This window comes from Lactuca serriola, chromosome 1 (genome assembly GCF_051521515.1).
Source record: "Lactuca serriola cultivar US96UC23 chromosome 1, Lser_US96UC23_V15, whole genome shotgun sequence".
Classification (NCBI taxonomy): domain Eukaryota; kingdom Viridiplantae; phylum Streptophyta; class Magnoliopsida; order Asterales; family Asteraceae; genus Lactuca; species Lactuca serriola.
In genome coordinates this window covers 187621199-187693287 of record NC_136408.1, presented here as the reverse complement: position 1 = coordinate 187693287, position 72089 = coordinate 187621199, and the positions used below count along the sequence as shown (strand labels likewise).

The 72089-nt window shown below is 39.4% G+C and overlaps 1 protein-coding gene across 2 annotated transcripts; it reads left to right on the top strand.

The window, feature by feature from the left end:
* Positions 1-45298: 45298 nt before the first annotated feature.
* On the top strand, positions 45299-47761 carry LOC145072275 (syntaxin-81-like). Of its 2 annotated transcripts, none has more exons than XR_013690964.1 (6): positions 45299-45666; positions 46302-46441; positions 46530-46603; positions 46969-47053; positions 47194-47257; positions 47451-47761. XR_013690964.1 is itself a non-coding variant. In XM_079018679.1 (6 exons), exons 1-5 carry the CDS (start codon positions 45657-45659, stop codon positions 47239-47241), a joined length of 270 nt encoding a protein of 89 aa, XP_078874805.1. In that variant the 5' UTR covers positions 45299-45656; the 3' UTR covers positions 47242-47257; positions 47451-47761. The 2 variants fall into 2 exon arrangements, 1 of the variants encoding a protein (XP_078874805.1); XM_079018679.1 differs by lacking the exon at positions 46302-46441 and adding an exon at positions 46833-46885.
* Positions 47762-72089: the final 24328 nt, after the last annotated feature.

The window sequence follows — 72089 nt, the reverse complement described above, 5'->3', positions numbered from 1 at the left end:
CCTTAATCAATGTTTTAAATATTTTTAAATGTTTTATGGGGGGATACAAGTAGATTCAAATGATTTACTATTCATTAACTCTTTTACCAAACAATTTTCTTCACAAAATTTTCATAAACGTTTTATATGTTTAAAACTCCTTATTAGACTGTTCATTATACACTGTATGTTTCATTTCAAACTCTTTTACAATTGTGTTTCAAACAAATGCTTCTTTATACTTAAAATGTTTTATCAAACAAATGCTTTCAACCCGTTTTATAGATTGACATCAAGTCCATCTTTTGTTAGATAATAATCATGTTCAAAGGTTTTACAAAACTTATTTTATGCTTTTATATCGACAATTGCATGCCTATATATGTATAGTTATATAAGAAATGTTTAAAGGACTTAGGAAGGCTATCCGCTCTATTTCCTTTTAACCGTTGGGATGTGATCTGGTGAGTATCAGGTATCCGTCCGAAGTTCGTTTAAATATTAGTTATGTATCATGTGTACATATATAGTCATAAAGTTTCTTCCAGTCAGTTTAATACCCTTAGGTAGCAAGGGTATACTTCCATGTTCATACGTACCAGTTATATTACTAGTAAGCTACCATATGGGTAGTTTAGGAAGATACTAATATGTTTAATATAATGTGAATCATACAAGAAGTCAGTTCATTCATGAGTCAGTACTTATTACTACAAGAACATATACATGATATTACTATGAGAACATATACAACTATACTAGAAGGAGAACATATACAACTATACTAGAAGGAGAACATATTCAACTATACTAGAAAGAGAACATATACAACGATACTAGAACAAGTAACAATACATTACATATACATGAATACATTAACATAAATGTGATCCACTGTATCGGAGCATGCCTTCAATGTCATGGCCCGAGTTGTAGCCAGAGTCTCTTGGAGGGAGAGCGTGAGTTTGCGTATAGATCTATACTGGATTGACTATCCTTGTCACACCCCCAAACCAAGGATGGCGGAAACGTCCGAGGGTGGAGGACTTCATGTAGAGTATCACAACAACGAGTATAATAGTGCTCAAAGTAAATACAACCATCATAAATATAAATGAAAAAGTTACACCAAAGTATATGTTTACATGATTTGAATCAATTACATTATGAAACAAAATGAACTGTTTGACGATTTATCGTCCCATCCTCAAAACGTTGTTGGTTTCCTGTTTTCACTGAATTCCTGAGAATACAAGTAGTTTTGAAAAGTGTCAACACAAAGGTTGGTGAGTTCATAAGAGATTTTATTGGAGAAGTAAACCGTTTTCCTTGTAAAAACGAGATGATATGTATTCAGAAAATCCGATATTTTCTTTACAAAATTTATGTAATGTAGTCTTATAACCGACAACCAAAATGTATAAGTAACCTCTCTTACTAAAGGAAAATGATATGTGTTTAAATTGACATAAACGCGCTTGAAATAAATGAAGTTCCCGCAAATTCTTATGTTTGTTAATACTTTATGTATATGTAGTCCTAAATCTCAAGACCGAGAAAATAACAAGTATTGTCTATACTTAAAGTTATAAATATGGTTTCAAATGATGTGTAGTCATAAATACCGAAACCGAAAGTGTACAGTAATATCTATACTTATTGAGATAAAAGTGATTTTAAAATCGACATAAAACCCTTTTAAGTTTTATAAAAATCCCGTAAACTTTATGTATTGTTATATCCTTATGTGAGCCGCTATAATCTTACTTAAGACTAAATGAACCTGCCACGACGTTTCTCAGGCGTCGTAAAACTGAAATGACATTTGTCACCCGTAGACCTGCAGGTCCAACTGTAGCTAGCAGCAAGGTGTGGGGTGTCAAACCCAATATAGATCTATACACAACTATCACGTTCTCCCTCCAGGAGACTCTGATTATAACTAACAGGATTTTATATCCCGCACTCGGAAGTACGGAAAGAGATTGTCTCACAATTTAGGTTAACAAGTTTACAAGTCGTGTGCGGGAGTGTAAAACCTTTCTGTATGAATGTACCCTTTTTGTACGTGTGTGTTATGTGATGTATCATAAACTATACCTATTATAGTTTTATCCAAAACGTTTGTAATATATAAGAACTCTTTTATGAAAAAGCGTTAGGATTACGAAATCCATTAAACTATGCTTATTATAGTTTATATACGTGTTCTAAATGAATGAATAAATCTTATCATGAATGACTTATTTTGAGTTTATGATGATAAAATTTGCTAAGAAACACATTCAAAACTTAGAATTTATTATTATACACTTTGCTCAACGTAATACAAAGTGTTATGAAAATTATATGATGTTAACTAAATTAGGCCTTCCTGCTCTGTTTTAGAAAAGCCATAGAAAAATCATACGAAGTCGAAAACTAAATCCGTAAATTCTGAGAGTTCCCAAAATGTGTCTAGTTTACTCATAATTTTTATCATGATTTTTAATGACCTGCAACTTAGGTGAAAAAGTCCATAATCACAGACTGGTCCGGATTGGTGTTTGAAATGATAGGCAGTTTTGTAAAAATCACCATAAATTGTAGAAAAATCGTATGGAGATGTGCAAGTAGTCATTTTAAAGCTAAAAACTGGAACTACTTACACCTAAAACAGTTTTTCAAACAAAAATGTTTAAGTCGTCCAAAACAGTCCGTGAATGGAGTCCAACTTTTCTGATGAAAGCTGTTAGAAAAATTTAGTTATGTTCTTGTTGTTTTAGCTTGTATTCCCCCCCTAAAAACTTGAGAAAACATGAAAATGTAGGGGTATGAACTCACCTTGTGTGATTTCAGTAGATAAGTGTTGAAGAAGAGAAGTGTTCAACCCAAGAACACTTGAAGAATCCCTTGAAGATTCGAAGCTCTAACACAAATATAATGGAGTTTGTGTAAGATATCCATGATTTGAGTGGAAATAATTGAGATAATCATAAAGGAAATGGATTATGCTTACCAAATGTGGAGGAAAAACTCAAGATCAGCCCTTGAATCTCGAATTTCTAGAGAGAGAAAGTGAGAGAGAAAAGAGTTTGATCTTCTTGTGAAATGAGAGCAAATGAGAGAAAATGAGGAGAGAGGATGAATATCCAGCTCTCAAAAACATGGGAAGGAGTGATGATTGAGTGGAAAGGACATTGATGTGACCTAGGTAAGGTGGGGAGGTATGGCTGGTCATAGAGTGGCTGTGGGAGTGGTTGCTTGTGTCATAAAGTAAAGCAAAGTCAACACTCCTCCTATTTGTACTTTTACCCACTTGCTTTTATTATTTAAATAGAGATTTTTATGAATTTATGATTAAATTGTGAATATTTAGGGTTTATTATGTTAAAATATGATTTTGGGTGAAAACCCCGCGTTAAAATAATTAAAAACGGGCCTTAAACGCAAAACTACGCGAAAACCGGGAGAAAAATGTGTTCCCAGCGAGACCTCTCGGTCCTAGGCCGAGGTTCGGTCCCTAGGCCGAGGTTCGGTCAGGAGGGTGCATGGTTCGGAAGCGAAGGCGCGTGCCAGAAGAAGGAGCGAAGGCGAGGGTTTGTCCGAAGGCTCGATCCGAAGAGAAGTCAGAAGCGAAGGTCAGAAGGTTCGATCCGAAGAGAAGCCAGAACCGAAGGAACTGTAGTGAACAGTAATGAACAGTACCTTCGGGTTCGGTTCTTCCTTCTATGCGAGGTTCGGCTAGGATGAACAGTACTCTCGGTTCGGTTCATAAGTCAGCACCTTCGGTTCGGTTCATGAACAGTACTTTCGGTTCGAAGGGTTCGGTTCCTAAGAGGGGTTTCGGTTCCTAAGAGGGGTTTCGGTTCCTAAGGTCCGTTTTTCGCGTAGACTTCCGTTTTTGGGCTATTTTCGCCAAATTCGAGGGTCGGGATGCCCCGAGTGATTATAGAAAGTTGGGGAGAGATTTGAGAGAGATTCCACATACTTAGAGAGATTTGGGAGAGATTTGACATACTTGGGGAGATTTCACATACAAAGAGATATTTGGAAGAGATTTCACATTCTTAGAGAGTTTTGGGAGAGATTTGACATTCTTGGAGAGATTTCTCATTTAGAGAGAGATTTGGGAGAGATTTCACATACTTAGAGAGTTTTGGGAGAGATTTGACATTCTTGGAGAGATTTCTCATACAAAGAGAGATTTGGGAGAGATTTCTCATACTTAGAGAGATTTGGGAGAGATTTGACATTCTTGGAGAGATTTCTCATACAAAGAGAGATTTGGGAGAGATTTCTCATTCAGAGAGAGATTTGGGAGAGATTTCACATACTTAGAGAGTTTTGGGAGAGATTTGACATTCTTGGAAAGATTTCTCATACAAAGAGAGATTTGGGAGAGATTTCTCATACTTAGAGAAATTTGGGAGAGATTTGACATTCTTGGAGAGATTTCTCATACAAAGAGAGATTTGGGAGAGATTTCTCATTCAGAGAGAGATTTGGGAGAGATTTCACATACTTAGAGAGTTTTGGGAGAGATTTGACATTCTTGGAGAGATTTCTCATACAAAGAGAGATTTGGGAGAGATTTCTCATACTTAGAGAGATTTGGGAGAGATTTGACATTCTTGGAGAGATTTCTCATACAAAGAGAGATTTGGGAGAGATTTCTCATTCAGAGAGAGATTTGGGAGAGATTTCACATACTTAGAGAGTTTTGGGAGAGATTTGACATTCTTGGAGAGATTTCTCATACAAAGAGAGATTTGGGAGAGATTTCTCATACTTAGAGAGATTTGGGACAGATTTCTGATACGAAGAGATGGAGTGAAAATGATTGAAAGAGGTTTCATTGGCGACCTTTTTGAGTGTCCGGCTACGCACTGCAGGGTCCGTAAACCCCGTTAAGCCTTGTTTAAGGATCTTGCATACTCCCGATGAGTATGTAACATTGTTTTATCGGTTTGGCTCTCCACGTACCACCGTTTTAGGTTAAGGAGATCTAGATGAACACACTTTTCGATTTATGATCTCTCATTAGAATAGAGAGTTGTTTAGAAATTACATAACGTAAACTCTAGTACTCACGGCAAATTGAGTTGACCGGTTTGACTTGTTGACTTTAGTTGACTTTGACTTGACTGAAAATTGACGGTTGTCACAATCCTACACCTTGTTGCTAGCTACAGTCGGACCTGCAGGTCTACGGGTGCCAAACGTCATACATTTTTACGACCTTCATTGTCGTGTTACATAGTCAATAGTATGGTACAATAAATCACATAATACCTTAATATAAATCTGGTTTAAGGTAGTTAGTACAGCAGTAGTCACTTATTATAAAACTACAGTACTTTATTATTTCCCCATTACACTCACTTCATGAACATTCACACGATGCACGGTAATGTAAATACTATATTTTTGGTTAATGATAGTTATATTTGGGAAAATACACACTCTTACAATAGACACAGTTAGATACTAGATGCCTTGGAAACCAGTACCTTCCGAATGAGGTCATTGCTGGATGGCTTGAAGAAGAACCAGATAATGATCATCCTATCCCTTTGAATGATCACCATGAGGAAGACCTTTCGGACGGTGCTATTTCCGAACCCGAGGTTGAGAACCTACCCCAGGCAGCTCCCTTTCCAAATCCTAACCCTCGTCCGGCTTTTCATGGCCCCACGCCCCAGTGGGTGGAATGTTTGGAAACATGGAGCCAAGGACAAGATCAGCCCATGCCATTTAATGGTCCGAAGCTTTTATGACCTGAGCAATGGGGGCTCAGCAGACAGAATCTTGCCAATCCTGGTCCGCAGAGTGGCTCAAAATGAGATTCAAGGCAGGACAGCCCTACATCTGATCACAGAAGTTGTCGCCAATGTGAGAATGCATACCCTCCGCACCATTCATCTAGAAGATGATCGAGAGAGATTTGAGAGAGACCATGAAACCCTGCTGCAAGAACTGGCTGAATCGCGAGCCGAAGTCATAGAACTCCGAGTTCGCCAAAGGGTGTATGAAAGACACCTACTTAATGTGGAACGCCAACTGGCTAAACTGAGAGTTCACCAGAAGGATGACCGTCACCAGTAGTAGATGCTTTACTTTATTCTTCCTTGGTAAAAAGGAATCGTTTTCTGTCTATGCCCGATGTGGCATTTTCTATGAAACTATCTTGTACTGTAAGTAATTTAGTTAGGCCTTTATGCTGTCAAGGACTATCTTCTCTAGATATGATATAAGACCTTTTTACAAGGTCATTTTTCCCGAACTTGTACGTCATGAATATCAAAGATATTGACAGTCGGCTAACTTCTATGTCATTCTCTTTATTCAAATACTCTCATCATACTTTCATTTGAGTATACCTGAAACATGCTTTAGTCAAGTCATTGGACTATAGCAATTTAGCTCCGGAGACATTTCCAAGTCTCTTTTAGTGGTTGGATCATGTTACTCACCAACCAACAATACCTCAGCTTGAACGAAAAATGTCTTGAGACCATTCTACAAACTTACTTCCACTCAGTACTAGGACTGCATCATAGGGATGTAGATCAAACCTTCATGAACATACTTCCAATCTGTACTAGGACTACATCATAGGGATGTAGGTCAAACTTTCGAGAACATACTCTTACTCTTTACTTGAACAATCTAAGTACATCTAGAGTCAACCAGAATCGCTCACAAAATCCTTATCTTTCGTGTTACAGAATCATGTCGTCATCTGGAAACAATCAGCCGAGCAACGAAACCCCTATCCTCCATATCGACGCCGCTACATTACAAGCTGCAGTAGCAGCTGTTGTGACAACTTTCCTTACACACATCAACTTAGGCAACACAAGCAAGACTGACAAAGGATTCGAGGGTTCCAATGATAGTGCTAAACCGGGAAACCAACAAATGGCAACAGTCATAGACATGCGAAGCCGTAAGACCGAAAAGAAAAGACGATATCGTCAAGCCCAAAAGGAGCGCAAGAGATCCCAAAGACTTGCCATGCCACAGAAACAAGTGGTAACTCCTGCAGAACGCTTTAGGAGGCAATTTCCAAAATGGAGTAATGAGGAAGGCACTCGTGTCCACGTAACTTTGGCTAAACACCTCACTCCCACCACCAATGCTAGTGCTAGCCAGTCATGCCACCAATGCGGTGAGATAGGGCACTTCAAGAAGGATTGTCCTATAACATAGAACTCCGACGCAGACGGCAGAATTCTAAGGATCACAGCTGCAGGAGAACCTACTCCGGACCCATGTTAATGTAATTAAGGCGATTCGTTGTAACAAACTTATAAACCGTTTTAATTTAGTGTGACTCGAGTGTTACCTTTTGAGGGAGCCCGTCAGTTAATGTGACAACCCGAAATTTCCATTTTGAACAAACCATATCAAGTTAATAGAAGTTAAAACAGTTACAGTGAATTTCCATACTTTTGGGTATAAGTTTGAGTATTTCAGGATTTACACTTAAGGAGATATTAGGAGAATGGATGCACTAGGGTTTTGCGCAACTCTGTTATTCCAAAAGTCTATGATATTAGAGTTCATTTCGTGAATAAAATATTTTCTGCCAAAAATCCCAGGACTATATATAGGATTCTGAACCATATTTATTCATTAGTTACATTTCCAACTAGAGAAAAGCCGAATTCTCTCTCACGGATCTTCGGGTTTTCATCCAAATCGTGAGTACTTCTATCTAGTTGTATTATATAGCTTAGATTGTGCTTAATAACATCAAAATCATATCAAAACAGCAAGATTTGAGAGTTTACCGCCCAAGAACACCTTGGGGAGTAATCTCTTTTATAAGGGTCAAATGGTGCCTAGTCCCTTCCTTGAGCAATGAAACAAGTTTGGACTTGTACCCTAATGTGTTTAGGGCTAGAAAACAACCTCAAAACACCAAGGAAATGGTGTTAACGGCCCAAGATCTTCTTGGACCGTGAACACTAAATTAAGGGCCAAAGTGTGCCCAATGTCCCTCCAAACTTTGGAACTGAACCTAGAGACTACCCATGGCTTGTTTAGACATCAAAAACATTAAGAATCAAGGGCTAAAAGTGAGTTCATGGCCAAGGATGTTCTTGGGCCGTGAACTCCATTTTAAATTGCCAAAATGCCCTAAATGCCTTCATTAAGCCAAGAGACTAGCATAGCACTTTACCTTGATGTGTCTAGGACCCAAAACAATCAAAATACCAACACCCATAAGTGTTCACGGCCGCAAACACATGACCAAATGGTCCATAGGCCGTAAACTCAAGTTAGGGGTATTTTGATGCCACAAACACTTCCTAAGGCTTAGGCTTGAATTTAGAATGCTTCCTTATGACCTTTTGGACCCTCATAAACATATATGGCCATGAGTTTACGGCAGTAAACTCATAACGACCATGAAATCCTCAAAAACTCCAAATATGGTGGTCTTTTTCATCTTAGGTTAGAGCTAATGTCCCTAAATCATTCCCTAGCCTTCAAACTTGCATTCCCACATGAGTAGCCATGAGTTTACGGCCGTAAACTCCCTTGGGCCATGAACTCATGGTTGTAAACTCATGTGAGTGCCTTTATACCTTCCTATGTTGAATCACATGTGATTCCAACACTTGGTCAAGGTGTTTCCTAGTCCTGGAAAGTGTTTCCTTTCATATAGATGTTATAAACACTATATTCATGTCAATATGTATCATTATATTTCATTTAGGACTTATTGTGTCTCGGGACTTCATTCATGGAACTTCTCATCCCTACACGCATACCCGTTAGAACCACTCACAACAGGTGAGTTCATACCCCTTAATCAATGTTTAAATGATTTTAAATGCTTTAAATGGGGGGAATACAAGTAGAAAACAGCATGTTCTTAAATTAATCATAGATATTTATAACTGTGTTTTCATCCAACTGATTTCACATGCTTCAAAATGTGATGCATGAAATGGTTTTCTGTCTTAAAAAGACCTTGGTAGCAAAAGTATTACGTTTGAAATGTTTATTAAAATGACATCATGTCATTGTTAATTATTGTTCAAAACTCATAGATGTCTTATAAAACCATTTTATCTTCTTGAACAAAACTATATATATACACTTATGTTCTTATATATGTATTGATGTTATAGTTTTCAGCCTTCATTCAGTTTCCCACACTCTTGTGTAGCAAGGGTGTATAAACCTATTTGGAACAATCAATTACCTTCCAATTAACTATTATAGGGATAGTTAGGAGATACAAAACATAATTCCTATTACAAGGAATCACACTAGAGTCAGTTCATTCATAAGTCTATACTATACATTACATGTTACATGAATATGTCTACATAGATACTCTTACATGAATACCTTTACATAGATACATTTACCTGTATACACTTTCATGGATACTTGTACCTAGATTCACTAGGATGATTTACTAGTACATTATGTGTAGATTGTCCTGCCTATCCCAGTTCAACGGGATATCTAGACGGGACTAACCATTCCGGAACTCATCTGTTAGCAACAGTGGTAGATGAACATCTACGGACGCCTACGGTTATTACTTATATTAGGGGTACCTTGTGACAACCCGAAGTTTCCATTCTGTACAAACCATATCAAGCCAATAGAAGTTAGAACAGTTCAGTGAAATTCCAGACTTCGGGTATAAGTTTGGCTGTTTTTCAAGATTTACACTTAAGGAGATATCAGGAGAGTGGATGCACTAGGGTTTTGTGCAATACTATTATTCCAATACTCTAGGATATTAGAGTTCATTCCGGGAATAAAAATATTTTCTACCAAAAATCCCAGGACTATATATAGAAATCTGAACCATATTCATTCATTAGTTACATTTCCAATTAGAGAAAAGCCAAATTCTCTCTCACGGATCTTCGGGTTTTTATCCCAAATCGTGAGTACTTCTATCTAGTTGTATTATATAGCTTAGATTATGTGTTATAACCTAAAAATCGAATCAAAACACTAAGATCTGTGAGTTTACCGCCCAAGAACACCTTGGGGAGTAAACTCCATTTTAAGGGCCAAAAGTGTGCCCAATGTCCCTCAAAGCCTTGGAACTCAACCTAGGGACTACCATTACATGTTTAGACCACCAAAACAATTAAGAATCAAGGGTGAAAGTGAGTTCACGGCCAAGGAAGTTCTTGGGCCATGAACTCCATTTTAGGTTGCCAAAATGCCCTAAATGCCTTCATTTAGCCAAGAGACTAGCATAGCACATTACCTTGATGTGTCTAAGACCCAAAACAATCAAAATACCAACACCTATGGGTGTTCACGGCCGCAAACACATGACCAAATGGTTCATGGGCCGAAAACTCAAGTTATGAGTGTTTTGATGCCACAAACACTTCCTAAGGCTTAGGCTTGAATTTAGACATGTACCCTAATGAGTTTAGGACTATCAAACACCTTTAGAACACCGAGAGTAAGGTGTTCATGGCCCATGAATTTCTAGGGCCGTGAACTCCATAAAGTGGTGCCAAATGGTGCCTTAAACTCTTCTAAAGCCTAGTACAAATTACCTAGTTTAGTTCCTAGTTAATTTAGGGACTTGAAAACACCATAAACATCCTCCCAAGGGAGATTACGGCCGTAATCTCCAAGGGATATGGTCCCAGGGCCGTGAACTCCTCAAAGGAGCTAAAAGGAAGCCCAAACACTTGTTTAAGCCTTGAAGCAATTCACCACTTGAGTCGTAATAATGTTGGACTTCATTTAGGAACCTTATTGAGAGTTTATGGCCAGGAGTTTACTCCCCTGGGCCGTAAACTCCAACATATATGGACTTTTGACCAGAAACTCCCATAAGAGGTCTTGCACTCCTTTGTTGCAACCCATTAGCCTCCTAGCACTTGACCAAAGTGTTTACCTATCATTAGAATGTTTATACATGTTTAATTAGTGTTTTAATCACTAATTATTTGTATACATATGTCTTCATATGTATTTAGGATCATTGTGAGTGTCTAAAGTTTTCACTTGACACCAAGCACTTGTCCGATCCTTCCTTACGATACAGTCCGTTCAATTCCAATCACTTACAACAGGTGAGTTCATACCCCTTAATCAATGTTTTAACTATTTTTAAACGTTTTATGGGAGGGATACAAGTAGAATCATGCTACTTGTTATATCAAGCACATGTGATTAATAAGCATCATTCAAATGATTTACTACTCATTAGCCGTTTTACCAAAAAGTTTTCCTTCAAATGATTTTCATAAACACTTTATATGTTTAAAAACTCCTTATTACGCTGTACAGTTTACTCTGTATGCTTTATTTCAAACTTATTTACAATTGTGTTTCAAACAAATGTTTCTTTATACTAAACTCATTATTTATCAAACCCATGCCTTCAAACCATTTTATAGATTGACATCAAGTCGATCTTTTCTTAGATGATAATTATGTTCAAAGGTTTTACAAAACTTATTTTATGCTTTTATATTATAAATTACATGTCTCTATATGTATGGTTATATAAGAAATGTTTAAAAGACTTAGGAAGGCTATCCACCCTATTTCCTTTTCGCGCTTGAGATGTGGTCTGGTGGGATATCGGGTACCCGTCCAAATGTCGTTTAAATATTAGTTATATATCATGTGTACATATATAGTCATAAAGGTCCTTCCAGTTCATCCAATGCCCTTGGGTAGCAAGGGTATACATCCATGTCCATACGTACCAGTTAGATTGCTAGTAAACTACCATATGGGTAGTTTAGGGAGATACTAGAACTATTACTAGAATGCGATATCATACAATGAGTCAGTTCATTCATGAGTCAATACTTGCTAGATAGAGAGAACATACATTACAGCTAGAACATTACAGTACATTACTATACAAATTCATGAGTACATTTACTTAGATACGTTTACATAGAGATCCTGTTATAAGCATGCCTATATATGTATAGTTATATAAGAAATGTTTAAAGGACTTAGGAAGGCTATCCACCCTATTTTCTTTTCGCGCTTGAGATGTGGTCTGGTGGGATATCGGGTACCCGTCCGAAGGTTGTTTAAACATTAGTTATATATCATGTGTACATATATGGACATAATAGTTCCTTTCAGTCAGTTCAGTACCTTTGGGTAGCAAAGGCATACGTTCATATACTTTTACATGATTACGCTTACATAAGTACATATACATGAATACGTTAACAAAATTGTGATCCACTGTATCGGAGCATGCCTTCAATGTCATGGCCCGAGTTGTAGCCAGAGTCTCTTGGAGGGAGAGCGTGAGTTTGCGTATAGATCTATACTGGATTGACTATCCTACACCTTGCTGCTAGCTACAGCCGGACCTGCAGGTCTGCGGGTGCCAAACGTCATTTCTTTTTACGACCATACTTATGTCGGTATTTCCAGTCAATAGTATGGTGCAATTAATCACATGATACCGTAATATAAATATGGTTTAAGGTAGTTAGTACAGCAGTAGTTCCTATAATACAACACTACAGTACTACATTAATTTTCCCTTTACATATATTTAGTGATCTTTTCACTTAAACATTAAATGTAAAAACTATATTTTGTTAATCATAGTTACACTTGGAAAATTACACACTTTTACAAGAAACGAACATTCAGAGCAGTTAGGTCTTGGTAGAAGACTACATTCAGAGCAGTCAGGTCTTGGTAGAAGACTACATTCAGAACAGTTAGGTCTTGGTAGAAGACACCCTTATATAATAGTAGGAATCATAGGAATCCTAGGGTTTTTCAAACATTTACAGTTGTTTTACAAAGATTTTCATACTTACAGTTCACATACATTTTCAATACTTATAGTTCATATACAAACAATTTCTTACATACAAATTAAGACACTAAAATACTTATGATGTCACCAGCTTCAAAGCTGATACTCGCTTTCAAAATTACTTGTATCCGCAGGTCATCATAGACAGGTACCGATGCAAGGTTTAGGGAAGATGATGCTCGATCAAGACGCATCTTTCATTTTGATTTATGTTTTAGTGTTTATCAAAATTTGACAGAACACACTTGTATAATAATTATATTATTAATGCAATGGATGATGTTGTTGCTTGTTTATTACTTTTCATTGTTGTGATACTGTACATGACGTCCTCCGCCCCAGAACGTTTCCGCCGTTCTTGGTTTTGGGGTGTGACATACCTTTACGGGACTAACCATTATGTTGGCCTACTGTTCGCTACAGAGGTAAATGACCATCTACGGATGCCTACGGTTAATACTTATACTAGGAGTACCTTTACGGGATTAACCATTCCTTAAACCTGCTGCAGCTACAGAGGAAAATTGAACAATCTACGGATGTTCAAAGGTTATACATGTTGCTACTCGCGATGTCGTGTTAATCCTAATACAAAAGGATAAGACTTAAAAATCAAAGACACATTAATACTTATGAATTCACCAGCTTTACGCTGATACTCGCTTTCAAAATAACTTGTATTCTCAGGTAACCAGTTAGACATGTACGATGGCCAGGTTTTGACAAGACGGAGCACAGACAGGACTCATCTTTTATTTCGATTACATATTTTGATATCTTATTATAATGAAAGAACACACATGTATTAAAACTTTACTTTTAATGAAATGGATGATGTTGTTGCTTGTTTACTACTTTACACTATTATGATACTTCACATGACGTCCTCCACTCCGGAATGTTTTCGTCGTTCTTGGTTTTGGGGTGTGACAGTTAAGGGACCCCTGTGATGCGTATACTTGTCTTCTGTAGTATACCTTGTTCGCAGCAATAGTCTTATAGTAAGTCTAAGGTACTGTAACTCGGTTGATGGTTGCACGGTTGTGTTTTGTCTGTAACGCCTTATGCTCAAATCTAATGTCTTTAGTTCCCATATTATTCCGACATTATCATACGACTAGATTCAATTTGATCCGCACAAAAATAGCTTCATACATATATCTCTTTCTTTGAAATCGCCTTCCCAGCGAAGCCGTCATATCAGAACACCGAAGTACTCATGCACAGAGTACCTCATGTCTCTTATCCTTTCTGAAGAACCACTCGTACAGTACGTCAATTTCAATCCAAAGATCCATACGGTTGATCTGTCGCTGAGGAATGTATACATAGGGGTGATATATAATCAAGGTTCTACAGGTCTAGAATTGATGATTCCACTTTAACTTCTTTTCCTAGTGGGATGTAAGCTTAAAGAAGAATCAGTTATTCGACTACCTTTTCAATCTTAATTATATACGACTCGTATACACGAGATTGTGATTGTGAAACCATGTATGAATTCTAAATGTGAACTTCAAGACGGAGACTGCCCAATACTACGAGTAGTCACATCGTCATGTGAACAAACTTAGAACCCAGTATGACTTCTGTAAACAGATCGCCCTATAGTCTAAACACCTACGGAGATACAAGAACAGCAGTCCGGACAACTTTGCAAACTACTCAACAATAGAATTGGAAGACCAGGCTTCTCTCCCTGGAGAGCTCCGGTCTTATTCTTCCTGAAGTCGACGGATTGCATCATATGTACCTCGGCTATCGTGGACTCCATCAAGATTTCCATTAGAAACCGTTACCTCTGCCTCGCATAGATGAATCGGTTGAGCAAACGCAAGGAACGAGTTACCTTTCAGAAAAGGACCGAGATCCGAATATCAACAGTTTCGAGTGTTAGGGAAGGATGTCCTGAAGACTACCCTCCGAACTCGATGCGGACAATTCGAGTCTGTAGTGACACCCCTCGGATAGGACCAATACGCCCATGATATGCATGAGCTTAATGAGTAGGGTACGCCACTCTTACTTGGATCAGTTCGTCATTCTCATTGTAATGACTTACTTATCTACACTCGTAGTAAGAAGGAATCCATGGAGACATTACCTTCAGAGGAACTTTCGCGAAGTTCTCTAAACACGAGTTTTGAAATTGAAGAGTCAGATTCCTAAGACACACTCTTAGTGATGTGGGAATTCTTGAGTACTCTTTCAATTTATCAAAACCGTTGAGAATTTGTCGACACCTAAGACGCCGTCAGAAATTCGCCAAATTCTAGGTCTTGCAGACCTACTATCGTAGTCCATTCAGAACTCTTTGCAAATTATAGAAACCCTTACGACTTTGACCCAGCAGGGGGTGGCCCTTGACTGAGAAGTTAAGCAAGAGAAAGAACCTTTGGAATTCCAAGTGAGAGACCAAATTCTTTAGGAGGTCACACTCTGGGAATGGCTTAATACGTTTCGTAAAGCGTGGAAAGCTAAATCCAAGATAGTTAGGACCTCCGAGATTCTTACCAGAATCGGTCCTGTATCTCACAAACTAGACCTACTCCGCGAACTCAGTAACGTACATTTTACCCTTCACGTCTCGATCTTGAAACCGTACCTTTCCGTTAGGACTCTCGTAAGTCCACTCGACGGGATCGAAATTCACGAGATCCTTGTAACAACCCAAAATTCCGTATCACTTCTTGTAACTCTTTTCGTAATCCAATTCGACCAACCAATCATCATTTCCAAATTCGTTTCCGATTTAATCATTTAATTAAGTCATTAATTCGTATTTATCTAAAACGACTTAATGGGTGTCCTAATGCATTTAGAAATCATTCTAACACCCCATTCTAGTGATCGGAACATTTCTAGAATCAACCATATCGGGTTACAGAAACTTGGCCGGGTGCGACCAAAAGCCCCGTCTAAAGCCGGTATCGGGTAGAATTTCACCGTGTCCAATTCCCAAACACTATTTAAAGTGTTCTAAGCTTCCATTTGAAGCTTTTGGCTCTCTCTCACTACTCTCTCTAACCTCTCTCCTCATCATAGATTAAGGTCCAAAATCAAAGATTTAAGGCTCCAAATCGTAGAGGTAACCTTCCTAACTTGTTATCCAACCTCTTAAGCCTTCAAATCTATGTTTAATTCGTGAAATTGGACTTGGAACATGTGTTTACAACCAAGGAGCATGCTTGGGCCGTAAACACATAAAAATGGGGTTTTTGAGCAATTTAACCCTTCCAAATCATTGTTGGGACTTAGACACGACCTTGAGGCTTACAAACCCGGACTTGGAACACCTTAAACTTGGATTTTGATGGGTTAGCATGAGTTTACGGCCAAGGTATGTTCTTGGGCCGTAAACCCCTCAAACATGGGGAGTAAACACCTTTAGACATGTTAGAATGCCTTGAAACTTAACCAATAGCCTTGTGGTAAATCCTAGAACCATCTAAAAATAGTTTGGGGGTCTTAAACATAACAAAACATGACATATAAGAGTTTACGGCCATAGAATATACTCATGGGCCGTAAACTCCTAAATTGATGTCATTTGATGCCTTGAAGTGATACCAAGCCTTGGAAAATTATCTAGAATCACATGTGAGTGTTCCTTGTGCCATAAAATAAATATACATGAACATGGGAGAGTTTACGGCCGTAAACTCCAAGTTTACAGCTGTGAACTCCCTTAAATATGGTATAAGTCCATTTAATCCATTCCAAGGCATTTGAGAAATTCATTCCAACAATCCCCATGTCCAATCAAGCCATTTAGCACCCAAAACCACCCAAACATGAGTTCACGGCCGTGAACTCATGTATGTATGGGTTTTATGGCAGTAAACTCCCTAAAGTGTTTACTCTTGGGGAGTAAACTCAAATCCCAAGTCCCTCGCTTCATTACAAGTCCGTAGATGTCACCCGGGTCACTCCAAACACTCGTTTTGAGGTGTTTTACCTCATTGGAGTGTAATGTTCCATCTAATTAGTGATTTTAAATCTAATTAGATATATTTGGACATTATTTCATTTTACATAGGAACATCGCGAGTAATCAAGCCCCGAACCAACGTTTAGTGTCCGAAACCGTAGCAATTCCTCGTCTAGTGAGTTCATACCCCTACCCTTTTTCACTGTTTTTCACTGTTTTCAGGGGGGACACACAAGCAAAGTACAAGGAATTACTTGTACTAAAAACTTGTTTTCATGTGTGTGTTTCTCATTTTATAATCTTTTAACACTGATTGATACAACTGATAACTGTTTGAACATGCAGATCACGTAAACATATATTTGTGAAATGGACTTTAAACTGTTATGTTTTATATATATTTCACAAATGGTTTTCCACATTTTATCAGTTAAAAGCATGACATTAGAACCATTGAAACATAAAACTTGTACACTGTATATCCTCGGTAACACTCCACAGAGATACGCGAGTGGAGGATTATCATATTATTACTAGTAAATTTGTTAGTCCTGTATGATTGGAGACACGTCCTCGGCGAACACTCCATAGAGATACGCGAGTGGAGGACTGCACCCGTAACCAGAACCTCTAGGATTAGAGAGAGTGACTTGAGTGTATAGATCTATATGGGGCTGACTACCGCACACCTGGCTGCTAGCTACAGCCGAACCGAAATGGTTCAAGGGTGACGAAAGTCATAAGGTGATGTGGACTACTTATTGCCATATCTAGTCTATCGTATGGTTATGGAACTCGCAATTAGGATAATAAAGATTTACTCAATAGTAATAATGAATAACTTAACACACTTCACAAGATAACCAGGTTTCGGTATACATCTTTTACATTGGAAACCAACATTCAGGAAAGTATGGGACTTTCCTGGGAAACCTTGTACATAACCAGGTCTAACAGAATACATCTTTCACATTGGAAACCAACATTCAGGAAAGCATGGCGCTTTCCTGGGAAACATTTACATAACAAGAAAAGTGTAACAAACCGGATAACCTTACATCTTTCACAATTGGTAATACATAATCAGGAAAGTATGGGACTTTCCTGGGAGTTCATTGGTACATAACCAGAATAGTATAACAAACCAGATAACCTAACTGTACATTTTCACATGGATAAACGTGTTTTTCAGTGTACAACTTTTCTTTACATATTGTGCAACAATAACCAACCTTTTTAAGAAAATATGGGATTTTCTTGTTGTGTGTAACATTTTCAGAAACGAAAAGGAAACATAAACATTTTCATGAAACAAAAACCGCTTATGAACTCACCAGCGTTATGCTGATTTTCAAAACCGCTTGTGTTCTCAGGTCAGCGTTGGAACCGGAACCGAAGATCATTTTGTTCCAGGTTCGAGTGCGCAGGATACCAGTTTCGTTTTGTTTATGTCTATATACTATGTATCACATGTACACTTTACTTTTCAAAACAAATGTAAAACTTTTCAATATGTAATGTAATGGTTGCTTTACTTTACTTACTATGTGCATTGGATTTGATACTCAACGTGGATTCAACCCCGGAAATGTTTCCTCCTTCGGTTTTCGGGGTGTGACTGATTGGTATCGGAGCCCTTGTTTATAGTGAATAAAGTATACCAAACCTTACATGGTATAAAACTATAAACACTAAAGGTCCTAAGTGCTCTGAATTAAAAGTATCTTCAAACTATAAGTATTTTCAAAAGTATATAAGTATACCGAACCGTCGAGATCCGTAAATACAAGTAGAACAAAACATAAGTAAATGGGTGTTGTATACTGTGGTTAAACTTGGGCAGTTATGTAGTCGTGTCTAGGATCAATATAGTCTGGCCAACTATATTCATTCGAGACACGGCCAACATGTGCTTGGGAGTGACTGTGGTATACGGCATGCCTAAAACTTACCCTAATACTACAAACATCGAGCCAGTGTCGTAGCGAATCATGAAATACTATGGGAGTATTTCTCGAGCAAATTCTTTGTAGAAATCCTCGATAACGTATAGATCCTTGATCATTCCATTAGCGATAATTTATCTGCTTCGATAACTTCTTCCTGTTTTATCGCCTATTCGGAATATATATATCTGTCATATCTCTCGATTCGATTCAGAGGACTTACCATCCTCTCTCTCTTTCTTGATCTTATTAGATCAAGATGCCTCCCAAAAGAAGACCCAACTCCACCAACCCTCCGCCACCACCTCCTCCTGAAATTGACCCTGTGGTATTCCAAGCAGCTGTTACCGCCGCAGTGGCAGCTGCTATGTCTCAACTAAACACCGGTGGTTCAGGAGGTGGCAATCAAAATCATGACCAAGGAAGTAACCAGGAACACCGAAAGGAGGGTTCCTATAAGGATTTCATGAATGCAAAACCAACATCCTTCGATGGCACTGGAGGTGTCATTTCCTTATCCCGATGGTTTGAGAAAATCGAATCCATCTTTGAAATATGTGCCTGTGCGGAATCTGATAAGGTCAAGTTCGCAGCTGTACCTTCATTAATAAAGCCTTGAATTGGTGGAATGGCCGATTCAAATCTCTGACCCTACCCGTAGCCAACGCCATGGGCTGGGAAGCCATGAAAGAACTCCTCATTGTTGAGTAATGTCCCCGCGGTGAAATGCAGAAACTAGAGCACGAGCTCTGGAACCTGAAGATGAAAGGTTCTGACATTGCTGCATCCACTTCCCGATTCGATGATCTCACACTTCTCTGCCCTGGATTAGTCACTCCTGAAAGTAAAAAGATCGAAAGGTTCATTTGGGGGTTAACCCAACCGACAAAGGGTGATGTTTTGGCTGCCCGTCCGGATACCTATGATAGTGCCAAGACTTTAGCCCAAACCCTAATTGATCACAGTGATGATATCGAGGAAACCACCACCGCTTCTGAGCCGACTAATAGGAGTGGAGAGAAGAGAAAGTTCTGGAAGAAGAAGAAGGGTCAATCTTCCCAAGGATCCTCCAAGAGACAACAAACTATAGCAGTCCATGCTGCTACTACCCCAGTTGCTGCTGCTTCTGTTGTGGGATCCACAGCTCCAACTCCTACTAGCAGATATGCTGGTAATCTTCCTTTGTGTGACAAGTGCAAATATCACCACAACACCGGCCCCTGTCGAGAACTATCTTGTACCAATTGTGGTAAGAAGGGGCACACGATCCGATTCTGTAAAGCTCCGGCCCAATCGGCCAATCAATCATCTGGAGCAGGCGTTGGTCAAGCCTGCTATAACTGTGGAGAGGTTGGGCACTTTAAAAGGAACTGCCCCAAGAAGTCAACAGCTGATAATACCGGGAGAGTCCTAGCCATAGGACGAGAGGAAGCAGTCGCCGATCCCACTGTAGTTTCGGGTACATTCCTTCTCGATAACTCATATGCTAGTATTCTTTTCGATTCGGGTGTTGAAAGAAGCTTTGTTAGTCATTCGTTCAAACATAACCTAAAACATAATCCCCAACCTTTAACTAAAACGTTTACCGTCGAGATGGCTAACGGTGAGAAAGAAAGCGCTAACAAGATATTCGTAGGTTGTACCCTTACCCTGAATGATCATTCATTTCCCATCGATCTCATGCCAGTTTCCATAAAGAGCTTTGATGTCATCATTGGCATGGATTGGTTGAGTCCCAATCATGCGGATATCTTTTGTTTTGAAAAAGCCATCCGTCTCAACCTTCCTTCGGATCAAACTCTCGTAATTTATGGCGATAAACTCAGTTCCAATCTTTGTATCATTTCCTGCATCAAAGCTCATAAGCTCCTGCGAAAGGAGTGCATTGCATTCTTAGCTCATGTAATCCACGAGAAACAGGAAGTTAAAGACCTCGCGAGCATCCCCGAAGTCTGTAACTTTCCAGATGTGTTTCCCGAAGAGCTTCCAGGAATTCCTCCCGAGCGCCAGGTTGAGTTCCGTATTGACCTAATTCCTGGAGCTACCCCTGTAGCGAAGTCTCCGTATCGCTTAGCTCCGACAGAAATGCAGGAGTTATCAAGTCAACTCAATGAGTTGCTTAATAAAGGATTCATTAGACCGAGTTCCTCACCCTGGGGAGCTCCGGTATTGTTTGTCAAGAAGAAAGATGGATCCTTCCGGATGTGTATCGATTATCGTGAGCTGAACAAGTTGACCGTAAAAAACCGATATCCTCTTCCACGAATAGATGACCTCTTCGATCAACTCCAGGGAGCCAGTTACTTCTCCAAGATAGACCTTCGGTCAAGGTACCATCAGCTACGAGTTCATGAGAGTGATGTTTCCAAAACAGCTTTCAGGACTCGGTATAGACACTACGAATTCGTAGTGATGCCCTTCAGTCTAACCAACACACCGGCAGTGTTCATGGACCTGATGAACTGGGTTTGTCGTCCTTATCTGGATAAGTTTGTTATTGTATTCATTGATGACATACTTGTCTACTCCAGAAGCGAAGAAGACCACAAACAGCACTTGAGGTTAGTGTTGGAAACCCTTAGATCCGAGAAGTTGTATGCAAAATTTTCCAAGTGTGAGTTCTGGATTCGGAAAGTAACTTTCCTCGGTCACGTGGTAAGCGAGGAGGGTATTCATGTAGATCCTTCCAAGATTAAAGCGATAGAGAATTGGTCGGCACCGAAGACACCCACAAAAATCCGACAATTCTTGGGCCTCGCCGGCTATTATCGGAGATTTATCCAGAACTTTTCCAGAATCACCAAACCCTTAACCACTCTAACACAGAAAGGTGTACCCTTTTGTTGGAGTGATAAGCAAGAAACTGTGTTCCAGATGTTGAAGAAAGCCTTGTGCAGCGCGCCTGTTCTGTCCCTACCCGAAGGGACAGAGGACTTCGTTGTCTACTGCGATGCGTCTAATCAAGGCTTAGGCTGTGTGCTTATGCAAAGAGGAAAAGTAATTGCTTATGCTTCTAGACAACTGAAAGCACACGAGGTCAACTATACCACACATGACTTGGAATTAGGAGTCGTAGTCTTTGCATTGAAGATTTGGAGACATTACCTCTACGGAACCAAGTGCATGATCTTCACTTACCACAAGAGCATGCAGCACATCTTTGATCAGAAAGACTTGAACATGAGGCAACGGCGATGGGTAGAACTACTCAGTGGTTATGAGTGTGAAATCCGTTACCATCCCGACAAGGCCAATGTGGTAGCAGATGCCCTTAGCCGAAAGGAGAGTGCAGGCCGCAAAGTGAAGAACCAGACGATGACCATCCATTCCAACTTACCCATGAAAATCCGAGAAGCCCAGTTAGAAGCCCTCAAACTTGAAAACGTGTCGATCGAAGCCTTAAGAGGAATGGAAAAGAAACTTGAGATCAGAGGTGATGGAGTCTACTGCTTCATGGATCAGATCTGGATTCCAAAGTCCAGATGATTCAGGGAGATTGTTATGGAGGAAGCACACAAAACCAGATACTCTGTTCATCCGGCTCTGACAAGATGTACCTGGATCTCAAGAAACAATACTGGTGGCCAAACATGAAAGCTGAGATAGCTACGTTTGTGGGCAAGTGTCTGACTTGCGCCAAAGTTAAAGTTGAGCACCAGAAACCCTCGGGTGTGCTCCATCAGCCCGAGATACTCGAATGGAAATGGGAGATGATTACCATGGACTTCATCACCAAACTACGCAAGTGTCCGAGTGGGTACGACACCATTTGGGTAATTGTCGATCGTCTGACAAAGTCCGCCCACTTCATCCCGATCAAAGAATCATTCAAGATGGAAAGGCTCGCGTGAATCTACATCCAAGAGGTAGTTTGACTGCACGGTGTACCTGCGTCCATTATCTCTGATCGAGATAGCAGGTTTACCTCCAGATTCTGGCAATCTCTCCAGAAATCCCTTGGAACCAAATTAGACATGAGCATGGCGTATCATCCTCAGACCGATGGACAAATTGAGAGAACAATCCAAACCCTAGAGGACATGCTTAGGGCATGTGTTATTGACTTTGGAAAGTCTTGGGAGACACATCTACCTTTGATCGTGTTCTCGTACAACAATAGTTACCACACCAGCATCAGGGCTGCCCCGTTTGAAGCCCTTTACGGTCGCAAGCGCAGATCCCCTCTGTGCTGGGCCGAGGTGGAGGATACACAGTTAGCCAAGAGTCGTGTCCCCGACAGTGCTCTCACTGGTCCTGAAATCATCCGCGAAACCACTGAGAAGATCATCCAAATCCGAGAACGATTGAAAGCTTCACGAGATCGCCAAAAGAGTTACGCTGATAACCGTCGGAAACCTCTGGAATTCCAGGTTGGAGACCGTATCCTGTTGAAAGTCTCGCCCTGGAAAGGCACGGTACGCTTCGGAAAGCATGGGAAACTTAACCCTAGGTACATTGGACCCTTTGAGATCCTTGCCAGGATTGGTCCGGTAGCCTATAAACTTCGTTTACCCCATGAGCTCACTAATATCCATCCCGTCTTCCATGTTTCAAATCTCAAGAAGTGTCTATCCGATGAAACCATAGTGATTCCTTTAGACGAGATTGAGATCAATGAAAACCTCAACTTCATGGAGGAACCGATCGAAATCATGGATCGAGAAGTCAAACATACAAAGCAAAGCCGCATCCCGTTAGTGAAGGTTCGCTGGAATGCTAAGCGGGGACCGGAGTTCACTTGGGAGCGGGAAGACTCGATGAAACAGAAGTATCCACAACTCTTTCCAGATCCATGATTTGTATCTTGTCTTGTATCTTAATTTTGAATTTCGGGACGAAATTCCCTCTAACGGGCGGATAATGTAACAACCCAAAATTCCGTATCACTTCTTGTAACTCTTTTCGTAATCCAATTCGACCAACCAATCGTCATTTCCAAATTCGTTTCCGATTTAATCATTTAATTAAGTCATTAATTCGTATTTATCTAAAATGACTTAATGGGTGTCCTAATGCATTTAGAAATCATTCTAACACCCCATTCTAGTGATCGGAACATTTCTAGAATCAACCATATCGGGTTACGGCAACTTGGCCGGGTGCGACCAAAAGCCCCGTCTAAAGCCGGTATCGAGTAGAATTTCACCGTGTCCAATTCCCGAACACTATTTAAAGTGTTCTAAGCTTCCATTTGAAGCTTTTGGCTCTCTCTCACTAATCTCTCTCTAACCTCTCTCCTCATCATAGATTAAGGTCCAAAATCAAAGATTTAAGGCTCCAAATCGTAGAGGTAACCTTCCTAACTTGTTATCCAACCTCTTAAGCCTTCAAATCTATGTTTAATTCGTGATATCGGACCTGGAACATGTGTTTATGGCCAAGGAGCATGCTTGGGCCGTAAACACATAAAAATGGGGTTTTTGAGCAATTTAAGCCTTCCAAATCATTGTTGTGACTTAGATATGACCTTGAGGCTTACCAACCCGGACTTGGAACACCTTAAACTTGGATTTTGAGGGGTTAGCATGAGTTTACGGCCAAGGTATGTTCTTGGGCTGTAAACCCCTCAAACATGGGGAGTAAACACCTTTAGACATGTTAGAATACCTTGAAACTTAACCAATAGCCTCGTGGTAAATCCTAGAACCATATAAAAATAGTTTGGGGGTCTTAAACATAACAAAACATGACATATAAGAGTTTACGGCCATAGCATATACTCATGGGCCGTAAACTCCTAAATTGATGTCATTTGATATCTTGAAGTGATACCAAGCCTTGGAAAATTATCTAGAATCACATGTGAGTGTTCCTTGTGCCATAAAATAAATATACATGAACATGGGAGAGTTTACAGCCATAAACTCCAAGTTTACAGCTGTGAACTCCCTTAAATATGGTATAAGTCCATTTAATCCATTCCAAGGCATTTGAGAAATTCATTCCAACAATCCCCATGTCCAATCAAGCCATTTAGCACCCAAAACCACCCAAACATGAGTCTACGGCCGTGAACTCATGTATGTATGGGTTTTATGGCAGTAAACTCCCTAAAGTGTTTACTCTTGGGGAGTAAACTCAAATCCCAAGTCCCTCGCTTCATTACAAGTCCATAGATGTCACCCGGGTCACTCCAAACACTCGTTTTGAGGTGTTTTACCTCATTGGAGTGTAATGTTCCATCTAATTAGTGATTTTAAATCTAATTAGATATATTTGGACATTATTTCATTTTACATAGGAACATCGCAAGTAATCAAGCCCCGAACCAACGTTTAGTGTCCGAAACCGTAGCAATTCCTCGTCTAGTGAGTTCATACCCCTACCCTTTTTCACTATTTTTCACTGTTTTCAGGGGGGACACACAAGCAAAGTACAAGGAATTACTTGTACTCAAAACTTGTTTTCATGTGTGTGTTTCTCATTTTATAAGCTTTTAACACTGATTGATACAACTGATAACTGTTGAACATGCAGATCACGTAAACATATATTTGTGAAATGGACTTTAAACTGTTATGTTTTATATATATTTCACAAATGGTTTTCCACATTTTATCAGTTAAAAGCATGACATTAGAACCATTGAAACATAAAACTTGTACACTGTATATCCTCGGTAACACTCCACAGAGATATGCGAGTGGAGGATTATCATATTATTACTAGTAAATTTGTTAGTCCTGTATGATTGGAGACACGTCCTCGGCGAACACTCCACAGAGATACGCGAGTGGAGGACTGCACCCGTAACCATAATCTCTAGGATTAGAGAGCGTGACTTGAGTGTATAGATCTATACGGGGCTGACTACCCCACACCTGGCTGCTAGCTACAGCCGAACCGAAATGGTTCAAGGGTGACGAAAGTCATAAGGTGATGTGGACTACTTATTGCCATATCTAGTCTATCATATGGTTATGGAACTCGCAATTAGGATAACAGAGATTTACTCAATAGTAATAATGAATAACTTAACACGCTTCACAAGATAACCAGGTTTCGGTATACATCTTTTACATTGGAAACCAACATTCAGGAAAGTATGGGACTTTCCTGGGAAACCTTGTACATAACCAGGTCTAACAGAATACATCTTTCACATTGGAAACCAACATTCAGGAAAGCATGGGGCTTTCCTGGGAAACATTTACATAACAAGAAAAGTGTAACAAACCGGATAACCTTACATCTTTCACAATTGGTAATACATAATCAGGAAAGTATGGGACTTTCCTGGGAGTTCATTGGTACATAACCAGAACAGAATAACAAACCAGATAACCTAACTGTACATTTTCACATGGATAAACGTGTTTTTCAGTGTACAACTTTTCTTTACATATTGTGCAACAATAACCAACCTTTTTAAGAAAATATGGGATTTTCTTGGTGTGTGTAACATTTTCACGAAACAAAAACCGCTTATGAACTCACCAGCGTTATGCTGATTTTCAAAACCGCTTGTGTTCTCAGATTAGCGTTAGAACAGGTACCGAAGATCATTTTGTTCCAGGTTCGAGTGCGCAGGAGACCAGTTTCGTTTTGTTTATGTCTATATACTATGTATCACATGTACACTTTACTTTTCAAAACAAATGTAAAACTTTTCAATATGTAATGTAATGGTTGCTGTACTTTACTTACTATGTACATTGGATTTGATACTCAACGTGGAGTCAACCCCGGAAATGTTTCCGCCTTCGGTTTTCGGGGTGTGACAATCCTCGCCTTCGTATAAGAACCGTAGTGACCCTCGCCCGAGAGGTCAAGCGGACGAAGCAACGCCGCCTCTCTTTAGTGAAGGTTCGTTGGGATACCAACCAAGGACCCGAATTCACTTATGAGCACGAGAACCAATCGATTAGGAAGTTTCCACCTCCTTACTTGATCATTCATACCTACTTCCTTACCTAAATTCTAATTTCAGGACGAAATTCCCTCTAACAGGGGGATGATGTGACAACCCAAAATTTCCATTCTGTATAAACAATATCAAGTCAATAGAAGTCAGAACAGTTGCAGTAAATTTTCAGACTTTTTAGAATAAGTTTGAGTATTTCAGGATTTACTTTTAAAGAGATATCAGGAGAGAGGATGCATTAGGGTTTTGTGCAACTCTGTTATTTCAAAACTCTATCATATTAGAATTCATTGCTTGAATAAAATATTTTCTGCCAAAAACCCCAGGAGTATATATATGATTCTGAGCCATAATTTTTCAATTGTTACATTTCCAACTAGAGAAAAGCAGAATTCTCTCTCACGGATCTTCGGACTTTCGTCCCAAAACGTAAGTACTTCCATCTAGTTGTTTTATAGAGCTTATTATGTGCTTAATAATCTAGAAATCATATCAAAACAACAAGATTTAAGAGTTTACGGCCCAAGAACATCTTGGACCGTAAACCCTTCTTTAAGGGACAAACGAGTGCCTAGTCCTTTCCTTGTGGAATGAAACTGGCCTAGACTCGTATCTTATTGTATGTAGGACTAGAAAACACCAAGAGTAAGGTGTTCACGGCCCAAGAAGTTCTTGGACCGTGAACTCGAAACTCAAGGGCCAAAAGGTGCTTTAAACCCTCCAAAAGCCTTGGAGACTAGCCTAGATTCACTCCTAGTTAATTTAGGGACTTGAAATCACCAAAAACCCACCCCCATGAGAGATTACGGCCGTAATCTCTAAGGGTTTTGGTTCTTGGGCCATGAACATCAAATAAGGGTACCAAAGTGTGTCTAAGGCCTTCATTAGCCTTAGATAATTGTCTAAAACCTATCCTAGATGAGCATGGGACCTGAAAACATAAAAATACCCCTTTCCATATGGGTTTATGGCAGTAAACCCAAAAGGAAATGGCCTTGGGGCCGTAGACCCCTCAAAGGAGTGTATTAATGCCCTAAACCCTTCCAAGAATTAAACCATCAAGTAGAAATGATTTTAGGGAACATGTAAAGCTTCAAAGCACCAAATAACCTAAGGCTTAGGAGCTTACGACCGTAAACTCAAGGGTTTACGACCGTAAACTCCTTGTGTGTTGGTTCTTGGAGAGTAAACTCAAGAATGGGGTCCTTTGGAACCCTAAACCCCTAGCCTTGACCTACAACACTTAGATGCAATCCTTGAGGCTAATAACACTTGATAAAGGTGTTTCGCATGTCCTAGGGTGTCTTGACTTTGTTTATTAGTTTTTTAAAGACTAATTTGATACATGTATGTGATATTATACAATAACTAGGATCATAGAGTGTGTTCAAGACTTCACTTGACACCTAGCAATCCTACACATTCAGTTCATCCGTACCACTTACTACAGGTGAGTTCATACCCCTTAATCAATGTTTTAAATGTTTTTAAATGGTTTATGGGGGGATACAAGTAGATTCATGCTAGTTATTATATCAATCACATGTGATTAATAAGCAACATTCAAATGATTTACTACTCATTAACTGTTTTACCAAACAGTTTTCTTCACAAAATTTTCATATACGTTTTATATGTTTAAAACTCCTTATTAGACTGTTCATTATACACTGTATGTTCCATTTCAAACTCATTTACAATTGTGTTTCAAACAAATGCTTCTTCATACTTAAATTGTTTTATCAAACAAATGCTTTCAACCCGTTTTATAGATTGACATCAAGTCGATCTTTTATTAGATAATAATCATGTTCAAAGGTTTTACAAAACTTATTTTATGCTTTTATATTGACAATTTCATGCCTATATATGTATAGTTATATAAGAAATGTTTAAAGGACTTAGGAAGGCTATCTGCTCTATTTCCTTTTAACCGTTGGGATGTGGTCTGGTGAGTATCAGGTATCCGTCCGAAGGTCGTTTAAATATCTGTTATGTATCATGTGTACATATATAGTCATAAAGGTTCTTCCAGTCAGTTCAATACCCTTGGGTAACAAAGGTATACTTCCATGTTCATACGTACCAGTTATATTACTAGTAAGCTACCATATGGGTAGTTTAGGAAGATACTAATACGTTTACTATAATGTGAATCATACAATAAGTCAGTTCATTCATGAGTCAGTACTTATTACTACGAGAACATATACATGATATTACTATGAGAACATATACAACTATACTAGAAGGAGAACATATACAACTATACTAGAAGGAGAACATATACAACGATACTAGAACAAGTAACAATACATTACATATACATGAATACAATAACATAAATGTGATCCACTGTATCCGAGCATGCCTTCAGTGTCATGGACCGAGTTGTAGCAAGAGTCTCTTGGAGGGAGAGCGTGAGTTTGCGTATAGATCTATACTGGATTGACTATCCTACACCTTGCTGCTAGCTACAGCTGGACCTGCAGGTATGCGGGTGCCAAACGTCATACCTTTTTACGACCTTCATTGTCGTGTTACATAGTCGATAGTATGGTACGATAAATCACATAATACCTTAATATAAATCCGGTTTAAGGTAGTTAGTACAGCAGTAGTCACTTATTATAAGACTACAGTACTTTATTATTTCCCCATTACATTCACTTCGTGAACATTCACACGATGCACAGTAATGTAAATAGTATATTTTTGGTTAATGATAGTTATATTTAGGAAAATACACACTCTTGAAATAGACACAGTTAGATACTAGATGCCTTGGTAGAAGGCTACTCTTAGTAGGAAGCATAGGGCTCCTAGGATGTTCAAAACGTTTTCATACTTACATTTCATACACGTACAAATACTTACATTTCATACGTACAAATACTTACCTTTCATATACGTACAAATACTTACATTTCATACACATACAAATACTTACATTTCATACGTACAAATACTTACCTTTCATATACGTACAAATACTTACATTTCATACACATACAAATACTTACATTTCATACGTACAAATACTTACCTTTCATATACGTACAAATACTTACATTTCATACATACAAATACTTACATACAAATTAAGACACTAAAATACTTATGATCTCACCAGCTTTAAAGCTGATACTCTCTTTCAAAATAACTTGTATCCTCAGGTCAACTGTAGACAGGTAACGGTGCAAGGTTTAGAGAAGATGGAGCTCGTTCAAGATTCATCTTTTATTTTGATTTATACCTTAGTGTTTATCGTAATTTGACAGAACACACTTGTATTAAAATTATATTATTAATGAAATGGATGTTGTTGTTGCTTGTTTACTACTTTTCATTTTTGTGATACTGTACATGACGTCCTCCGCCCTAGAACGTTTCCGCCGTTCATGGTTTTGGGGTGTGACATCATCTCAGGGCCACCATGGACCCGATGCCACCCGCCGCGAGTGGTGTTTGCGCTACTCATGTTTTTTTATAAAACTAGGAGTTCGAGTATGCGTTGGTGCTACTCTTTCTTGCGAACAGGTTGACCCCACGATTAAGTGATTACACTAGTCAAAGGGCTTTTGTGCTGCCAAAAATTATCCTTTACATTGATGTAATGTGGACCCCTATGAGGTCAAATCTTCCCCAAAATAATATGTACTAAAAGTTTATCAATGAATTTGGCATGCATTTTATTTCATTGGATGTTTGGCACTAGATCTCACTACTGAATTCATAAGTTTATTTATATAGATTTCTACTATGAATTTGTTGTAAACATATGGAAGTCGGGAAATACTATACTTAACAACTAATGAACTAATTTCACGGCACTTGACTTATATCCATTACTAAAAGACTTATACCCATTTCATCTTTGAAAATTCTATGACAGAAAAATGCCACCTCGTAGATCTGTTAGACACACTGAGAGAACGCAAACAAATTCACCCCCGCCGCCTCCCCAGTATGATCCTGTTATGTTTTAGGCTGCGGTTACAGCCGCAGTGGCAGCTACTATGTTTCAAATCAGCACTGACGGTGCCAGGAGGACAGGGAGCGGTATTAACATCTCTACTCAAGGGGATAGCCAAGGGCGTTCGAGAGAATGTTCCTATAAAGACTTCACAAATGGCAAACTCGATTCTTTCAATGGAATCGGGGGCGTCATCGCTTTGATGCAATGGTTCGAGAAGACTAAGTCTGTCTTCGAGATCTGTGCATGCCCCGAAACAGATAAAGTCAAATTCGCAGCTTGCACTTTCTCCGGCATGGCCCTCACTTGGTGGAATGGCCACGTTAAATCGCTGACACTCTCCGTGGCTAATTCATTAAGTTGGGAAGACTTGAAAACTATGATGCTGAAGGAATATTGCCCAAGGGGTGAGGTGAAAAAATTAGAACAGGAACTGTGGAATCTCAAGATGACGGGCTCTGACCTTGCAGCTTACACCGTCCGATTCAATGATCTAGCACTCCTCTGTCCGGCGATGGTTACACCGGAAAACAAGAAGGTGGAACGATATCTCTGGGGCCTATCACCCCAGATTCAAGATAGCGTGCTGGCCTCGAGACCAACCACTTTTGACAGTGCCAAGTAGTTGGCACAACAACTCATTGATCATCGGGCCAGCCATGGCACGGTGCCAACCACCTCCGATCAAGCAAAAGGAGGGAACAACAAGAGGAAGTTCTGGAACAATAAAAAGAAACAACTGATGCAGGACCCCGCAAAGAAACAGCAAACTGTTGCCATCCATGCTGCCACTACTCCTTCCACTCCGACCCCACGGAAGCAATACGCTGGAACTCTTCCCAAGTGCAACTTCCACCACACCGGTGCTTGTCAGGAAATGCACTGCAGTAATTGCAACAAGAAGGGACACACTGCTCAATTCTGTAAAGTGCCAGCCCAATCGGCCCCTCAAGCCTAGGGGTGTTCGTTTGGATGGATCGGTTTGATCCGATCCAATCAAGTGAATCCAAATTGATTTCGGTTTTCAAAACATGGATCTGAATAGTCCAAACTAAATTCAAATCCGATCCGATCCAATCCAATTACAATTCGGTTGGATCGGTTTTTATAATTCGGTTTTCAAAAACCGAAACATTTTAAAACGACAAATAATTATAATATTATCAACTTTACACAAGAAACAAAAACAAATTATTTACTTGTGATTTGAAATTTATAAAGAATTACTACGAAGATATATTATAGTTAAATATTTTATAAATAGAAAACTTTTGAGAGAAAATGCATATTAATTTTTTTAATCGGATGAAACGTTTTGAACCTATTTCAAAAAATAAATTACAAAATTAATAAATAACTATAGATACATATGTTATAAATAAATATATAATAAATGTTTATTCGGTTTTTTTGGACTATTCGGTTCTTATTTTATAAACCAAAACCAATCTGAAATCCAAAATTATAATTCGGTTTTGTTGAAAACCAATCCAAAAATCCGAATATCCGAACCAAATAGTCCAATCCAAATTGTTCAATTGGACAATTCGGTTTTATCCAAAAAGCCAAACCTGTTACGACTATGGAGAGGCATGGCACTTCAAAAGAAACTGTCCAAAAGCACGAAACACCAATGCTAAAGGTGCAGGAAGAGTCCTAGCTTTAGGGCATGGAGAAGCAGTCAAGGACCCCACAGTGGTTACCAGTCCGTTCCTCCTCAATAACTCTTATGCATGCGTACTTTTCGATTGTGGGGGTAGAAAGGAGTTTCGTGAGCCACCAATTCAAACATTTACTTAAACAAAATCCCCAGTCATTAAAAGATCCGTACGTCGTAGAAATGGCAAACAGAAAGGTTGAGCGCACTAATGATATTTACGTAGGATGTACCCTCACTCTAGACAACCATTCGTTCAAATTCAATCTAATGACGGTTGCAATAAAAAGTATCGACATCATCATTGGTATGGATTGGTTAAGTTCTAAATTGTGCCGACATTTTATGTTATGAAAGGGTCTTCCTCCTTAATCTGCCAAATGGCGAAACCCTTCTCGTCTACGGCGATAAACCCAGTACAAATCTACAAATCATTTCTTGCGTCAAGGCTCAAAAGTATCTCCGAAAGGAATACCACGCCTTCTTAGCCCATGTCATAGATAAGAAACAAGGGGTGAAGGATATCAAAGACATTCAAAAAGTGTGCAACTTCCCTAACGTATTCCCAGAAGATCTGCCAGGTGTACCACTCGCACAACAAGTTGAATTCAGAATCGACTTGGTTCCCGAAGCTACCCTCGTAGGCAAAGCTTCGTATCGCCTCGCACCGGCAGAAATGCAAGAACTATCTAGTCAATTGAATGAACTATTAAGCAAGGGGTTCTTCGGACCGAGATTTTCACCCTGGGGAGCACCAGTCCTATTTGTGAAAAAGAAGGATGGATCATTTCGCATATGCATCGACTATCGGGAGTTAAACAAACTTACTATCAAGAATCGATATCCCCTACCCCGAATCGACGATCTCTTCGACCAACTTCAAGGAGCAAGCTACTTTTCAAAAATCTACTTGAGGTCGGGTTACCATCAACTGCGAGTTCAAGAGGATGATATTCCTAAGACAGCTTTCAGAACACGCTACGGCTATTACGAATTTGTGGTGATGCCCTTTGGACTAACAAACGCACCTGCGGTATTCATGGATCTGATAAACCGAGTGTGTCGACCCTTCTTAAACAAATTCGTGATCGTATTCATCGACGATATCTTGGTCTATTCGTGAAGCAAAGAAGAGCACAACCAACATCTGCGACTAGTATTGGAGACTCTAAGAACTGAGAAGCTTTATGCTAAATTTTCAAAGTGCGAATTTTGGCTCCGAGAAGTGGGATTCCTTGGCCACGTAGTTAGCGAGAAAGGGATACATGTGGATCCCTCAAAAATCAAAGCGATCAAAAACTGGTTAGCACCTACAACGCCGACAGAAATCCGACAATTTTTAGGACTCGCGGGATACTACTGAAGGTTCATCCAAAACTTCTCCGAGATTGCTAAACCACTCACCACCTTGACTCAAAAAGGTGTGATGTTTAAGTGGGGAGATAAACAAGAAGCCGCCTTCCAAACGTTAAAACAAGCCCTATGCAGCGCGCCGGTCTTGTCTCTTCCAGAAGGGACCGATGACTCCGTGGTATATTGCGCTGCTTCAAATCAAGGTCTCGGATGTGTGCTCATGCAGAGAGGGAAGGTCATCGCTTACGCGTCAAGGCAACTTAAGACACACGAGGTTAATTATACTACCCACGACCTTGAACTGGGAGCAGTAGTGTTCGCCCTAAAGATCTGGAGGCACTACCTCTACGGCACAAAGTGCACTATCTTCACCGATCACAAAAGTCTTCAACATATCCTCAATCAAAAAGAGCTCAACATGCGGCAAAGAAGATGGGTAGAGCTGCTGAACGACTATGAGTGAGAAGTTCACTATCATCCGGGCAAGGCAAATGTTGTAGCCGATGCCCTAAGCAGAAAGGAATATTCGGGTCGCCGGGTGAAGTCATTAACGATGACGATCCATTCACACCTGTTCACACGAATCAAGGAAGCTCAGCTTGAAGCCTTGAAACCAGAAAACATGATAAGTGAGGCATTAAGAGGGATGGATAAAAACCTAGAAGTTAAGGAAGATGGAGCTCGTTACCTCATGAACCGGATCTGGACACCGAAGTTTGGTGGGTTCCGAGACGTTTTCATGAACGAAGCACACAAGACTCGATATTCCATCCATCCAGGTTTGGATAAGATGTATCTAGACCTCAAGAAGTTGTACTGGTGGCCGAACATGAAAGCTGAGATTGCTACTTATGTGGGCAAGTGTCTGACTTGCGCCAAGGTCAAGGTGGAATACCAGAAACCCTCGGGACTTCTACAACAGCCTGATATACTGGAATGGAAGTGGGAACGAATAACCATGGACTTCATAACCAAGCTGCCTAAGACATCAGGCGGACTTGATACCATATGGGTAATCGTCGACAGACTGACAAAGTCAGCACACTTTCTACCAATGAAAGAGACCGACAAGATGGAGAAACTGACAAAGTTGTACATCAAGGAAATCCTGAGATTGCATGGGGTACCAAAGTCCATTATCTCAGATCGGGATAGTCAATTTACCTCGCGAATCTGGCAATCACTTCAGAAATCCTTGGGAAGTAGGTTGGACATGAGTACAACTTATCACCCACAAACCGATGGACAGATCGAGCGAACCATACAAATGCTAGAAGACTTGTTGAGAGCTTGCGTGATAGATTTTGGTAAAGCATGGGATACCCATTTACCACTTATCGAATTCTCCTACAATAACAGCTATCACACTAGCATCAAAGTCGCCCCATTCGAAGCTCTTTATGGTCGCAAGTGCCGATCACCCCTGTGTTGGGCAGAAGTGGGGGACACACAACTAGCTAGGGGGCAAGTCCCTAATAGCACCCTCACTGGTCCTGAAATCATAAGGGAGACCACAGAAAAGATTGTTCAAATTCGGGAAGGACTGAAAGCATCCCGAGATCGGCAAAAGAGTTACGTGGATAAGCGACGCAATGTGACAACCCGAAATTTCCATTCTGAACAAACCATATCAAGACAATAGAGCTTAGAATAGTTTCAGTGAAATTCCAGACTTCGGGTATAAGTTTGGCAGTTTTTCAGGATTTACACTTAAGGAGATATCAGGAGAGTGATTGCACTAGGGTTTCGTGCAACACTGTTATTCCAACACTCTGTCATATTAGAAATCATTTCGGGAATAAAAATATTTTCTGCCAAAAATATCTCAGGACTATAAATAGAATTCCGAACCAAATTCATTCATTATTCGCATTTCCAACTAGAGAAAAGCCATTTTCTCTCTCACGGATCTTCGGGTTTTTATCCCAAATCGTGGGTACTTCAATCTAGTAGTATTATATAGCTTTAAATGTGTTCATAACATAGATTACATAGCTAAATCATTAGATTTAGGAGTTTACTCCCCAAGGTGTTCTTGGGCTGTAAACTCCCGAAACCGAGCCTAGACTGTCCCTCGTGATATACTACTGCGTTGGACTTGTATAGGAGTGTATTATGGACATGAAATCAAGCAAGAATCACCCAAGTTTGGGAGTTCACGGCCCAAGAGTATCTTAGGCCGTAAACTCCAAAAATCATGCACAAAAGGGTGCTTTTAAGGCACCTAAAGCATTGGACGTTTACTAGGAATTTTTCCCACTTAAATCAAGGACCAAAACACATCACAATCACCTTTCCAAGGGAGTTTACAGCCAAGACATGGTTCTTGGGCCGTAAACATGAAAGAAGGGCACCAAAGTGTGCCTAAGGTCGTCATATGCTTGGAATAAAAGTCTAGAACCTATACCACATGTGCAAGAGACTTGAAAGCATCAAAAACACCCATACTTAAGAGTTTACGGCCGCAAACTCTAAGGGAAATGGCCTTAGGGCCGTAAACTCCTAAATGGAGTGTTTCTATGCCTTAAACCCTTCCAAGAATTTAACCACCAAGTTGGAATAATTCTAGGGATTATTTAACACCTTAAAACAACCAAAGACATTGAGTCTTGGAGTTTACGGCCGTAAACTCAAGAGTTTACAACCGTAAACTCCATGTGTGATGGTATATGAGGAGTAAACTCATATATGGGGTCCTTTGGAACCCTAAACGCAAGTGCCTTGTCCCACAATAGCTTAGATACAATCCTTAGGGCTTAAAACACTTATATAAAGTGTTTATTATGTCTAGGATGTCTTAACATTATAAATTAGTAACTTGAGACTAATATAGTGCATATATGTGTGATTATATGTTCATTAGCATCGTAGTGTGTGTACAAGTCCTCACTTGACGCCTAACAATCCTACACCGTCCAGTTCATCTAAACTACCAACTACAGGTGAGTTCATACCCCTTAATCAATGTTTTAAATGATTTTAAATATTTTAATGTGGGGGGGGGGGGGGGAATACAAGTAGAAAATAGTATGTTATTAAATCAATCTGATGTATTATACAATTGTGTTTTCACTCAGTAGATTTCACATATTTCAAAAGGTGACACATGAAGTGGTTTTCTATCCTAAAATATCTTGATAAACAAAAGTGTTAGTTCTGAAATGTTTATTAAAATGACATCAAGTCATTCTTAATTATTGTTCAAAACTCCTAGATATCTTTCAAAACCATTATTTTTACCTTCTTGAACCAAACTATACTTATGCGCATATGTTCATATATATGTTAGAGATTATAGTTTTCACCCTTCATTTAGTTTCCAATACTCTTGGGTAGCAAGAGCGTATAAACCTACTTAAACAACCAATTACCTTTCAGTTAACTATCATAAGGATAGTTAGAAGATATCAAATATTATTACTATTACAAGGAATCACACAAGAATCAGTTCATTCATGAGTCTATACCAATACCTTACATGATACATGAGTACACTTACCTAGGATTACATGATACATGAATATGTTTACATATACTTACCTGATACATGAACACTGTTACATAGGTGCATTATCCTGTATTCACTTACCTAGATACTTGTACTTAGAACTACGAGGATGATTTATTAGTACTTTCTGTGTAAATTATCTTTCCTATCCCGGTTCAATGGGATATCTCGGCGGGACTAACCATTCTGAATCCCATCTGAATAACACCAGTGGTCGATGCCCATCTACGGAGGTCTATGGTTACTACTTATACTAGGTAGATCGATAACTCGGTGGTACTAACCATTCTGAATCCCATCTGATTAACACCAGTGGTCGATGACCATCTACGAAGGTCTATGGTTACTACTTATACTAGGTAGATCGATAACTCGGCGGGACTAACCATTCCGAATCCCATCTGATTAACACCAGTGGTCGATGACCATCTACGGAGGTCTCTGGTTACTATTTATATTAGGTTATCTTCTTCATTGTCTTACTCCTAGTACCCAGTGATGACACTTACATTTATACTTTTTCTGGACAATCTTCGGATGTTCATTAGGTTATCTTCTTCGTTGTGTTACTCCTAGTACCCAGCGATGACACTTACATTTATACTTTTTCTGGACAATCTTTGGATGTTCATTAGGTTATCTTCTTTGCTTATTGCGATGTTGTGTTAGTCCTAGCACCTAGTGACAACACTTACATTAGTACTTTTTCCTGTTTACTTTATTTTGTGATACTTTCACATAAACGAGGAGTTAGACTAAGTACTCTAGTACTAGTCAATAGAAAGGAAAAACTATCATTTTACTTATAGAACATTCGGGTCTTGGTAGAAGACTACATTTCATACATATAGGAAATAAGGGATTTTCTAGGATTTTCAAACTTATATCAATTCTTCCACATAAAAGATTTACATAGCCTTCATAAGAGATTTTCATAAACAAGACAATGACACTTAAATACTTATGAATTCACTAGCTTTAGGCTGATACTCGCTTTCAAAATAACATGTATTCTCAGGTCACCAGTTAGACAGGTACGATGTCCAGGCCTTGAGAAGACGGAGCACGGTCAAGACTCGTCGTATTTGGATTATTCATTTTTATTGTTGTACATTATGAAAGAACGCACATGTATGAAAACTTTACCTTTAATGCAATGGATGATGTTGTTGCTTGTTTACTACTTTACACTGTTATGATACTTCACATGACGTCCTCCACCCCGGAACGTTTCCGCCGTTCTTGGTTTTGGGGTGTGACAGATTGGTATCAGAGCATTGTTTATAGTGAATTAAGTATCAACCCATAAAATATATACTAACTATAAACACATGGGATTAAAACACTCTGTCTAAGAGAATTTACTTTTAAATAATAAAATATTTAACAAAGTATACGTGCCTGCATTCATACTAAAATCAGTGTCACAATGACAAGAACAAAAGTATTACGATTGTTGAATATCACAGGTAAGCTCGGGGATGTATGGTCAGTCTTGGGAGTGGCATAGCCTGATCAACTATGCTGTTCTGAGGAGTGATTAGCACATGCCCAAGAATGGTTGTGATATGGCAACAAATCTAAAAACTTACCAACATTACCACAATGAGAACATTATAGCAGAACCTAAGTCTAAAATACCATAGGGGTGTTTTGTGTTACTATAAGTACTTTATACTTGAGAACTAAAATGGGATCTTCATTCCTAAGTTGATAATTGCTAAGTGGATATGCCAAAGTTATATGTAACTAGGATGTTATAGACTTAGAATCGGTGAAATTTTTGCTTTACCCTTATTCCTTGTGAATTTGGAGTTAAGGTCACTGATTCGAAGGCCTATCCTGTGTTGATTACATATAACTGGTATGCACTTTACAAATAGCGATGGAACTAATGAAGATTTCCTAAATAATTATCTAGATAGTTCGTCTAATAAATATTTTCTTACCCCAAATTCTCGCGTAGATAACATGGCTGGATTCCATCCCCACGACAACCTGTTCCTTCCGAACGCGGTTATTGCTGGATGGTTTGGAGAAGAACCAGATAATGATCATCCAATCCCTCTGAATGATCACCATGCTGAAGACCTTTCAGACGATGCCATCTCCGAACCCGAGGTTGAGAACCTACCCTAGGCAGCTCCCTTTCCGATTCCTAACCCTCGTCCGGCTTTTCATGGCCCGACGCCTAAGTGGGTGGAATGTTTGGAAACATGGAGCCAAGGACAAGATCAGAACATGCCATTTAATGGTGACCGAAGCTTCTATGACCTGATCAATGGGGGCTCAGCAGACAGAATCATGCCAATTCTGATCCGAAGAGTTGCCCGAAACGAAATTCAGGGCAGGACAACTCTACAACGTATCGCAGAAGTCGATACAAATGGAGGAATGCATATGCTTCGCACCAGTCCCCTTGAACATGCTCGTGAGAGGTCTGAGAGACACTATGAAACCCTACTGCAAGCACTGGCTGAATCACGAGCCGAAGTCATGGAACTTCGGGTACGCCAGAGAGTGTACGAAAGACACCTACTTGATGTGGAACACCAACTGGATGAACTGAGACTTCACCAGAGGGATGACCGACGCCAGTAGTAGATGCGTTACTTTATATTCCTTGTTAGAAAGGAATCGTGTTCCTGTCTATGCCCGATGTGGCATTTTCTATGAAACTATCTTGTACTGTAAGTACTTTGGTTAGGTCTTTTTACTATCAGGAACTATCTTCTCTGGTTATGATGTAAGACCTTTTTACAAGATCATTTTCTCGAACCTGTACGTCATGAATATCAAAGATATTGACAGTCGGCTAACTTCTGAGTCATTCTTTATTCGAATACTCTTATCATACTTTCGTTAGAGTCTATTTGAAACATGCTCTAGTCAAGTCATTGGACTATAGCAATTTAACTCCGGCGACATCTCCAAGTCTCTTTCAATGGTTGGATCACGTTATTCGCCAACCAACGATACCTCGGCTAGAACGACAAACATCTTGAGACCATTGCACGAACTTACTTCCGATCTTTGCTAGGACTGCATCATAGGGATGTAGGTCAAAACTTCGTGAACATACTTCCATTCCATACTAGGACTACATCATAGGGATGTAGGTCAAACCTTAAAGAACATACTTCTATTCTTTACATGAGCGATCGAACTACATTTAGATTCAACCATTTTCGCTCACAAATTCATCTTTTTTTCGGGTAACAGAATCATGTCTCCCAAGAAAAGCGATCAGCCCATCAACCAAACACCAACTCTTCATATTGATGCAGCTACCTTTCAAGCTGCAGTCTCGGCTACCATGTCAGCCATTCTGAACCATCTGAACGCTAACAACGCAAGTGTTAGCGGGATTGTTAACAACTATTCCCATCCAAGTAACAATCCAGTACCTCAGCAAGCAACAAACTACCACGATACCCCGAGTGCCGAGACCAAGAGTAACAGTCGAAAGTTTTGGGCCAAAAGGAAGAACAAATCGCTTCGAAGGGCGAATAAGAACACAACTACGACATCTGCACCTCCTACTACCATTCCTTCTGGTGCCCCAATTGTCCCTACACCAGCCAAACTTTATGCTGGAAAACTCCCAAAATGCATCAAATGCAATTATCACCACCATGGACCTTGTAGGGAGATGCAATGCTCACACTGCAACAGGAAGGGGCATACAGCCCGTTACTGCAAGACTCCAACAGCTCAGCCTGCTCAAGTGCCAAACACCGGTGTGAACCAAACTTGCTACGGTTGTTGCAAGGTAGGTCATTACAAAAGGGACTGCCCAGAGGCAGCAAATGCTGGCACACACGGCAGTATGCTACCGACCACCGCCGCAGGAGAGTCTACTCCGGACCCTCGTTAATGTAATTTAGGCGTTTCGTTGTAACAGACTTATGAACCATCCCAAAACTAGTACAACCAGAGTCTTATCTTTTGCGGGATCCCGTCCGTTTAGGGATGCTCGTGCTGCGTATAATTGTCCTTTGTAGTATACCATGTTCGCAGCAATAGTCTTATAGTAAATCCTATGTACAATAACTCTGTTAACGGTTGCACTGTTGTGTTTTGTCTGTAACGCCTTATGTTCAAATCTAATGCCTTTAGTTTCCATATGTTCTGACTTTATCATACGACTCGAATAAATTTGATCCTCGCAATACCAGCTTCATAAGAACATCTCTTTCTCAGAAATTGTCTTTTAGCAAAGCCGTTATATCAGAACACCGAAGTACTCATACAAGGAGTACCTTATAGTTCTTTTCCTTTCCGAAGGAATCCCCACAGTATTACTCATGCAGTACGTCAAGTTCAATTCCAGGATTCATACGGTTGATCTATCAGTGAAGAATGTATACATGAGAGTGATATATAATCAATGTTCTACAGGTTTAGAATTGATGATTCCACTTTAACTTCTTTTCCCTCGATGGGATGTGAGATTAAGGAAGAATCAGTTATTCAACTACCTTTTCAGTCTTAATTATATACGACTCGTATACACGAAATTGTGATCATTGAATCACGTATGAATTCTAATATGAACTTCAGGACGGAGACTGTCCAGGAGTACGAGTAATTGCTTTGGCATAGGAACAAACTTAGAACCCAGTATGACTCTTATAACCAGATCGCCTTTAGTCTAAACACCTACGGAAGATATAAGAACAGCCCGGACAACACAACGAACTACTCAACAATAGAATTAGGAGACCAGGCTTCTCACCCTTGAGAGCTCTGGTCTTATTATTACCAGAAGTCGACGGAGTGCATCTTATGTACCTCGACGACGGGAGACTTCATTAAGATTTCCTTAGAAACCATTGTCTCTTCCTCGCATAGACAAGTTGATTGAGCAACCACAGGGAGAGTGTTACTTTCAGAAATGGACCTGAGATCCGAATATCACCAGTTTGAGTGTTAGGGAAGGATGTCCTAAAGACTACCCTCCGAACTCGATACGGACACTTCGAGTCCATAGTGATACCCCTCGGATAGGACCAATACGCCCATAGTATTCATGAGCTAAATGAGTGGAGTATGCCTTTCTTACTGGGATGAGTTCGTCATTGCCCCCTGTAATGACTTACTTATCTACCCTCGTAGTAAGAAAGAACCCATAAAAACATTACCCTCGGAGATACTTTCCGCAAAGTTCTCTGAACAAGAGTTTTGGAATTTCGAGTCAAATTTCCTGAGACACACTTTTAGTGTTGTGGAAATTCTTGAGTACTCTGTCAAATTATCCAAAACCGTTGGGAATTTGTCTTCACCATAGTCATCGACGGAAAATTCGCCAAATTCTAGGTCTTACAGACCTACTATCATAGTCCATTCGGAACTCCCCACAAATTTCAGAAACCCTTTCTACTTTGACCCAGCAAGGGATGGCCCTTGACTGGGAAGTAAGCGAGAGAAAGAACCTTTGGAATTCCAAGTGAGAGACCAAATTCTTTAGGAAACCTCACTCTGGGAACGGCTTCATACACTTCGTAAAGCATGGAAAGCTAAAATCCAATATAGTTAGGACCTCCGAGATTCTTACCAGAATCGGTCCTGCATTTCACAAACTAGACCTACTCCGCGAACTCAGTAACGTACATTTTCCCCTTCGCATCTTGAACTTGAAACAGTATCTTTCCGTTAGGACTTTCGTAATCCCTCTCGATGAGATCGAGATTTACGAGATCCTTGCCTTCGTATTAGAACCGTAGTGACCCTCGACCGAGTGGTCAAACGGACGAAGCAAAGTCGTCGCCCATTAGTAAAGGTTCGTTGGAATACCAACTGAGAACCCGATTTCACTTGGAAGCGCGAGAGCAAATCGATTAGGAAGTTTTCACCTAACGACTCGATCATTTATACCTACTTCCTTATCTAAATTCTAATTTCGGGACGAAATTCCCTTTAACAGGGGGATGATGTGACAACCCGAAATTTCCATTCTGAACAAACCATATCAAGACAATAGAGCTTAGAACAGTTTCAGTGAAATTCCAGACTTCGGGTATAAGTTTGGCAGTTTTTCAGGATTTACACTTAAGGAGATATCAGGAGAGTGGTTGCACTAGGGTTTCGTGCAACACTGTTATTCCAACACTCTGTCATATTAGAAATCATTTCGGGAATAAAAATATTTTCTGCCAAAAATATCTCAGGACTATAAATAGAATTTTGAACCAAATTCATTCATTATTCGCATTTCCAACTAGAGAAAAGCCATTTTCTCTCTCACAGATCTTCGGGTTTTTATCCCAAATCGTGAGTACTTCAATCTAGTAGTATTATATAGCTTTAAATGTGTTCATAACATAGATTACATAGCTAAATCATTAGATTTAGGAGTTTACTCCCCAAGGTGTTCTTGGGCGGTAAACTCCCGAAACCGAGCCTAGATTGTCCCCCGTGATATACTACTGCCTTGGACTTGTATAGGAGTGTATTAGGGAAATGAAATCAAGCAAGAATCACCCAAGTTTGGGAGTTCACGGCCCAAGAGTATCTTAGGTCATAAACTCCAAAAATCATGCACAAAAGGGTGCTTTTAAGGCATCTAAAGCATTGGACATTTACTAGGAATTGTTCCCGCTTAAATCAAGGACCAACACACATCAAAATCACCTTTCCAAGGGATTTGACGGCCAAGACATGGTTCTTGGGCCGTAAACATGAAAGAAGGGCACCAAAGTGTGCCTAAGGCCTTCATATGCTTGGAATAAAAATCTAGAACAAGCATCATCAAAGCACACTGTGATCCGACACGGCGGCCGGTGGCGGCAGCCACCACCTCACGGTGGTGGTTTTCAGTTTTCCTTTCATTATTCCAATTTGTAATTACACTTTACAATGTTAAATCTCAAATGAACACACACACCTACTAACACACACACATACATACGGTGGTGCATGGTGGCAGCCACCACCTTACGGTGGTGATGGCAGTTGTTCTCAGTTTTTCGGCCATACAACACTATACACACAAGTACACAAAAACAGAAACACACCAAAGAAAAAAAGAAACACCCATCCATACATGCTTCTGATTTGAGAGATGTACCCTAGCCACCCTCCACTACAAGAAAATTCATTTTTAGTGACCATTGTTTTAGTGACAACTGAAAATCTGGTCACTAACAATATTCTTTAGTAACCATATATTAAGTGGTCACTGAATTTTGATAGTTGTACATATTTAGTGACCAAACCGGAGATAGTTGTCACTGAGTGGTCACTAACAATTATTATTGTTATTTAATTTTATAACAAGTATTAGTGACTAGAATTAGTGGTCACTGATTTGATGCTTAATGACCAAAAAAAGTTGTCACTACATTGGAGATTTAATGACCAAAAATAGTGGTCATTAATTGTCATTGGTTTTTCAAACACACACATAGTGACGACATAATATTGGTCACAACATGAAAACAAATTAGTTACCAGAAAATAGTGGTCACTAATATAAAAAAGGAACATAAGTGATTTTTAATTTTTTTACATGATAAAATAAATTTATATTTTTTACCCAAACTTTTTCTAAACAAACATAAGAAAAAGGGTATATAATACGTATTTTTTGTTATACAAATAATTTGAATTTATAATTCATGTCATGTATTAAATTCTTTTAATTTTATAAATTCAAACTTTTTAAAATGTCAAAATTACTAGTTTAAAATGAAAACCAAAAGAGCCAGCATCATATTTACTATACTACCCTTCTCAAGCATGGGTAATCGAAAATCATCTCGTCTAGAAGGCAATCTCTATTTTTCTCTTTTCTATTATTATTGTTTAAGTTAATAACTAGAGTGAATTACAAAAATGGTCCTTGTGGTTATATATATATATATATATATATATATATATATATATATATATATATATATATATATATATATATATATATATATATTAATCAAGTACCAAATTTTCGATTTGAACACGTATAGTCCTGAAAATTTATTTTTGTCACAAATATGGTCTCTAGTAGACATAAGAGAGAAACGGTGAGGGTACGCATCTAAGAGCATGTATGAGGTAGGCATACTTGAAAAATAAAAATAATAAATAAAGTTCTAATAAGGGTAATTTTGTCTTTTTATATCAGTTAGGGACCATTTTCGTTATAAAAATAAAGTTTCAGGACTATCAAAGTTCAAATTAAAAACACAGGACCTGATTCAAAAAAGATATATAACCACAGGGACCATTTTTATAATTTACCCTAATAACTAAAAAAAACCCACCCCCTTTTTATCAGTCGATCACCGGAAACCATATAAGAACACTCGAACCCTAGCCTCTCATCCCTCTTTCTCTCGCTGGAAACATATACTAAAATCTCTTCAGTTTTCTCTCGTCTTGTTCCTCTCTTATTTCGTTCGAACCCTAGCAGACTCGTTGTTTGATTTGTGGTTCGATTTTTGAAAATTAATCTGGACTCTAAAGCTGTACATGATCGATTTCTCACAGCGTCAACCGAGAGCCGCGCCACCATGACGGACACCACTGACACCGTGTTAACTACCGTAACAACTAACCACAACCAATTTCCAAATTTCAGAAGCATGTTTGGACGATTAAGCTCAGATTACTTCACTGCATGGTAGATTGATTGACTGCCTGTTATTAATGTATCCAGGTAAACATTCTTCAAGTATGGAACACAATTCATCTACTTTATCTCTTAAGTTATCGATTGTTTATGGTTTTTATAGTTTTTTTCAACTTAATATATACCAAATTTGGTTTTTGGTTATTTAGTAGCGGTTTAATGTTGATATAGTTCCTAATCTGGAAGTTCAGTTTTGCTTCTTTTTTATTCTAATTATCCAAATGCAAATATGATTCAAATGTAAAGCTTAGCATGTTGATTTAAGAAGAAAAATGTAGGTTAGGTGTAAATGTAGTTTGTATGAAACGTTTTCTATTGCAAATTGCATTGCAAAATAGATTCCTACAGATGAAATCTAGGGCGATATACATAAAAGTGATTATATGTTGGTCTTTTTTTTGTCATTTATTAATCATTATATTCCAGTTTTGTCATGAAAGATATGAAGGTTTGACATTTTTTCTATGTCGCCTATTTTAACATGTGAGGACCTGCAGCAGCAAAAGTGGTCATAATTAGAAATTTTCGGAGCATTCATCTCCACTCTCATGTTCTCTTTCCATTTGGATGTAATTGTTAAGATTAAACTTTTATGTGATATCGAAGGAAATGAAGAGTTTGAAGATTATCTGGTTGTGTTTTTTTTGCTTTTTTTTTGAAAGAGTATTATCCGGTTGTGTTAGAAGTTATTGATTTGATGCGTAATTACCATCAACATGCCAAAAGGGCAGCTCTAATGTCATCTTTCGTCATGCACAAACCTCATGAAAGATCACATTTAACCAAAGCTACATTAAAAACAGTAAGCAAATCTTTACTACCATATACAAAAATATTATTTCTTGTATAATCACCTAAATATTAAAATATTATTTTCTTTTATTTTTCAGCTAAAAAGCATAGAATGGATTATGCAGATCCTTATCTTACCACAAAAGAGGAAAGAGACATCATTGAACATGTAGTAAGACTCTAAAAACTATCTTTGATCCAAGGGCACAATAGTCATTTTTTAAAGGTTAACGGCTAGTTAGTTAACTTAGACTCACATTAACCAAAATCGTTAGGGAACCAAAATAAAGACCAATTTTGCAAAAGTGAACTTCTTAGGACCAATATTGAAAAATTCAGCTAAACCTAAGGACCAAAAATGTAATTGACTCCAAGTTTTACAATACATAACTTTTTTACAGGTTAATGCTTTTGTAAAACCATGTAAAGAATATATTGGCATTCTACAACCAGCGTAAGTGATGAAGAAGCAAATGCAAAAGGATGACTTGGAATTATGATGATTTTGTTTTATACTTTTTTTTTTTTGAATTACAGATTTGATCAACTAACAACTGTACGCTTTCAAGAAGCTATGCCAACAATTCAACAAGTTTTAAATGATGAAACTTGTGCTTTTCAGGTATTTGCAAACTACATATTTAGTCCTATTACTTATCAAAATTACGGATTTGGTCCCTAACTTGAGAACTTTTAATCTTTTTTATCACCATATTTGTATGTATTGTTAAACTCTGCAAAATGACCATACTACCCTTATAGGTGGAGTTATCAAGACTTCTTGATATTGTGATAGGCTCAACAAATTGAGTGTTTGTATGATCAGGTGAGAAATAGCAATGTACTTTACTCTTTGTACCAATATAGGCAATATGCTCTGTTTTTTTTTCACTTATTTACCATTATAGCAACATACATACATTTATTTACCTATAATTAATAGCAATATGTGGTGAATAAAGTAGAATGTTATATTTGGTAGCATTTGATTGAGTGGTTTTATTTATTTATTATTATAGGCGATTGAAGCAACAAAGAATGTTGAGATAGGTAATAAGGAGCTAACTCAAGCCATACAGAGGAGCAACAAGAGGAACAACAATTGCAGAATTTTTCTCTTACTTTTCATTGTTTTTACTTTTACTATTTTTTTTATTGACTGGTATAACTAATTAATACTTAAATCGATGGACTCATCATTTAACTTACAAAGTATGTTATTTATTTATTTATTTTATTTTATTTGCAATTTTAAGAGCTCAAAATGTATATTGACCTCATTGTAGATAGTTTTAGGTTTGAGGATGCAAATAATAGGAACTTACATTTATTGATTTGTTTACTCTATCATTACAATTGAACTCAGTGACGACTTTTTTGGTCACTAGATGAGTGACGACTTTTTATGGTCACTAGTTGGATTAAACGGTGACGAATTTTTGCGGTCACTAATGGATAAAATAGTGACGACTTCCTTTGATCAGTGACTACTTTTAGTGACGGAATGAGTGGTCACAGATACAGTGACGACTATATTTTAGTCACTATTTAGTGTCCATTATATATTTTGGTCACTATATCAGTTTAGTGACGGACCTATAGTGACGAAAAGTGACAATCAAAATTTTGGTCACTAAATCACTTAGTGACGACTTTTTCTATTGTTAGTGGCCATTTCATTTTCGTCACTAATTGGCAATTTTTTTGTAGTGCTCTCGGTGGCCCCCGACGGCGACAACAACATCTTGGGACGGCAGCCACCACCTCACGGTGGTGGCGGTGATCTCCTTTGGGTTCTCAATCAAGCAACAACACCCCAACAAGACCTTGATCGGAAATCTGGACGCAATCACCACTTTGTGGTGCGTGATGAAGGCAGCGACATCCTTAGCGGCCACAACGGTGGCTAAAAGCGGCGGTTAAGGCCATCGGAACCACAACAGCGAAAGGAAGAGGAGGAGTCGCCTTCTCCAATGGAATAAAGGCCATAGAACCTTCTTATCAACTAGCTTCGATTCACGACTTCTCCTCTCGTCTGTAATGACAACAGCGACAACAACAAGGTGGCAGGATCCGGCAGCGGTGGTCGTTAATGGCAACTCAGCGACGGCTAAAGAGGTTTCACAGCCTCATGTCGACATTCCTCACTCCAACTTGGTCACCAATGAATCTCCCAGTCAAAAGGAAGAGACACGATGGTTGGGTTCAGAGTAGCAAGCTTGTCGGGGGGGGGGGGGGGGGGGAGGAGGATGGTGGCAGCCGGTTGAAGATGAAAGGGAGGTATAAGGGTGGCAGCTGCTATAGAGATTAGGGTTAGGGTTTAGAAAGCGACGGATGAAGAGGTTAAAGACCCTATCCCTTGAACAAGTTTCCATAATAACGCATTTGGTCCCTTCTTGTAATATTCTTTTCAAAACGAATCCAAAATTTACCAATTAGACCCTGCCTTCTGAAAATCTTATCATCCAAGTCCAGAACTTACCCTTTAGTCTCTGCTTCCATGAATCTTTACATATTTAGCCCAAATAATACCAAACACTCCTTGACTTATGAAAATATTTACAAATTAAGTCCCAAAATTACACTTTAACCCCTGGAGATTCAATTATTGCCATTTGACTTCCTAAAACCAACACTCTATTAATTGTTATTCGATTACTATAATAATATAAAATAATAATACAATTAATTCTTAGGGTTCCAGGTTTATTATTTAATTATTATATTTAAATGGGATGTTACAACAATATTATCAAACAAAAAAGGTTAAATAGATAATCATGTATTTTACCTTAACAACATATAAAAATCTGCTTAAATGGGATGTTACAACAATATTTAACGACATGATACAAAATCATCAAAAGTTGGATGCAAAACCGAAATACTCCTCCTTCAAAAGTTAAAGAGGTAACTAACCATTAAACCCCTTCTCCAATAGATATAATAGACCGACTTAGACCACATCCTCCTCAAATAACTCATTAAAAGATGTGTCAAAGACATCAATAACATCTTTCATTTTTACTGATTTACCGCTTTGACCCTAGGAAACACCTGTAATTAGAAGGAGTTACTGGAATCCGAGACTGCAAAAAATTTACCAAACTGGAAGCCGGGGACAAGATAGAATTCACTTTTCCTAAATGTCAACTTGGACTCGCCAATGTCAAAAAAGCATTTCTTGTACTAGGGCTTTAAGGGAACGTCATAACTTCTTTGTAGAAATGTAATGTAAAAGTGAATGACCCCCTTCTACACATACATGTATATCTAACTGTCATACCCCGAAACCGATGGCGGAAACGTTCTGGGGCGGAGGACGTCATGTAAAGTATCACAACCAATGTACATAGTAAGCATAGTAAACACAAAACATTACACTACATATAATCATTACATTTGTTTGAAAGTAAGTTAATACATGTTTTATAGATACATTAGTTTAAACAAAAGTAAAGACGTGACTTCCATATGTTCCATCTTCTGCAAAAGAACGTGGGATACCTGTCTAATGTTGACCTGAGAATACAAGTAGTTTTGAAAATATCAGCATAAAGCTGGTGAGTTCATAAGCGGTTTGTTTTCTGAAAATGAACAAGTTTCTTTTCGTTTTCTGAAAAAGTTGTGATCCAAGAAAATCCCATATTTTCTTATAAGTAAGGTTTGGTTATCCGTTTGTTACACAATCTGGTTAAGAACAGTTTGTTATCCCAGGAAAAATCCTTATTTTCCTTAAAAGTTTGTGATTGGTTATCGATTCGGAATGCGGTGTACAAGTATCTACCATACTTGTAGCATTTGTGTAAAGTTTCCTGAAAGCCTGGTTATCCTTGAAAAGTATGCTAGTTTTAACACGTATATAAAACTATAAATTAAATAGTAAACTAATTCTTAAGGTTATTAATTTACTAAATTCATTATTACTAACAAGTAAATCTCCGTTATCTAAATTGCGAGTTCCATAACCATACGATAGACTAGATATGGCAATAAGAAGTCCAGTATCATTTTATGACTTTTGTCACCCATGAACCTTTCGGTCCGACTGTAGCTAGCAGCCAGGTGCGGGGTAGTCAATCCCGTATAGATCTATACACTCAAGTCACGTTCTCCCTTCAAGAGATTCTGGTTATAGGGGCGGTCCTCCACTCGCGTATCTCTGTGGAGTGTTACAGAGGATGTGTCTCCAACCTTAAGAATAACGAATTTACAAGTAATAATGCGGAAAAATCCTGTTTTAGATTCTAATTACAAAGGCGGTCCTCCACTCGCGTATCTCTATGGAGTGTTACAGAGGACGTATCAAAAGTTCCAAGATTAATGATATTTAACAATAATGAAGTGGAAAATCATTTGTGAAATATACAATATAACACTATATAATAAGATTTGAAATCAGTTTGAAAACTAACTCTGTAAGTCAAACGGTTGGTTAATACGGTTTCCATTGTTAAAAGCATATGGAATATGAAACATTTCAAATGAAATAATAAGTTTGAGTACAAGATTTCCTTGTACTTTTGCTTGTATTCCCCCCCCCCCCCTCTGAAAACATTGAAAAACACGGAAAAAGGTGTAGGGGTATGAACTCACCAGACGAGAAATGTGTCGGCTAGGATGCTAAATGTCAGTTCGGGGCTTGAATACATGCGAGGTTCCTATGTAATATGAAGAGATACATAATTGTATCTAATTAGACTTTGATCTACTAATTAAATAAGAATATACACTCCGAGGCGCGAAAACACTTCATTTCAAGTGTTAGGAGTGATCCGGGTTGCATCTAAGGGGTGTAAGGCCTAGATAAGGAGTTTACTCTTCAAGACTAAGCCCTTAGGGGTGTTTACCGTCCAATAACCATATCCCCATGAGTTTACGGCCGTAAACTCATGGGTGGAGTGTTCTTGGATGCTTAATGGTCTTATAACACTTGTGGAGTTAGGCTAGGTTCAGTTCTAAGGCATTGGAAGGGATTAAACTATGAAAGGGACCATTTTAAGGATTTTACGGCTGTAAACTAGGAGTTTATAGCTTTAAACTCTCACATGCACTATCCTTTTGTGTTTTGGTGATCCTAGGTTAAGCACAAGTGGTTCTAGTCCAAAATACAAGTCATGGAAGGAAGTTAGGGCACCATTTGACCACTTTATAGGAATTTACGGCCCAGGAACCATTTCCTTGGGGGGTTTACGGCCATAATCACCTAAGGATGTGGTTTCTCTCATGTTTAAGGTCCCTAACACAAAGGTGGTTGATTGTAGACATTATTCCAAGGCATATGAGGTGTTTAAGGGGCATTTTAACACCTTAAAAGGTGTTTACGGCCTTAGAAGGAGTGTTTACGGTCTAAACATGCTCTTCAGCCATAAACTCATGTTTACTCCCCATATGTTAAGATTTTGGTGTTCTAAGTCCATTCATGTAAGCCCCTAAATCATAACTAAGCTCCAGAAGTGGTTTGGAAGGGTTTTGGGGCTCCAAAACCCCATTTAAGTGTGTTTAAGGTTTGGGGTTGTTCTAGGGCCATAAACATAAGTCTTTGGTCTTTTTGGATGATTTAGACATGGATTTGTAAGCTAAACAATCTAAACTATAAGCTAGGATGGATTACTTACCGATTTGGAGCCTGAAATGGGTGATTTTGGATTAAGATTTGGATTGAAGAGAGAGAGTAGAGAGGGAGTGAAAAAGCTTCAAATGAAGTCCACTCACCCTTATATAGGGTTTGAGTTTGAGGCCCGGTGGAAATCTACCTGATACTGACGTTAAACGAGGCTTATGGTCGTACCCGATTAAGTGTTTGTAACCCGACGTGGTCGTAACTAAAAATTTTCTAAATAAATTTTGGGGATATTTTCACGTGTTTCAAATGGGTTTGGACACTCACGAGGTCATAATAAAGGTCTTAATTCAATTAACCTAATTAAAATGTTAACGGAAAACTTGAATACAAACGAGTTTTACTGACGGAAACGGGTTACCGTGACGGAAAAATTTTCGGATTGTCACATTATCCCCCCGTTAGAGGGAATTCCGTCCTGAAATTTAAAAATTAAGTTACAAATCATGGAATTGAAAAGAGATGCGGATATTTCTGTTTCATCAAGTCTTCGTGCTCCCAAGTGAATTCGGGCCCCCGCTTGGCATTCCAGCGAACCTTCACTATCGGGATACGGCGTTGTTTCGTATGTTTGATCTCTCGATCCATAGTTTCGATTGCTTCTTCTACGAAGTTCAGACTTCCGTTTATCTCGATCTCATCAAAAAGAAATCACGAGGGTTTCATCGGATAGACACTTTTTAAGATTTGAGACGTGGAAGACAAGATGGAGATTGCTAAGCTTTTGGTGTAGTCGGAGTTTATAGGCTACGGGACCGATCCTAGTGAGGATCTCGAAAGGTCCTATGTACCTCTGGTTAAGTTTTCCACGCTTTCCAAGGCATATCATGCTTTTCCGGGGAGAGACCTTCAATAGGACACGATCTCCAACCTGGAATTCTAAGGGTTTTCGTCGTTTATCGACGTAACTCTTCCGTCTGTCTCGTGAAGCGTTCAATCGTTCTCGTATTTGGATGATCTTCTCGGTGGTTTCACGGATGAATTCAGTACCAGTGAGGGCACTGTCACGGATTTGACTCTTGGCTAGCTGCGTGTCCCCTACCTCGGCCCAACACAGATGGGATCTGCACTTGTGACCGTAGAGGGCTTCGAACGGGACAGCCTTGATACTGGTGTGGTAGCTGTTGTTATACGAGAACTCGATCAAAGGCAAATGGGTGTCCCACGACTTTCCGAAATTAATAACACATGCTCTCTGCATGTCTTCTAGTGTCTGGATAGTTCTCTCACTCTGTCCATCTGTCTGAGGATGATAAGCTGTACTCATGTCCAGCTTAGTTCCAAGAGTTTTCTAAAGAGACTTCCAAAACCTCGAGGTAAACCTGCTATCTCGATCGGATATAATGGACACAGGTACACCGTGCAGTTGGACTATCTCTTGGATGCAGGTTCATGTAAGTCTTTCCATCTTGAATGATTCTTTGATCGGAAAGAAGTGAGCGGATTTCGCACTCGTAGTCACTGAGCAACTCTACCCATCACCGTTGTTTCATGTTTAAGTCTTTCTGATTGAAGATGTGTTGCAGGCTTTTATGGTCAGTGAAGATCGTTTACTTGGTTCTGTAAAGATAATGTCTCCAAATCTTCAGTGCGAAGACCACTGCTCCTAACTCCAGGTCGTGAGTTGTATAGTTCACTTCGTGTGCCTTCAGCTGTCTTGAGGCATAAGCGATAACTTTTCCTCTCTGCATAAGCACACAGCCTAAGCCCTGATTGGACGCATCGCAATAGACACCGAAATCCTCTGTCCCTTCGGGCAGGGACATGATAGGTACGCTGCACATGGCTCGCTTCAACGTTTGGAACGCGGTATCTTGCTTTTCACTCCAACAAAAGGGTACACCTTTCTGTGTCAGAGTGGTTAGGGGTTTGGTGATCTTGGAAAAATTCTGAATGAATCTACGATAGTAGCCGGCGAGACCCAGGAATTGACGGATTTCTGTGGGTATCTTCGGTGCCGACCAATTCTTTATCGCCTTGATTTTGGACGGGTCCACGTGTATACCCTCCTTGCTTACCACGTGACCAAGGAAAGCTACCTTCCGAATCCAGAATTCGCACTTGGAGAATTTCGCGTACAACTTCTCTGATCTAAGAGTTTCCAACACTAATCTCAAGTGTTGTATGTGATCTTCCTCGCTACTGGAGTAGACAAGTATGTCGTCAATGAACATGATGATGAACTTGTCCAGAAAGGGGTGACACACCCGGTTCATCAGGTCCATGAACACCGTCGGTGCATTGGTTAGACCGAAGGACATCACTACGAACTCGTAGTGTCCATATCGAGTCCTGAATGATGTCTTGGAAACATCATTCTCATGAACTCCAAGCTGATGGTACCCTGATCGGAGGTCTATCTTCGAGAAGTAACTGGCTCCCTGAAGTTGATCGAAAAGGTCATCTATTCGAGGAAGAGGATAACGGTTTTTGACGGTCAATTTGTTCAACTCACGGTAGTCTATACACATCCGAAAGGATCCATCCGTCTTCTTCACAAATAGAACCGGGGCTCCCCAGGGTGAGGAACTCGGTCTGATGAACCCTTTGTCGAGAAGTTCATTAAGCTAACTGGATAACTCCTGCATTTCTGCTGGCACAAACCGATAAGGAGACTTGGCTACAATGGTAGCTCCAGGGATTAGATCGATGTGGAACTCAACTTGACGTTCGGGAGGAATTCCTGGAAGCTCCTCGGGAAAGACATCAGGAAAGTTGCAGACTTCGGGGATGCTCTCGAGGTCTTTAACTTCTTCTTTCCTGTTGATTATATAAGCTAGGAATGCATAACATTCCTTTCGTAGAAGCTTTTGAGCTTTGATGCAAGATATGATGCGAAGATTCGAACTAAGTTTATCGTCGTAGATCATGAGAGTTTGGCCAGAGGGGAGATTAAGACGGATGGCTTTTTCATAACAAAGGATATCTGCATGATTGGAACTCAACCAATCCATGCCAATGATAACATCAAAGCTCTTTATTGAAACTAGCATTAGGTTAATGGGGAAAGAATGATCATTCAGGGTAAGGGTACACCTTATGAATAAGTCGTTAGCGTTCTCTTTCTCACCATTAGCCATCTCAACGGTAAATATTTCGGTTACTAGACGAGGACTATGTTTAAGAAGATGTTTGAATGAATGACTAATAAAACTTCTTTAGCACTAGATTTCAAAAGGATGCAAGCATAAGAATTGTCGAGATGAAACGTACCCGTGACGATGGTGGGATTTGCGACTGCCTCTTCCTGCTTAATAGCCAGAGTTATCCCAGCGTTGCTAGCTGTTGCTTCCTTGGGGCAGTTCCTATTGAAATGTCTGACTTCTCCACAACCGTAGCAGGCCTGATCGGTACTCGATCCGGAAGCTTGATTGGTTGGTTGAGCCTGTGCTCTACAGTTTCGCGCAAGATGACCTTTCTTGCCACAGCTGATGCAGATCATCTCACGGCATGGGCCAGGGATACGATGGTGATAATTGCACCTGTTGCACCAAGGGAGGTTACCAACATACCTATTGGTAGGTGCTTGAGCTGTAGACGCAGCGACAGGAGTAGTAACAGCTTGAACTGCCACTGTTTTGTGCTTCTTGGAGGGTCCTTGTGAACTATGACCCTTTCGCTTTTTCTAGAAAATCTTCTTACTCTCATTACACTCATTCTGGTGCTCCTGATCATCTTCATGGTTTTGGGGATAGGTGTTACTTCCTGGTCCACTGGACCTGCTAGGGTTCAAGTGTGCCATTGTAGCCGTCACTGCGGCAGTAACAGCTGCCTGAAATAAGACCGGGTCGAATTGAGAAGGATGCAGTGGTGGAGGGTTGTTGTTCCTTGAGTTGGGTCCTTTCTTTGGAGGCATATTGATCTAAAGTGATTAGGAAAAAGAGGATGGTAAGTCCTCTGAATCGAATAATGAGATATGAAACAAGAGATATCTCATTATGACAGATAAAGTATTCTACTAAGCGATAATATAGGAAAAACTACCAAAACCAGGGAATTTATCGCTAGGGAAAGAATGAGTAGCAACACTTGGAATTAATTTCTACAACGTATTCGGCTTTGGCTAAAATACTCCTATAGTATTTTATGTTTCGCGGCAACGATGACTCCTTGCTTGGATTTTTGGTAAGTTTTAGGCATACTGCACACCACAGTCACTCCCAAGCACATGTTGGTTGTGTCTCGAATGAATATAGTTGATCAGGATATATTGACCCTAGACACGACTACATAACTACCCAGGTTTAACCGCAATGTACAACACCCAATTACTTATGTTTTTTTCTACTCGTAGTTACGGTTCCTAGCGGTTAGGTATTCTCGTATACTTTTGAAAAATACTTATATTTTAAAGTATACTTTTAGTTTAGAGCACTTCGGCCCCTTAGTGTTTATAGTCTTATACCATGTAAGGTTTGGTATACTTAGTTCACTATAAACAAGGGCTCTGATACCAATCTGTCACACCCCGAAACCGATGGCAGAAACGTTCCGGGGCGGAGGACGTCATGTAAAGTATCACAACCAATGTACATAGTAAGCATATTAAACACAAAACATTACATTACATAGAATCATTATATTTGTTTGAAAGTAAGGTAATACAGTTTTATAGATACATTAGTTTAAACAAAAGTAAAGACGTGACTTCCATATGTTCCATCTTCTGCAAAAGAATGCGGGATACCTGTCTAATGTTGACCTGAGAATACAAGTAGTTTTGAAAATATCAGCATAAAGCTGGTGAGTTCATAAGCGGTTTGTTTTCTGAAAATGAACAAGTTTCTTTTAGTTTTCTGAAAAAGTTGTTATCCAAGAAAATCCCATATTTTCTTATAAGTAAGGTTTGGTTATCCGTTTGTTACACAATCTGGTTAAGAACAGTTTGTTATCCCAGGAAAAACCCTTATTTTCCTTAAAAGTTTGTGATTGGTTATCGATTCCGAATGCGGTGTACAAGTATCTACCATACTTGTAGCGTTTGTGTGAAGTTTCCTGAAAGCCTGGTTATCCTTGAAAAGTATGCTAGTTTTAACACGTATATAAAACTATAAATTAAACAGTAAACTAATTCTTAAGGTTATTAATTTACTAAATTCATTATTACTAACAAGTAAATCTCCGTTATCTAAATTGCGAGTTCCATAACCATACGTGTCACACCCCCAAACCAAGGATGGCGGAAACGTCCGGGGGTGGAGGACTTCATGTATAGTATCATAACAACAATGGCAATAGTGATGAAAGTAAACATAATCAACATATATATAATTGAAAGAGTTACATCATTGTATGAATTACATGTTTCAAAATCAAGTACAATATGTTGACAAAATATGAAATGTTTGATGCCTTAACGTCCCATCCTCAAAATGCACTTGATTTCCTGTTTAGTGATTTCCTGAGAATACAAGTTGTTTGAAAAAGTGTCAACACAAAGGTTGGTGAGTTCATAAGCTTTTGATGGTAAGAGTTTGAAATTTTGATCTTTGTACTGAGTTGTATGTTACCAAGAAAAATCCAATATTTTCCTTATAAAAGTTATGTGGTCCTAAATACCAGGACCGGGAATGAACAAGTATTTGTCATACTTAAAGATATAAAAGTGGTTTTAAATTGGCATAAAACCCTTTTTAGTTTGAGAAGAATCCCGTAATGAATGATGTGTAGTCTTAAATACCAAGACCGAAAGTATACAATAAAATCTGTAATTATTGGTGTAAAAAGTGATTTTAAATCGACATAAAACCCTTTTTGATATGAAGGCGTACAAGTATTTTTCCATACTTAAGGTAATTTCTATGAAATAAATCGACATAACTCGCTAATTTAAAAGTAGAACCCGTAAATCTTATGATTTGTTAATACCACATGTGAGCTATTATGACCATACTTGACATAGACGGCCTCGTAATACGACGTTCTTCAGGCGTCGCCGTTAAATGACACTTGTCACCACAGACCTGCCGGTCTAACTGTTGCAAGCAGCTCTGGTGTGGGTTTGTCAAACCCAATATAGATCTATACACAACTATCACGTTCTCCCTACAAGAGACTCGGGTTACAATTTACAGGACTTTTTGACTTTGTTACCATGAAGGTAACCTGAAGGGAATGTCTCACAAATTTATTCATTAACAGATTTACGTGAACTGATCTAAAAACCTTTGGTAAATAAGTTTGAAATGTAAATGATACATACACTATACGTATTATATCTTATCCAAACGTTTAAATGTAATAGCTATGATTTTGTTTATTATGGTTAACTACTGTATTTGTGAAGGTAAAAACCCTTTTGTTTACCGATATGTATATGTACTTTTTACTACAGTGAAGCAACATGCATTATAACAGGGAATGTCTCACAAATTTATTCATTAACAGATTTACGTGAACTGATCTAAAAACCTTTGGTAAATAAGTTTGAAATGTAAATGATACATACACTATACGTATTATATCTTATCCAAACTTTTAAATGTAATAGCTATGATTTTGTTTATTATGGTTAACTACTGTATTTGTGAAGGTAAAAACCCTTTTGTTTACCGATATGTATATGTACTTTTTACTACAGTGAAGCAACATGCATTATAACAACTAATTGATTACCATACTTTTGTAGGTAAAAATCCATTTGTTTTCTGATGTATGACTATATACTAAGTCAAAATGTCATATATTTGTAAGACCATATTTTCACATAAAGATTTACACCTTGCTCAACATGTTACAAGCTGAAATGAAATTGATAGCATTTTTCTGTTGTTAATATTTTCATTTACTGTTCTTAGAAAATTTATAGAAAAATCATCAAATGTCCAAATCAGAATCTGTAAATTCTGAGAGTTTGGGAAATGAGTCTAGTTTGTTCATAATTTTTATTATGAATTTTAATGACCTCCAACTTGTATGAAAAAGTCCATAATCACAGACTAGTCCGGATTGATGTTTGAAATGATAGGAAGTTTTGTAAAAATCACCATAAATTGTAGAAAACTCGTGTGGAGATGTGCAAGTAGTCATTTTAAAGCTAAGAACTGGAGCTACTTGCACCTAAAACAGTTTTGAAAACTAAAATGCTTAATTTTCCCAAAACAGTCCGTGAATGGAGTTCAACTTTTCTGATGAAAGTTGTTAGAAAAGTTTAGTTATGTTTATTGGTTTTTTAACTTGTATTCCCCCCCCCCCCTAAAACATGAAAATGTAGGGGTATGAACTCACCTTATGTGATTTCAATAGATGAATGTTGGAGAAGAGAAGTGTTCAGCTCAATAACACTTGAAGATGCCTTGAAGATTTTCGAGAATCTAACACCAAAGTGTTGGAGTTTGTGTAAGAAATCAATGATTTGAGTAGAATGAAGTGTAATAATCACAAGCAGGATGAATTATACTTACCAAGAGTATAATGAAGCTTGATGATCAGCCTTGGAGTCTCGAAATAGAGAGGAAAAGTTTGAGAGAAAAGTGTTTGATCTTTTGGTGGAAAATAAGAGAATGAATGAAGTGTGAGGAGAGAGGATGGATGTTCCATCTCTAAGAATGTGGGAAATGGCTAGAAATCATGATAAAGTACTTTTACATGACTTAGGTATGGTGGAAGGAGTGTGGTTGGTCATGGTGTGGGTGTGGGTGGTTGCTTGTGTCATTAACTAAAGAAAAGTCAACACTCCACCTCTTGTACTTCTCCCACTATTCTTGGATAAGATTTATCCCCAAAAACGTGATTAATTAATAAATATGGGGCCTTATATGTTAAAATAAAGTTTTGGGTGAAAATCCCACGTTAAAACAATTAAAAACGGGCCCAAAACGCAAAACTAGTCGAAAACCGAGTGAAAAAGAGCTTCCTGCGAGGCCTCTCGGTCCTAGGCCGAGGTACGGTCCCTTCTGCTGCTGGGCCGAAGGAGAAATGGAGTGAAAGGGTAGGAGGCGAAATGGACCGAAGGTACCTTCGATTCCTTGTGCGAGGTTCGGTGTGCTGAGCTTCGGTCCGAAGGGGGGTTCGCTTCTGACACCTTCGCTTCTGACAACTTCGCTTCTGATGCCTTCGCTTCTGACACCTTCGCTTCTGACAAGTACGGTTCCTAAGAGGGGTTTCGGGTCCATAAGAGGGTTCGACTCCTTAAGAGGGGTTTCGGGTCTTTAGGTCTATTTTATCCGTTTTATGCGGTTTTTGACCTGGTTAAGGGTTGGGATGGCCCGAAAGACTACAAAAAGTTTAAGGAACTTTTGAGAGAGATTTGGGAGAGATTTCACATTCTTGGAGATATTTGGGATAGATTCGACATACTTGGAGAGATTTGGGAGAGATTTGTCACACCCCAAAACCGGAACGGCACAAACGTTCGGGGGTGGAGGACGTCATGTTTAGTATCACGAGATATGTATATGGTAAGCAAGTAATGAACAACTATTTCATTTAGAAAGAAAGTGTTTATAATGTGTGTGTTCACAAAACATAGAAGTCATAAACAAATAACAAAACAAGACTTGAAGTTATAATGCTCCATCTTCTGAAGTCCCAGCACGAGCACCTCTCTAATAGTCTCTTGAGAATACAAGTTATTTGAAAGAGTTGATCAGCAATTAAGCTGGTGAGTTCATAAGATTTTAGTGATGTGAGTAATCTGTAAAATGTGGTTGAAAATGTGTACGCACAAGTGATGTAAGCTATAAAATGTGGTTGAAAATGTATACGCACAAGTGATGTAAGTTGTAAGTTCTGTTTTGATATGTTCGCCCTGTTCGTCTAGAAAATCATATATTTCCTACTTGAATGGAAGTTAAGTAAAATGACACTACAAGCCTTTCTATGCGTACTAAGTGGGTACAAGTTATATATACTTAGAGTAAATAAACAATCGATTGTGTGCATCTGCCCTAAACTTACAATCCAACGGGGAACAGCAAGTAAGGCGGATAGCACACATTCCATTGGTTGTTAGATCGTTGTCATATATAACCCTGGTGTATTCACTTGTTACTCATGGAGTTATTTGTAATGATTCCTTTATATCTAATGAAGAGTTCTTTTAAGAAAACCTATATTTCTTATAGTAAAATAATGACTACGGTGACTACTTTTATAATAGCTTTGTTTATACTGCTATATATAATCTGATATCGGGTAGAAAGTTAACTGGGTGAATCTGCCCTAAGCCCACAATCCAACGGGAACAAGACGTCGGGCGAAAAACACACATTTAGCTATCTATTGGATATTAGTTTTATATATAAACATGGTGTATAAACTAAGGTGTTATAGAGTTTACTCACCTAAAGTCTCTAAAACTGTACTGGCTTAATAAAATGGATTAAGCCCTTTTCTGGGAAATCTATAGTTTTGTATACCAAAAATACTGACTTTGATAAGTAAGTTTTGTACTAGAAAAAATGTGCGTTGACTCTGTGTCCTATGACCTGATCCATACCTGGTACCCTTATGATGACTTAATGTATACTAAGCATAGATATATATAGATTCAGGTAGATTATAGATTGGGTGACTTCAGTTCAAGCCCACATCCAATGGGAACAGGAATTGAAGCGAAGAGCACACATCCTATTAGCTGTCGGAATCTACTAGCATATATGTATCCTATAGTGTATACATTAAGGAATCATAAAGCTAGCATCATGATCCTAACCTTTAAGCGTAGCCTTCTACCAAGGCATCTTCTGTTCTGAGTTAAACCTGATTGTTCCTTTGTCAAACGTAGAAATATATTCTCCCTAGTTTATAACTATCTTGACTAGAAAACAGATCAACTTTCAAGTGGTACCGACACTTTATGAAAGTAATGGGAGAAGTAAGTACACAGATGTCGTTTATAATGACCTGCTGATGTATTAATAACCTAAAAACATATTTGTTTTATTACGGTCATAATGTGAAAGCTAGAACCCCTACTAAACGCTCTCAATGTAAAGATATTGAGGGAACCAAATGCGACCCCATCAATTTCTTACAAGCCGTGTAATTCACATTAAAGTTATATGATCATGTATACCTAATATAACTATCACCAATGCGTTAGTGATTCATTAGTATAATTAGATCCTGTTTGTGTGTTCTCATGCTATAGCAACCTAACTTGTTTGTTATGTTCTGTTCTTGTATTGATTGATTCTCTTCACTGTTTGTTATTTTATGGTATTGTTTGATTCTCTTCACTATTTGTTCTATTATGGTATTGTTTGATTCTCTTCACTGTTTGTTCTATTGTGGTATTGTTTCTTTGTGTGCTTCATTGTACTAGAAGTAATGAATAGCATTCTCCTAAACAATAACTATAATAGTTTACTAATGCTCTACTTGGACTGTTACTGAAATGACTCCTTTCTCTACTAAGTTATGCTTTTACTTTAATAACGGAGTTTTGTATAACCATAAAGTAACATAACTTTAAACGAGTTTTGAAATGCGTTGACAACTTATAAATAACATAAGTAATATTTTGAAGGATGTTTAACAACAAACATTTACACAATTATCATTGTGTTCAACCTGTATCCACCCCCTTAAAACAGTTAAAATAGTTAAATGATTCATTACGGGGTATGAACTCACCTGATGTCGGTGATTCAAACGGGTATGCGTGCAAGGATGAGAAGTTCCACGAATGAAGTCCTGTCACAACTAGAAATTTTGTGCCTTGTAACTACAACAATGTAGTCAAATTATGAATCAAAGTCTTAAGAGCATGTATGATGCTTACTTTATGACAACAAAAATTTGCAATCAAATACACCATACAAGCATTACAAAATACTCAACAAGCAATTGGGAACCCTAGAAGTTCTTGTTTAGGTCCATTTTAGTCTAGGACTTCCTTATTGGGCCCAATGGACCAATAAGCTTCCAATTTGACCATCTTGGACTTAGAACTCTTAAATAGGCTCTAATTGGGCCCACTTTCATTTATTTCAACATTTTGGGTTATATTGGGCCTAGAATGAAATGAATTAAATATTATGAACTATTATGGACCATAATTAACCTAATCTAGCCTAATAAAGCATAAAAATCACACTTATATTTTATAGGGCTAAAAATCACCCAACCTAAATATAACATGGGCTTAAGGACAAAAAGCCCAAAAATCCCCTCACTCCCCTCTCCATTCTCGGCCCAAGCCCACAAAGAAGGAGGGTTAACTTTGTTGGATGACACCTCACTTTTGCACATAGGATTTCCATGCAACACACATATCTCCATGCAACTATCTTGTCAAACCTCTCTCTCCTCCCCTCTCTTCTTGTTCTCGGCCGAGAGCTCCCACACACACACACACACTTCAACCACTTTTTGTTTATCAAACTCTCTCAAGGAACACCCTCACCTTTCTTCATCAAATTTTCGAGAATCAAGAGCTTTTCAAGGAGGTTTTTCCCACAAACACATCATCTAAGGTAAGTTGATGACTAATCCGTGATCTAGCTACCTCATTTCATCAAAATCTCTTCTAAATCTATTCTAACTTGTGATCATGCACCTTAGAAGTCACTAAACTCGAGATCTACCAAGAAGACTTGCTAGGATCGAAATTTTCTTCTTTTCTCTCTTCAAAACCGAAACTACAACTCAAGGTGAGCTTCATACCCCCTATTTTTTCGGTTTTTATAAGTTTTGTGGGGGGGGGGGAATACAAGAAAATGTGTAGATCTATGAGTATATGTATGCTTTGTGTGATTTCTATGCTTGTATATATGTTCTTATGTGATTGTGGTGTTGGATCTAGTCAAAAAGACCTTAAGAACGAGATCTACATTAAGTTGCATGAAATAAGTATAAACTATGTTATTTCACACAAATCATTTCTAGAAAAATAATCAAGTTGGTTAATATGAACATCTTTGGGTTTAAAACCCATTTTTGGACTCAAAATGCTAAAAGTATGAAACTAAAGGGCCCAAAATGTCAAAATACAAATTCTGAGGGATGAGATGAGTCAAAACAGTTTCAAGAATGTATTTTCTGGAAATTTACTCTTTTGAAGGATTAAAATGTGACTTTTTAAGCATAATGGGCCAAAAATGAACTTTTCGGCCAATAAAGCCCAAATTGCGAGATTTTCAAATTAGAGGGGCTGAAACTGTACTTTTCTGTAAAACAGAGGACTACTAGTGCTCCAAGTCCATTTCAAGGGTTAAAAATACTTTTCATATTTAAAAGGGACCAAAGATGCAAAAAAATTCTATTTTGGGCCAAAAGTGTAAACATTGCGAAAATAGAGGTTTCGGCCGAGAAAATTTCATTTTGAGGGACTAAAACTGTTTTTCAAATAAATTTGAGCTTAAAAATACCTTTTCTACAAGTTTTGATACTAAAGTGTCAAGAAAAATGGTTTAAGGACTAAAATAGAAATTCTTTTATACAAAGGGTCAAAAGTGTAAATTTATCCAGAAGAAAGGGGCTGCAAAAAGTAAAATTCTAATGTTTTAAACAGTAAATCCGTCATGATGAAATACTAGTACCACGACTACTGACGAAACATAATACACCTTCAACACCAAAAATCATTACCAAATGAATTGATTCGGTCTTGAATCAATAATGAAACAAAAATCTATACACGACGATACTACAATACACACGCTGAATTTACGGGAATTCAATACACACGCGGAAATTTCGGGAAGTCAATACACATGTGGGAATACACCAGACGTCGATACACCATCTTTGGGCCCGAAAGTTTCAAATCGTTCTTGTTGGGCCTAGCTAGCCCAATGACATGATCTTTAGGCCCGAAGGAAACTCGCTTACATGTAGTTGGGTCTTATATGACCTAATTCCGTGTAAAAGGACTTTCAATGGCTTTTGTGCTGTTGGGACCCAAGGGTCCTTTGGTACTGCTAGCGAAGTCGAGAATTCACCAATGCGAGTCGAGCTAAGGGCCCTTCGCATTCACGATAGCCTTGAACGACTTATGGAAATATCGGGGGCTTCGCACCCTCTTTTTCTCCTCGGTCGTGGGGCTATGAGAAGTCCGGGTGGTTGGATTAAGTGAATAGTACGAACGACACCTAAGGGATCGTTTGTATAGTTGTAGACTAGTCGTTTTCATTAATGCGTGTTTATAACAATTCACAATCCATAATTAATCCAATGTCACCTGGAATTATCGAATACACACGTCGCAACGGTATAACAAAATATAAAATGCGTAATTCAAAGTATTAGGAAAACATCGGGTTTTCCTAGGGTTTTCAATTCATGCACCTACGAGATGCATACCAAGTTTAACAATTTTTTTTTATAGAAACAAACAAGCATACTTACGGATCTTCACACCTTTTATACTATACTATTTTCAGAAAATATCGGATTTTCTGGTGGTTTTCAAAACAATACAAAACATTATATTTCAAACATTACTTATGAACTCACCAACATTTCATATGTTGACGATTTTCAAAATACTTGTATTCTCAGGTAACAGGTAAAGTGAAGGGAAAAATGTACTCAATGATGTTTTGTTGTTTGTTTAACTAGTATCGAACGATCTACTTTTGGGAATGTAATGTTATGAAACAATGTACTAAATGTAAACGCTACCAGTTGTACTATTTCAATGCATGGTGATGAATGATGTTATGCTTCATGTATATTCACTGTGATGGTATTCAATTGAGTCACAACAGCCCCCGGACGTTTCCGCCGTCTGGTTCGGGGGTGTGATAGGTTGGTATCAGAGCTCTGTTTATAGTGAACTAGCATGTCTAACCACACATTGATATGCAACTATAAACCAAAAGAGGGACTAACCCAACTCTGAACAAAACAAGTAAAACATAACAATAAAACACCCCTGCTTGCATTAGGAATAAGAACATAACGCCGAACCAAACAAGATAACGCTAGTATCCCGGTTAATTCAGGATTGTTTTAGTGATATCAAGAAGTGAATGTAGCCTGATCAACTACATTCCCTCCAAGGTATAACTAACACATGTTCTGATGAGATCGCGAGCTAGGGAACCTAAAAACAAACCCCTATATCACCAAAAAAAAAAAAAGAGAGAACGTATGTTTAGTCTATACCATAGTTGTAGAGTTGTAGGAGTAACGATAGTTTATACCTTCTCCCAGTCTTCATGGAGGGAGAGCAGCAGGGTATCCAGTTCCATCAAGTCCTAGTGGCTCATCGAATGCTTGAAGACGAACCAGAAGGGAATCAAGAGGAAGCACACGACGTCGGACCTGGCGAATACACAGACACTGACTACGAGTTCGAGGAGACCGATGATGACATCGAGGGAGGACAAGACCCGGACAAAGATCACGCCATGTTGTTTGTAGACGAGGCGCAACCAGACCACCCCGCCCCACCAGTGAACCCCCCAAGGGAGAACCGCTCTCCCGAAGCTGAGATCGCCGCCCTGCGGCAACAGCTGTACGTCATGGAAGCACGTGTAGTGCAAGCTGAGCATGAGAGGGATGAGGTTATTGGAGACATGGCTGAGATGGCTCAGTTGCTGGCTCAACACTTCGGCATATGACCCCGCCACTATGTAGGACGCATCATGACATGTTAGGGATAGGCTTATCTTGCTAGGTCATTAGGAACTATGCTATGTACCCCGACTCTATGTTTAAGTGACTACACTACTCATAGAGTCGTTATGCTGTCGAACTAGTGTCACTCATGTATGCTCCTACGAGCAAAATTTTCATGTATTAATTACGGATAATATTAGTGAACTTTTGCATGTTTTATTATGACATTACAAATTGCTATGTGTTGAGAATCTATGATTGTATGCTAAATGGTAGAAGTGTTTAAGTTTGTACCATGCACCTAGTCAATAGGATCACAACCTCACAGAAACCCCAAACACTCAACATCTTTCCGTTTCATGACAGAAAGATGCCTCGCCGACCTACTCGTGGAAACCCTGGACCAACCCCACCCGAAGCTGACACCACTACATTCCAGGCGGCCGTATCTGCTGCGGTCACCGCATCTATGGCACAAATTCACCAAGGGAACAACGGAGGAGGCAACGGGCAAGGGGCCGGGAGTTCGAACAACGGAATGAATCAAGGACCCACCAAAACATGTACCTACAAGGACTTCATAAACGCCAAACCACGAACCTTTAATGGCACTGGAGGGGTGATCACTATGAAGCGATGGATCGAGAAGGTGGAATCGGTATTCGAGATATGCGATTGTCCTGAGGAGATGAAGGTGAAGTTCGCAGCCTGCACTTTTGTTGATCAAGCGCTCACTTGGTGGAACGGACACGTGGAAGCCATGACACTCCCTGTAGCCAACTCCATGCCGTGGTCGGAAATGAAAGAAATGTTGATGGCTGAATACTGCCCACGAGGTGAGATTCAGAAAATGGAGCAAGAGCTGTGGAACCTCACTGTGCGGAACACGGATATCGATGCTTACATATCGAGATTTAGTGAACTATCTCTGCTATACCCGGGTATGATCACCTCGGAAGGAAAGAAGATTGAGCGATTCATCTGGGGACTAACCTCACCAATCCAGGGAAATGTGATAGCTGCAAATCCCGAAACCTTCGACAGTGCTAAAAGATTGGCGAAGAAGCTGTATGACCACAACAACAAGAAGGGTGAGAAGCCAGCGGAGACTGAGGCCAAGAAGGAAAGTGAGGGCAAGAAAGGGAAGAACAACAAAAGGAAGGGGCGCCAAGGCCCCCGAGACTTCCAAGAAGCAGCAGACAGTGGCAGTTAATGCTGCCACCGCACCAGTTCCAGCCACACCACATGCTCCAGCCTCAGCTGCTTCAAATGCTCCCAGACCTTATTCCGGTAATCTTCCGAAGTGCAACAAGTGCGGTTTCCATCACAATGGAGAATGCAAGGAGTTACAGTGCACCAGTTGCAATCGGAGGGGACACACGGCAAGGTACTGTAGGATTTACCCTCCCCAGAACCAACAACAGGGAAACAGCAACAACAACAACAACAACACCCGCAACAACAACATCAACACCGGCGGCAACAATGCAGGGCCTAGCCACACCTGCTATGGGTGTGGGAGGATTGGGCATTTCCGCCGAGATTGCCCCAACAACAACAATCTCGAAAATGGAGGAACGAGAAGGGTGCTGGCCATGGGTCAGGGGGAAGCAATTCAGGATCCCGCAGTCGTTACCAGTACGTTTCCCCTAAACCACACTTATGCATGCATCTTATTTGACACCGGAGCGGAGCGAAGTTTCGTAAGCAATAAGTTTAAGCATTTATTAAAACAACAACCCCAGAAGCTCAATGAAACCTTTACAGTGGAAATGTCCAATGGGAAAACCGAATCCACGGGGGAAATCTACATCGGATGTACCCTAACCCTAAACCAACACGTCTTTCGAATAGACTTAATGCCTGTGTCCATTAGGAGTTTCGATGTGATTATTGGCATGGACTGGATAAGCCTCTACCATGCTGAGATTATGTGTCACGAGAAGGCCATTCGTCTTCGCCTTCCTAATCACGAAACCCTAGTTATTTATGGAGACAAACCTAGCATGAACCTTCATCTTATTTCGTGCATCCAGGCACAAAAGCATCTACGAAAGAAAGATTTGACATTCCTGGCCCACATAGTGGATAAAACCAAGGAAGAGACTAACATTCAAGATATTCCAGTAGCATGTGAATTTCCAGATGTATTTCCTGAAGATCTTTCGGGAGTACCCCCAAAGCGACAAGTGGAGTTCCGAATTGACCTCGTCCCCGGAGCAACTCCTCTCGCTAAATCCCCCTACCGGCTAGCTCCTGTTGAAATGCAGGAATTGTCCAGTCAATTCAGCAAACTCCTGGACAAGGGATTCATCCGACCTAGTTACTCGCCATGGGGAGCTCCAGTCCTTTTTGTCAAAAAGAAGGACGGATCTTTTAGGATGTGCATCGATTACAGAGAGTTAAATAAACTCACTGTCAAAAATCGCTATCCACTCCCACGAATCGACGATCTATTTGACCAGCTCCAAGGAGCTAGTTACTTTTCTAAGATAGATCTACGGTCCGGATATCATCAACTCAAAGTCCGGGAAGAGGATATTCCTAAAACCGCTTTCCGAACTCGTTACGGACATTATGAATTTGTCGTAATTCCCTTTGGTCTAACGAATGCTCCTGCCGCATTTATGGATCTGATGAACCGAATCTGTCGACCATTCCTCGACAACTTTGTCATTGTCTTGATTGATGACATCCTCGTCTATTCCCGAAGCGAGGAAGAGCATGGTTAACATCTCCGACAAATTCTAGAAACTCTGCAATCGGAAAAGCTATACGCAAAACTCTCCAAATGTGAGTTCCGGCTCCGTAGTGTGAACTTCCTAGGTCATGTTGTTAGTCAAGAAGGAATTCATGTGGATCCTTCCAAGGTCAAAGCCGTCGAAGGATGGGCCGTCCCGACCACACCCACGGAAATCCGTCAGTTCTTGGGTTTAGCAGGCTACTATAGGAGATTTATTCAAAACTTCTCTAAGATCGCCAAGCCACTTACCTCACTTACGCAAAAGGGCGTATCATTCAAATGGACGGACAAGCAAGAGGTTGCATTCCGAACCCTGAAGCAAGCCCTCTGTAGTGCCCCGGTACTATCTCTACCGGAGGGAACAGAAGATTTCGTGGTCTACTGTGACGCGTCGAATCAGGGCTTAGGTTGCGTTCTCATGCAGCGTGGAAGGGTGATAGCTTACGCATCCCGCCAACTAAAGACGCACGAAGTGAACTATACGACCCATGACCTAGAATTGGGAGCCGTGGTCTTTGCCCTAAAAATTTGGAGGCATTACCTTTACGGTACAAAGTGCACCATCTTCACGGACCACAAGAGTCTCCAGCACCTCTTGAACCAGAAAGAGTTGAACATGAGGCAATGGAGATGGGTTGAATTACTAAACGATTACGAGTGTGAGATCAAGTACCACCCAGGCAAGCCCAACGTGGTAGCTGATGCATTGAGCCGGAAGGAGTACTCTAATCGTCGTGCGAAAACTCTCTCAATCACCATCCAATCCCACTTAACCACTCAGATTAGAGCAGCCCAGTCAGAAGCCATGAAGACGGAGAACAGAGCAAGCGAAGCATTACGCGGAATGGAGAAGAATCTAGAGGTAAGAGAGGATGGAGTGTACTACTTCATGAACCGTATTTGGGTCCCTAAACTCGGAGGATTTAGGGAGGTAGTTATGAAGGAAGCCCACAAGACGCGATACTCCATCCATCCCGGCTCAGACAAGATGTATTTGGATATTAAACAACACTATTGGTGGCCTAACATGAAGGCGGAAATTGCCACCTATGTTAGTAAGTGCCGTACTTGTGCCAAGGTAAAAGTGGAGTACCAGAAGCCCTCAGGGTTATTACAGCAACCGGTAATCCCTGAGTGGAAATGGGAAGGAATTTCTATGGATTTTGTGACCAAGCTACCCAAGACATCGGATGGACTAGACACCATATGGGTAATAGTCGACCGACTGACGAAATCTACCCATTTCCTGCCAATAAAAGAATCCTACAAGATGGAGAGATTGACACGCTTATACATTCGAGAAATCGTGAGACTCCACTGAGTACCAGTGTCTATTATCTCGGATAGAGACAGTAGGTTCACTTCACGTTTTTGGCAATCACTCCAGAAAGCACTGGGAACTCATCTCGACATGAGCACCGCTTACCACCCGCAAACGGATGGTCAAAGCGAATGAACCATTCAAACGCTCGAAGACATGCTTCGCGCATGTGTGATAGACTTTGGGAAGTCTTGGGATACCCATTTACCTTTAGTCGAATTCTCGTACAACAATAGCTACCATTCGAGCATCAAGGTCGCTCCTTTCGAAGCACTGTACGGGCGTAAGTGTAGGTCACCGTTATGTTGGGCTGAGGTGGGTGACACCCAACTAGCAAAAGAACATACATCGGACAAGGCGCTAACAGGACCGGAGATCATTCGTGAAACCACAGAAAAGATAGTCCAAATCAGAGCTCGATTACAAGCATCGCGCGACCGACAAAAGTGCTACGCCGATAAACGGCGAAAGCCCTTAGAGTTTCAGGTCGGGGATCGAGTACTGTTAAAAGTCTCACCTTGGAAGGGAGTCATTCATTTCGGAAAACGGGGAAAACTGAACCCACGATACATTGGACCTTTCGAGATCGTCGCCCGAATAGGTCCAGTGGCGTATAAACTGCAACTACCCACGGAGCTAAACAGTGTGCACCCTGTGTTCCATGTCTCTAACCTAAAGAAGTGCCTATCAGATGAAACCCTCGTCATTCCCCTTGACGAGATTGAAATCAACGAGAATCTCCTGTTCGTTGAAGAACCGGTTGAAATCATGGACAGGGAGGTGAAGCGTACCAAGCAAAGTCGCATCCCGATCGTGAAAGTACGGTGGAACGCGAAGCGTGGGCCAGAATTCACGTGGGAACGCGAAGATCAAATGAAGCAAAAGTACCCTCACCTATTCTAGTATTCTCAAATCTAGCTTTCAAACAAAATTTTGGGACGAAATTCCCTCTAACGGGGGGATGATGTCACAACTAGAAATTTTGTGCCATGTAACTACAACAATGTAGTAAAATTATGAATCAAAGTCTTAAGAGCATGTATGATGCTTACTTTATGACAACAAAAATTTGCAATCAAATACACCATACAAGCATTACAAAATACTCAACAAGCAATTGGGAACCCTAGAAGTTCTTGTTTAGGTCCATTTTGGTCTAGGACTTCCTTATTGGGCCCAATGGACCAATAAGCTTCCAATTTGACCATCTTGGACTTAGAACTCTTAAATAGGCTCTAATTGGACCCACTTTCATTTATTTCAACATTTTGGGCTATATTGGGCCTAGAATGAAATGAATTAAATATTATGAACTATTATGGACCATAATTAACCTAATCTAGCCTAATAAAGCATAAAAATCACACTTATATTTTATAGGGCTAAAAATCACCCAACCTAAACATACCATGGGCTTAAGGACAAAAAGCCCAAAAATCCCCTCACTCCCCTCTCCATTC

What these genes read in the sequence shown, in the direction of transcription:
- LOC145072275 (XM_079018679.1), top strand. An exon ending in GAGACATCATTGAACATGTA is followed by an intron (nt 46,604 to 46,832) that starts GTAAGACTCTAA and finishes ACTTTTTTACAG; the next exon opens with GTTAATGCTTTTGTAAAACC. An exon ending in ATGAAACTTGTGCTTTTCAG is followed by an intron (nt 47,054 to 47,193) that starts GTATTTGCAAAC and finishes CTACCCTTATAG; the next exon opens with GTGGAGTTATCAAGACTTCT.